We start from the raw sequence: 62,857 nt of genomic DNA, 5'->3' as shown, positions 1-62,857 counted from the left end.
TTTATTTTATTTATTTTATGATGACTAACCCTCTGAGCCCACTTTATCATTATGTTACGTTAAATTGTTATAAAATAAATAAAAAAAGTTACAAAAAATAGACCTTTTGTATCTTCTTAGATGAATAACCATTTTTGTAACAAAAAAACTCTTCCTTTGCCGTCAAAATATCTCTTCCACCTTCTTTAACGAAGATCTTTAAAATGGCGGACGTACCCAAGCAGTTCGTTTGGAACCAAAGGTTACAAATAACATAGAATAACGCAAAGCTACGGTCACGTCTAAGAGGTAATAGGGGTAATTAATTAGTACTTGCATGTATTTTATAAAACGCTACACACATATAAAATATAAATAAATGTACATTGTACATATAGAGGATGGTCACTATTGTTGATTGCGTTCTTCGCTCTGAACACCACACAGACAACATGAAAATGTAAGACACAAACATACACATAATAATAAACATTAAAGTATTAACGCTTTATGTCTGTACGTGCGTTCGTACGTACGTTTGTTTGAATGTATGCGTATGTATGTATGTTTGCATTTGCATTAAAACCTTGGACGACAGGAGATCTTCGACTGACCACTGCCGACCTCTTACGGACTATTGCCGACCTCCAACGGACCACTGTCATAAAAAGTCGTTCCGATTTTGTTCAGTAATTTTCGAGATATCATGAATTACCGAGCTCGCACTATAGTTTGATTTTTAGGAGTGTGGCGCTGATATAGAAAATTAAGCTGGTAGTTTGTAAAGAGATTCATGTAGTACTCAATTTTCTGAGAATGTGAATGTTTGTATAACGTTTGTATAATGTTAGCATCATGTTTGTATCATGTTTGTATCATGTATGTAATATGTTTGTATCATGTATGTATCATGTTTGCTAGGTATTGTTGTATGTTTGTATGCTAATTATAACCCAGGTTTGAGAGTATTTGAGAAAATGATAGAGAATCGCATTTTTATGAAAACAAACAAGTGAAGAAGGAAAAGCACAAACTTGAACGGCATTTAGTGAGAAGCCCCCTCGCCACGTCAAGGCAGCCGTTCATGAGGGGGTTAATAATAAAACGACAGTCTAGAAATAATAAGTAACGAAGGTCTAGAAATAATATACAACTTAACTAAAATATAACGAAAATAAAATTGTGTTGATTGTTGTGTTTGATTGCTGTTGTTGATGTTGTGCTGAACAAAAAACAATACAAAACAATACAATACAAATAAACTAGAACGTAAGAAAGAAAGAATAGAGTCCTTAACTTACCTATGTTCACTAAATTAACTCACCTACCTATGTTCAATTAGCTCAACTTACGAATTAATCCTACCTATTTGTACAATTACGAAGAAAAAAGTAAGGAAAAGAGAATAAAACATCAAGCAAACAAAACGAATATATGTATGTATGTATGTGTGTGTGTGTGTGTGTGTTTGTGTGTGTGTATGTATGACCGCGCAATAATAATAACAATAAAATAAACTAACAAATCTAGAAATAATAAGTAACGAAGAAAATAAACGAATAAATCTAGAAATAATAAGTAACGAATAAAACAAACGAACAAATCTAGTAATAATAAGTAACGAATGATCTAGAAATAATAAACAACTTAACTAAACTTAAAATATAACGAAAATAATATCGTGTTGATTGTTGTGTTTGATTGCTGCTGTTGGTGTTGTGTTGAACAATAAACAATACAAAACAATACAATACAAATAAACTAGAACACATAAGAAAGAAAGAATATAGTCCCTAACTTACCTATGTTCGCTAAATTAACTCACCTACCTATGTTCAATTAGCTCAACTTACGAATTAATCCTACCTATTTGTCCAATTACGAAGAAAAAAGTAAGGATAAGAGAATAAAACATTAAGGAGACATAACAACGAATATATGTATGTATGTATGTATGTGAATGTGTTTGTGTGGGTGTATGTATGACCGCGCAAAAATAATAACAATAAAATAAACGAACAAATCTAGAAATAATAAGTAACGAATAAAATAAAAGAACAAATCTAGAAATAATAAGTAACTAATAAAATAAACGAACAAATCTAGTAATAATATGTAACGAATGGTCTAGAAATAATAAACAACTTAACTTAAAATATAACGAAAATAATATTGTGTTGATTGTTGTGTTTGATTGCTGCTGTTGGTGTTGTGTTGAACAATAAACAATACAAAACAATACAATACAAATAAACTAGAACACATAAGAAAGAAAGAATATAGTCCCTAACTTACCTATGTTCGCTAAATTAACTCACCTACCTATGTTCAATTAGCTCAACTTACGAATTAATCCTACCTATTTGTCCAATTACGAAGAAAAAAGTAAGGATAAGAGAATAAAACATTAAGGAGACATAACAACGAATATATGTATGTATGTATGTATGTGAATGCGTTTGTGTGGGTGTATGTATGACCGCGCAAAAATAATAACAATAAAATAAACGAACAAATCTTGTAATAATAAGTAACGAATGGTCTAGAAATAATAAACAACTTAACTTAAAATATAACGAAAATAATATTGTGTTGATTGTTGTGTTTGATTGCTGCTGTTGGTGTTGTGTTGAACAAAAAACAATACAAAACAATACAATACAAATAAACTAGAACACATAAGAAAGAATATAGTCCCTAACTTACCTATGTTCACTAAATTAACTCACCTACCTATGTTCAATTAGCTCAACTTACGAATTAATCCTACCTATTTGTACAATTACGAAGAAAAAAGTAAGGAAAAGAGAATAAAACATCAAGCAAACAAAACGAATATATGTATGTATGTGTGTGTGTGTGTGTTTGTGTGTGTGTATGTATGACCGCGCAATAATAATAACAATAAAATAAACGATCAAATCTAGAAATAATAAGTAACGAATAAAATAAACGAATAAATTTAGAAGTAATAAGTAACGAATAAAACGAACGAATAAATCTAGAAATAATATGTAACGAATAAATCTAGAAATAATATGTAACGAATAAAATAAACGAATAAATCTAGAAATAATAAGTAACGAACACGTCTAGAAACAATAAATAACTTAACTAAAATGAAGAAATAAAAAAAAGGGACCAGGCGCTAAGGGAATGCCACAAAGTGCCCGGTCGGATTTCAACGCAATTTTGGCTCCTATTTATACCAGTTCCATTCATATATTCTTATCATTTCAATCATTGACATCATTAAAAAACTTTATTTAACTTATATGAAACATTATTATAGGTGCTTAACAACAATATATTAACTATACAAGAATGAATTCTATACTAGTAGGAAATTAAGGAACGCCACCCTAACTTCCTGATTGGCTTATTTGGTTTGAAAACCGGATAACGTACACACGCAATTAATAATATTTTTATTTAATTATTAAATAGATTTATTATTTAAAAAATTATTTTAGATATTTGTATGCCTGTGTATTTACAATTGTACATATTTGTCGTTATGAATTCCAAATGTACTTGCCACCGCTCCTTACTTGAACAATTTTAAATTTTATATATGTACATGTAAATGTTTGTGTACGTCTATATATATTAATATACTCATTCATTTATTCATTCATTTGTTCGCTCATTCATTTATCCGTTCATTCATTCATTCATTTGGTCGTTTGTTCGTTCATTCATTCGTTCGTTCAACCATTCATTCATTCATTCGTTCGTTAGTTCGTTCATCCATCCAGTCATTCACACAGTTTCCATAGATAAGCTTAGTGTTGGAGTTAATTATTTAAATATATTTTTAACCGGATGGTTTTAATTAAAATTTTGGTTTATTTTATTTCGTTTAATTTCATCATTTCCTATGTCTATATCACACACCACACACACACACATACACACACACACAAACACACACAAACAAACACTAATTTTCTAATAAGTCTGTTTTTGTCTGTTTGCTGGTTTATTTGTATTGTTTGTCGATTTGTTAGTATGTTTGTTTTATTGTTTGTTTGTTTGCCTGTTTGTTTATTATTTAATTATATTTTTATCTGATTTAAATTAAATTAAAACTTTATTCATTTGTTTCATTTCATATGTATATCAGGCAGGCTATACACTTACTCACTCAAAAACACGTGCATATGCGTATTTATTTTTTTTTTGTACATCTGTTTGTATGTATGTTTGGTTTTTTGGCTGGTTGGTAGGTTGGTTGAAAGGTTGATACTTTGGCTGTTTGGTTGATAGATCGGTTGTTTCGTTGGTTGGTTGGTTGTTCGGTTGTTTCGTTGGTAGTTTGGTTGACTGTTTGGTTGGTATGCTCTGTGTGCGTGCGTGTGCGTGCGTGTGTGTGTGTGTGTGTGTGTGCGTGTCCAAGCTGGTGTACTTGAAACCGCTCCTTTCTTACTCTACCATTTATGAAAAAATTTTGTTTGTATATGTTTGTGTTTGTGTGTATTTGTTAATTTTTTGGTGACATTATTTGTTTGTTTCTCAGTTCGTTCGTTTGTTTGTTGATTTAATCATTCATTTGTTTTAGTAGTTATTTAAATTTGGACATAATACTTGGAAAAAAATTTGATGTTTATCAAATAAGCTGATTACCTAACAATAGAACGTTTTCAATGTCTATCACGCAGTTAAAATTGTTCTCACATCGTCAATGTTGTCGTTCAATCAACAATCTAATAATGAACGTTCCAAAATAATTCACATTTTGACTCGTTTCAATTAATTTCGACAAATTTCAACTTGAATTCGAGTGACTTTCAAGCTATAATTGCACTTACTCGGCTCGCGATCGAACCCTCTACGAGAAGGTCTACAGAAAACGGTCGGCACTAATATTGGCCGGACCGCTTGAAATCTTGATGTTTTCGATATATAGTATCATGATTCGACTGAATTGTTATCATTACCTGTGTATCACCGAACACACAGTATAGCACGATTTTTTAATGTGACGCTGATATAGTAACGAAATTAATATTAGCAATAGACAAAAAGGTCAGTAGCCATGCAGTAATAATACTTATTCAACGAGTTCGTATAATTACACCTACTTACATTACTTATACTTGCACGCACACGCACGCGCACATACACACATACATAAGCTACATAAGCACGTACATGATGATCGTACGATCAACCAACATATGGAAGGAAGTTTTTTAAATTTTATTAAATCACTTTGTTTTTAATATTTATTGAAAGATAAGTATTATTGAAACGGGATTGTTAATTCGGAACGAAACCGTTTGGGGAAATGACGTCATTTTAAAAGTAGTTTCACAGTACGTTAGTGAATTAGCAGAAATAAACATTGTATTCGATTCCTATAAATAGATAGATTGTGTAGTTATTAAATATATATATATTTATACATTTAAATTTTACAATTAAAGTGAAGTAAGGTGTATGGAGTCAAATTATTTTGAATTCTCTCGGAATAATTTGATTTGAACCGCGCGCGTACATACACATGTAACATTGATTTCTGTTGGTTTTATAATGAAGTTATATAAAAAATATATATAAAGAATTTATAATTTATGTATACAAATAATTACCAAGATTATATGTCTACATATCAATCAGAATGTTTCGAAGTTTGAGTAGCTCTGTTGTCAAGAATGTATATTAGTGTATTAAATAAAATCAAAAATCAATAACATTGAATCAATAAAATTTTTACAGATATTAATGATTGAAGTGATTGTAAGTATAATATATAAAGAAATAAAGTAAAAGAAATACATATTTTCATTTTTCTATAGTTATGTGAAAAAGGAGTGATCTCGATTGAATTTGAATTCAACTAGCTAAACGTATACACACACTCGAACCTTCCCATCAGGAAGTTCGTAGGCGGTCGTTGAATTCATTTTAGTATAGTTAATATACTGTTGTTAAACACATATAATAATGTTTCCTATACATTAAATAAAGTTTTTTAATGATGTCAATGATTGAAATGATAAGAATATATGAATGGAACTGGTATAAATAGGAGCCGAAAATGCGTTGAAATCCGACCGGGCGCTTTAGGGCATTCCCTTGGCGCCTGGTCCCTTTTTTTATTTCCTTATTTTATTTTTTAGTTAAATTGTTTATTATTTCTAGACCGTTCGTTACTTATTATTACTAGATTTGTTCGTTTGTTTTATTCGTTATTTATTATTTCTATATTTGATGCTTATTTTATTGTTATTATTAAGGCGCCGTCATACATACACACACACACAAACACATACATACACACATACATACATACATACATACAAATATTCGTTGTTTTGATTGCTTGATGTTTTATTCTCTTTTTTACTTTTTTCTTCGTAATTGTACAAATAAGTAGGATTAATTCATAAGTTGAGCTAATTGAACATAGGTAGGTGAGTTAATTTAGTGAACATAGGTAAGTTAGGAACTCAATTCTTTCTTTCTTTCTTACGTTCTAGTTTATTTGTATTGTATTGTTTTGTATTGTTTTTTGTTCAACACAACCCCAACAGCAGTAATCAAACACAACAATCAACACAATATTTTCGTTATATTTTAGTTAAGTTTAGTTTTGTTTATTATTTCTAGATCATTCGTTACTTATTATTACTAGATTTGTTCGTTTATTTTATTCGTTACTTATTATTTCTAGATTTATTGGTTTATTTTATTCGTTACTTATTATTGCGAGGTCATACATACACACACACAAACACACACACACACACACATACATACATACATACATACATACATACATATATTCGTTGTTTTGTTTGCTTGACGTTTTATTCTCTTTTCTTTACTTTTTTCTTCGTAATTGGACAAATAAATAAGATTAATTCGTAAGTTGAGCTAATTGAACATAGGTAGGTGAGTTAATTTAGTAAACATAGGTAAGTTAGGGACTCAATTCTTTCTTTCTTATGTTCTAGTTTTTTTGTATTGTTTTGTATTGCATTGTCTTTTGTTCAACACAACACCAACAGCAGCAATCAAACACAACAATCAACACAATATTATTTTCGTTATATTTTAGTTACGTTTAGTTAAGTTTATTATTTCTAGACCATTCGTTACATATTATTACTAGATTTGTTCGTTTATTTTATTCGTTACTTATTATTTCTAGATTTATTCGTTTATTTTATTCGTTACTTATTATTTATAGATTTGTTCGTTTATTTTATTGTTTTTATTATTGCGCGGTCATACGGACATACATATCGTTGTTCGTTGTTTTGTTTGCTTGATGTTTTATTCTCTTTTCTTTATTTTTTTCTTCGTAATTGTACAAATAGGTAGGATTAATTCGTAAGTTGAGCTAATTGAACATAAGTAGGTGAGTTAATTTAGTGAACATAGGTAAGTTAAGGACTCTAATTCTTTCTTTCTTACGTTCTAGTTTATTTGTATTGTATTTTGTTCAACACAACATCAACAACACCAATGTACATAACAATCAACACAATTTTATTTTCGTTATATTTTAGTTAAGTTGTATATTATTTCTAGACTGTCGTTTTATTATTAACCCCCTCATGAACGGCTGCCTTGACGTGGCGAGGGGGCTTCTCACTAAATGCCGTTCAAGTTAGTGCTTCTTCTTTACTTGTTTGTTTTCTTAAAAATGCGAATCTCTATCTTTTTCGTCGTTTCATTTTTTAGCGCACTCTTAAACATGGGTTACATTAGCATTTGCAACCCGTCTTAACCCGTCTTATTTATTAAATTTTATTTGATTTTTCTTAATCGGTCAGGTCACAATCATCATCATCATCATCGATATTGCAATGAAATGAAACTGAGAATTTTTTTAATTTTTGAAAATAGTATCTTTATTCATTTTATGTTCAGTAAGATACTGTTTGTTAAAAGCTATGCAATTTCATAAGACTATAAATCCAAGGAAGTCAAATAGTTCGACCTGAAAAATAAATGTCAAATTCACTTTTAAATTAATATTTTGAATTATCATTTGGAACTAGCGCCGGATTTAAATCTCTTCGTATATATATTTGTATAAATAATTTGTTTGGTACGTTCATTTAGTCATTGTGGTATGCTGTGAACTGTTTTTACTAAATGTTTATTTTATGTTTATTTATCCGTCTTCGACTATGATAGAAGAAACACGTAAAAATAATTAAATTAAATTAAGTTTTGCTTCCAGCAAAGTTTATAAATGGGAATAATCAATAATATGATAAAGCATAAGTATAATAGATAAAACATTATAAAAAAATACTGGTAGATACGTTCATATGAATTTAAAAAAATAATTTTCATAATTTAAAAGCATTTCTCAAATTAATTATTTTTATTTCGGTATTTTTGCAAAACTTCTTGTGTTTCTTTACATTTCTGCAGTAAACTATTCTTTAAGTTCTGATTCTGTGTGAAAATATTTATTCAATTTTGATTATTGTTTATAAATTTATTGGTTTTATATATATACTAGTATTATTTTTGAACTTGAAAATTACTTCAGCTTTTTCCTGCTTAAGAAGTAATGTTTTGTTCAAAATCTCTTCTTGCATTCTCAGTTTTTCAGTGATAAATTCGTCAGCAACTTTCAAGAGTAAGCTAATTCTTCTTGAGGTTGTCATTTTTTGCTGTATATTTATTTTTGGTTTATTGATGTCAATTAGGACTGCTTCTGCAATTTTAAGATGCGTGTAGTTGTTGCTCTGGTATATTACTTTGGTGTTGCTGTCGAGGATTTCACGGCTAATAGTGATTGAGTGTGTTGAGTCCAAATGAGATTGGATAGCACCACTCTGTTTATGCATCGTAAGCCTTCTAGTCAGAGAGGCAGTAGTAATCCCGATATATGAGTCATGTTGACGTGCTCAGCCGTCATAGGGGCAATTAAATTCATATATTATGTGATTACGCTTTAACACAGAGTTATCTCTAGGACTACAGTTGTTTTTCAGTATTAGGTGAGACGTCTTTTTATTGTTGAAATAAATTCGGAGTTTAACTTTACTATTTGGGTTGGTTGGTTGGTGTGACATTTTTATTGATGATATGTTAAGAATAGCTTCATCTACTTTGTATGCAGTTGACATGTGATTTCTGTAATACAAGATGATGTCGTTATCTTGATTGTTGCCATTGAGCTTCAAGCTGAAGCTAAGAAACAACGTGGTAGTTTTCAAAGCACACCACATGGTAGTTTTCAAAGCACACCACAGCTCACGACACCACACGTCACGACACCACACGACTCCACACCACACGACTCCACACCACACTACACCACACGACACAACACCACACCAGACGACACCCACCACATCACATGACACGTCACGATACGACGTCACACGACACCACACCATACCAGACGACACCAGACACCACAACTCACCACACCACACCAGACGACACCACACTAGACGACACCACACGACACGACGCCACACGATACCACACGACACGAAGCCACACCACAAAACGCCACACGACACCAGACGACATCACACCACACGACACCAGACGACATCACACCAGACGACATCACACCAGACATCACACCAGACATCACACCACACGATGCCACACGATATTACACCACACGACGCCACACCACAAAACGCCACACGACATTACGCCACACCATACGACGCCACACGACACTACACGACACGACGCCACACCACACCACACCACACTACGTTGTTTCGTGACGTGTGGAGTGGTGTCGTGTGGCGTCGTCGGGTGTGGTGTGGTGTCTTGTCGTGACGTGTGGTGTCGTGACGTGTGGTGTCGTATCGTGACGTGTGGTGTGGGTCGTCGGGTGTGGTGTCGTGTGGTGTCGTCGGGTGTGGTGTATTGTGGTGTCATGTGGTGGGTGTGGTGTCGTCTGGCGTGGTGTGATGTCGTGTGGCGTCGTATCGTGTGGTGTCGTGTTACGACACCAGACCACACACGAGTACTGAAGCTATAACATCGGTGTTGGTAGTTACGAGGTCGAAGAGGTTACGACACTGGTGTTGGAAGTGGGATCTTCAGGAGATTACACACTGGTGACAGAGGTAAGATTCCGATAGCTGGAAGCTCACTGCAGTACAGAATATCAGGACTAGAGAACTCAATGTAATTAGTCGACAAGAGAAACTTAACTACTGACGAATAGTTGTATTCCGTGATTTACCTGTCGATTAGTTATTGTGCTGTATTCTAACGATCGAATGAAAGTGTGATCGATTACGGCTATACACACAAGTGATTGCCAGCACTGTTTTCTTTCTAACAAAGTCATCTGAAATAAGTCTGCTTAGGAATCAAGAATCCACGTCGAGAGTTTAAGGGGTCGGTTATAACAATATGTATATAATATTTAGAATTTATAATGTTTAATTCATATTTAATTAAATCTAAATATATAAGTATATATTAAGAAATATCACATTTTTTGAATATTTCTTGATTTACTTTGTATATATGTGCCATAATTAGAATATATTCTATATATATATATATATTATGTATAAATAATTTGGTTGGTATTTTAATTTAGTCATTGTGACATGCTGCGGACTGTTTTTATTAAATGTTTATATTACGTGAATTATTCTCCGAGAACTACTAGGAAGTGTACGTAATATTAAATAATAATATTTTATTGGTAGATATTTTGCTATATTTGTTTGTTTAAAATACGAAATTTTTAAAAAATTTACATTTTCAAAATTTTAATTTTTCGTCATTTTTAATTTTTTAATATCAAATAAAAGCAACTATCGTTTTTCTCACCAACCTAAAATCTCAAAATTGTTTGTAGATATGTGCAATTAAATGCTCGTTCGAATTAGGCATATTTGTCAAAAGGCTCATTAATAAACGTTAATGAGATGAAGAGAATTGTAAACAAGATTAATATTTGGAGTTAACGTTAAAATTGGAGACAAAAGAATCCTCATTTTCCAATGACGTTGGAACAGTATTAAAATAATTTGTGTACTTTTCAATCTTTAAAAACGAATTTTCGTCGATCGCCCCCAAATGAGAAGACAATTTATCTCCAGTAGCAGTTCCAATTGTAGCTTCAGTAAAATTTGATTCGACACGTGATTGATTACTTGCTTGGTTGGAGAGCCCCGATTGGTTATTCCATCTTGAAACTTCTGCATTGTTCGATGCTGAAAATGAATTTTTATAATTCACGTCTAAAAATGCCAAATTATCAATTTTAGAGCTTATTTCACGTTGAGAGTCGTAATGGCCGTCATCGTTATTTGCACTGTCAGAAATGTTGGCCGATTTTGAAGGGATAGCAACGTCGGAAACGTTTTTGTCTTCGCTGGATAATGCAATTGGCTTCTGTTCCATAAAAATTAAAACGAAATAATCATGAAATAAAGTAAACTCATAACATAAAGTTATCACACTTTGACAACAAAGAATAACTTAGCCAACACTATTCATATCTTTAATGTATGACACAAACATAAACATGTCAATATTTTATAAAATAACATTACTGTGATACTGTAGCAATTTATACACAAATTCGACGCCTTTATCATCAACGCGCATAGACTTTAAAATGATGGAACCTCAGTTGCAGATTGATCAACTTGCTTTGACTGTATTGGTTTTGGTTTAAGTTGATTCCACTTTTCATCAAAAGATTCTTGATTAATTTGGTGTTTGCTCGATGTGAGATGGAGTAATGATATCCTTAACTCTCTTATTGATGGCCGGCTGTCCGTTTCGTAATTCCAGCACATCTCCATCAATTCATAACTGAAAAACAAGGACATAAACTGTTAGATATTTCATTTGTAGGTTTTATATTTGGCGCTAAATAAATTATCATAAATATGTTATCATTGTTATAATATACTTCAGTTCGCAATTGACACGTGACAACAACATAGAGACATCTACATATATTAGATAAAACTGTCAATACCAGCGAGCAGGAATAATAACAAGAGCTTGTAGGAATTTCACAATGTTACATAAATAGTGCTTAAATAAATTATTCATTGAGTAATTGATGGTAACAATAGAAAATCAACCAACAAATATGGAACATTGTCATTCAAAAGGAGGGGTCTGCTTAGTTTCACTTCCTTTTCCATGACAACCAAACGAAGGACATGCTGATCGGAAAGGCCAGGGTATGGAAGGTCACCGCATCTTAACAGCTCCCACATCAAAACCCCAAACGACCTACATTCAATTAGTCAATTGAAGAATTAACCAGTCAATGAGTTAATTAGTCATCCAACTAACCATATGTTGGACTTTTTTGTTATATCATTGACACGCAATCCATCTGAAAATGAAAGTGACTCCGGGGCCATCCACCTAATTGGAATTCCCACTCCATCACTATCATAGTAATAATCCTCCTGGCAGTGACGTTCACGAAATTAGCATTGATACAATAACGACGATTTTTAATGCATCAATTGATATTGTCTTGTCTTTAACCATCCTCGATCATAAATATGTTTTCTCCAATTAACTCTGTCCTGCGTCTTTCTCAGCAATTTTTACATTTTAAAATCCGTCAATTCTCTAATGCCATCAAACCATCTCATGAAACTTAACCCTTCCTCTTCCCTTTGACCCGGACAACGCTCCTTGTATTACATCCTTTTACCATGCATTGGTGTTTCTGAAGATGTGCTTAATGCAGCTTAATTTCCTCTTTTTGACTTCAGGCAGTAATTTTCGTTGAACTCCAGCCGTTTTTAGAACCCATTCATTTGTTTTTCTGTCTTTTCATGACACCCTCAGTATTTTTCTAAAAAATTTTATTTCAAATGCTTCAATTCTTCTTTCATCTTACTTTTTCAGTGTCTAACCATCCGAACCATAGATTGCTACTGGCCACACCAACGTGGGAGGTATGCGAATTTTGCAAAAAAAAAGAATTCAAAGGCAATGTCATACAATGAAATAGAAATGAAAAACAAAGAAATGCAATGGAAATATATTGAAAAATTAAAAATAAAAAAAGTCACCATGCCTTAAACTTGTATTCATTGAGCCCATAATCTCCAATCTTAACGGTCAGATCATTTGTAATAAGACAGCTTCTCATAGAGAGGTCTCTGAAAAAACATTTGTAGTTAAATGCATTTTTACAAACTGGTCTCAAGTCAAAATCAATCGATCAATTGATCAATCAATCAATCAATCAACTAACCAACCATTCAATCAATCAATCAATCAACTAACCAACCAATCAATCAATCAATCAACCTGTGAACAAAATTTATGTTATGGATTGCTTGCAGGCCAGCAACAACATCACAGATCATGCCGAGGATGACATCACCATCCAGCATCTTCTCAATGTTTAACTTTTGTCCTCTCATGTATGATTTCAAGTCCCCCTATAAACAATTATGTCATTGAATAAGATGATGATGGTGATGATCCACAAATCAATCAATTACCAGCGAACAAGACTCAAGGATGGTGAGATAAGGACTGGACTCCACGCACTGGCAGTAGAGTTTCAATACATTCCTGCTATCAAGCTCTCTAATAATACAAATTAAAATTAATAAATTGATTTGACAAGAACAACAAAATAAATATTTATAGAACAAATAAATACTTGGATAAACAGATGTACAGGCAGATCATTGAAGAAAATGAAAGAAAGATATCTAACTTGAATAAATGGAGAAAACAAAAATAAACTAACTTGAAAGCACTGGCTTCGTGAAGGAAGATGAACTTATCTTTGAGAGACATATCATCATGACACATCATCACAACGACTTTTAATTTCTTCTTACCTGGCTGGATGTCACTGCCCTCTCCTTGAAGCACCTGTTTCAAACAATCAAACCAAACAATCAATTAAATAATCACATTAACCAACCAATCAAACAACAATCCATAAAACAAACGAACTAACACACACACACACACATTTGCGAACCAACATGAACCTAACAAACAACAATGACCTTGCCAAATCTTGATGTTCCAAGTTCTTTTATGTATTGTAGTTGGCTTCTTGTAAATGCATTATCACGCAAACCTCAAGTGACGGAAATTTAAAAAATGATAACATGAAAACTAACAATGAGACCACAGAATTGAAGTTAAAATTAAATTAAAAAGTAAAGTAACCATGAATATAATCTAATTTCTTCCTCATTTCAAATTCTAAAAAGTCAAATGGAACTTTGTAGTTGAGATGTGCAATCTTTGGATACAATTGAGTTTCATTAGGAGATCGTCCAACAAATTTTTTCTGCTTGCTTCTGAGATCAGGTAGTGGTTCAAAATAAACTGATGAATTGTTAGCATCTGTGCTGTATACATTGTTGTACATGGAGTTGACCACTGGTGGGTACATCTGAAAACTAACTGAAGGAACAGTTGAGATTGCTATGTCACTAAAAAATGTGTCTTCATTTTCTAAATCCTGATCAGATGATTAAAAAGTTGTAATTATTCTCTAACCCTACCTTAACAATTACTAATATAATTTTTAGACCATATTAATAAATGAATAATAAACAATGACTATTTAATTAATTAATTAACTAAAGTTTCAAATGACAGATTAATTTTATAGCCTAATAATTTTAAACAAAAATAGACAATAAGACAATGATATGGATGGATGAGGTGGTGTAACAAATAAAATGAAGCACCATATCATATTGGATGACTGAAGGGCTAAAAAAGAGATAAATAAAATACTTTGAATGAGTTGCTGTGGGGAAAACACCTGCTGAATAATGACCTAAACCACAGGCATGACAGCAAGGCCAAAATAAGCGAGAACAACAGACCAACGCTAATTATCACATGAAGTAACTCGGAAAAAGAAAAACCATTTGCAGATAACAGGTAACTCATTTTTTAAATTTATTTATAAAGAATCCAAAAAAATAATAAAATAAAAAGACAACTGATTTATTTAATCTAGAAAATAAATTATAATGTTTGTTTAATTAATTTATTATGTTGTCATATATTTGCATCAGTTATGTAGTACGGCTACGACCCGATGAAATAGTTTTTACAAACAGACAACATCAACTAAAAAATTTGTAGTTGCGTATGTTTATGTATGCTTCAGCATCGTTTGTGTCCGTCCACTCCATTTGTGATATTACGTTAACATTAATATCGAATTCAAATAGTTTAAAATTAAATTCTCCACAAACGTCATTTCGATTTTTTAAACCTTCGATTTCGATTTCTTCACGGTGACTTAACCATTTTTAAAAACACTTTTATTCTAAATACATATCGACCGCTACCATGCTCGGTCTCGAAAAGCGATGCAACCGAAATAGTAAATTTTCAATTTGTGACTTTTTACGACTCGGAGTGCTGAAACAACTACAACCTCGCACCTCATTATTTTCAAGATAAACGCAAACGGAGGTTCTTAAAAAATTGAATAACCAAATAGAGCACAGTTTTCGCGATTAAAAATTCCAACGCATACTAAAGCAGACTAAAATTATAAACATCATTTAAACACAGCTTTTAAAAAAATGAACATCTAAAGTATAGTTGAAATGATCATTTAAATAAAAGTTTGCCCCGAGTTGTCCAGAGCAACATGAGAGTTATAGGAAGGAGGTGAATTAATTTCTGACAAACAGTTGTCATCTGCTTCATGTTGCTGGTGGTTCTGTTGATGGTATGGAGGGGGGTCCAGAAGATATGAGGGAGGAGCCATGACAACGGCTGCGTAGGGGGGTGGCTTGGGAAAATCGCCATCCAACCCATCATAATGACCCATCACAAGCCTTTATCATTTATTTACAGTTTTATTTTTTATCATGAATTTTATTGATTTAACGAATAACAAACGAGGTTATCTATTAAAAAAATGCATGCAACATTAATGAGAAAATATTTATTGTATAAAATATGAAATAAAAAGAGAAGCGACCAACCTATTTTGCATTTCTCTTCTTGATTGAAGGAACCTTCTCCTGGTAGCAACGAAAAATAGGATAGAGATGATGATGATGATCACTCCGAAACAGGCCATTCCAAGTCCTGCTATTGTGGCTGGCTGGATGTAGCTGCCCTCTGGGTACTTTAATGGACCGCCTTTATTACCATTTTGTATTAACATAAAATCAAAAAACATTTATAAACATAATCGTTGCTAGCTTAATTTCCATTGCAAAAAAGCGGGGCTCGGATAAAAAGGAAAAGATTGTTACAATATCATTAATAAAATAGAAAGTGGAAGAAAATAGGAGAGCCTGACCGGTCCTTGGGCAATTAATTTCGTCAGACGCATCACTACACTGAGGTACGTTGTCGCAATGCCAGCTCGCATCTATGCACTCCAAACCAGTTTCACAAAAAAATTTAGTTGGCTGATCACAACTTGAAGCGCCAGAATAGTCAACGGATGGACTTCGACCAAAAATACTGTTGTTGTAGCGATTGTTGCCGTTAATCTTGTTGTTCATGTCGTATTTATTGCTGCTGTTTTTAGTGTTGTTTTTGTTGTTGCCATTTTTACTAAAAATGCTGGTTAGGTCAGCAGAAGGGGGTATAACTAAGAAAGAATTTATAATGAAGAGTCATTTTATCGAATTATGCGATATTAGTATACTCAACAACTGTTAAATAAGAATGGCATTGAAACAACAAAGACAACAATGACAATAAAATAATTATTTTCTATTATTTATCATTATCGTGCTTATTATTACTATTATTATTATTATAACGTGAAATGTTATTGCATTACGCTCTGGTTAGATTTTCAACGTTTGAAATGTAGCCGGAGTGCAATGAAATGTAGCCGGAGTGCAATGAAATGTAGCCGGAGTGCAATGGATTATAGCCGGAGTGCAATCAAATATAACTATAGCAATCCAGCTGCATTTGATTGCATGCGAAGGCAATCTTCAGTTGCATTCTTAATTATTTTTATTCAGGTAGTCGGAGCCGATTATAATTATTATCATAATCATCATCATTGTCAAGATACCTAGTTTAAATTTGTCACAGCTAGTCAACATTAGTTGGATGTTATCAACTGCCAAATTGTAACCTGTGTAAGTCCAACCATCTAGCAAGACCTGGAAATTAGTTTGATATTCAATAGATTTTAACTAACCAAATAAATGAATGTCTAACGAAAATTTTTCAAAACCAGATATTTTAAATTAAAAAAGAAAGATGAATGGATGGATGGATGGAAGAATGAATAGACGGATATAATGGATAAATGTGTGGATGAGCAAATGATTAAAAACTAACAAAAATAATTTTGTCATTGGTGGACAACTTGATTTCAGCTTGAACGTCCTTCCAATCTTGAAAGCCACTGAAATCTTTTGAATAACTTGAAGTGATAATTTGGCTAATGCCACTCAACACTGTTATCTTCAAAGCAGCAGAACCGTTGCCCAAACCAGATAATTTGAATGACAAGCACATCACTGGCGACCTGAGCCCATTTACTGATCTACTTATCATTGATGATTTTTGACCTGGCTTCTTTGAACTATCAGCCATTACAATGTAAGAGCCCATGCCTCAATGATAATTGTTGAAAAGTTTTAAATTATAATTGAATAATAACATATCATAGCCCATTAAAAAAAACTATAATAAAAACTGCAGAGCTTCATTCAATGTACAACTCTCAATCTAAATTATTTCCTATGTACTTATCAGATATATTAATAATTAATTGAACCTAACTCGTTTTAAAAACTTTTGCTAAATCTGTGTTTGCAGAGCAGATTTCAAAAGATCTCAAGACCCATCTGTTAGCAAAATTCATTGAGGAGTGCTGTTGAACGTTGCAGAAAATGCGCTTTATAAACTAATTGATTGATTCATTTGAATTCATCAGCACAATTATGAGCAAAATAAAAGCCATCACCCTCAGCACCCCTTTGATTATTGACTAAACATACATAAATTTTAAGAACAAACAAATGGATAAAGATCACTACCCACCAGTTTTTTTCAAAAGCCAGGGTTGAGCGTTGTAATAATTCTTCCATCCGCACATCCCTGCTTCAAACGTGCATGATATGTCCATCCCTGTTTTAAGGTATCATTTAACATTATATGTACATGTAACGTTGTATGGGCGTGTGTATGTAGTGTAAACACACACACACACCACACATACACACACACACATATATATATATATGTGTGTGTGTGTGTATGTGTGCGTGTGTGTAAAAGGTAGTATATATTTAAAATCTTACCAAATAGTTGAATAAATGAAAAAATGAATGAGCGTATGAAAAAATGAATGAATGAACGAACGAATGAATGCAAACCACTGTGGCACTGCATAGGAAGTATTGCGATGTCATCAATTGATATGCTGCTTGCTTCAACACTAGTCCTCGTTCGGGCCTCAATTCTTATCTGTGCACCATTATCAACTGATTATTATATTTAATACTAAATACTAAGATTTATTATTACCGTCATTATAATTATTTAAACAAATTTTTCATTCATATAAAACTTGATTTCTTGTGAGCCAATCAGAATCAAGATCAATTTCAGCCATCAGCCAACGGCGAGCAAGACGGCCCGATCGAGTCCACAATGAGGTCAGTTGATTGGTCGGGCTGCTCGAATTCATGAATACATTAAGGCCGTCAATCTCATTGTTTGCAAAGTACCAGAACGTTAAGCAAATCGGCGATGACGATGAAGACGATGAGGAGGAAGATGACGAAGATGATGGCAACGACGGTGAAAAATGCGTTAACATTGGAAAACTTAAAACTGCAGGAATGCTCACTCCATCATTATTGTTGCTCACCGTTATAAAGTAGCCATCTGGTGTAATTAATTACCATTCTATTGAACAATTTCCTATAAATCATTTCCAAAACAATTTTTTACCTTTAAATAAATACAGTATTAACCATCAGACAAAGAATCAGTTACTAAAATTAAATAATTGTGTGATAAAAATTAAATAACACACCATAACTAAGAGTGGTATGATCAAAATAGGGGGATTCAACAAGCTTGTTGACTCTTTGCCAAGCAGTGTTTACATACAATCCACAGAGGCCATTCTCAAATGAACATGCATCCACAAATCTGTTTGATACTGAAATCAAGTCAGAATTGAAAAATAGTTTGAAATAGCCACAAGGAATTAGTAATATGTTGATAAAAGTAACATTGAAATGATGAAAACCTACTGATGCAGCTAGCGTGGAAGATAGTTTCATCTGAACCATCCGTACAATCAATCACACCATTACAAACAGCTCCCTTGGATGTTAACTGGCCATTGAAGCAGACAAAATCTTCTTTGTTTGAAGGGACATCTGAGAATGAGAGTTCACTTTATTTCACTTTTGCTTTGATAACAAAACTTTACTAACAAACCATCTGATAACTCATTTTTGTAAGGGAATGCATAACCATAAAAACCAAAATCAGAGCTGTAAAGGTTGGTCTTTAAAAATGTTGTCACAATTTTCTGGCCACTATTTAGATCAACTGGAAGCAAATAAATTAGTTTTCAAACATTAATTTTTTATATAAAATTGAGGAGATAACATTTGATGTTCACTGTTTAGGAATTAATTTTTGTAACAATCCTTTTTAAAAATAATACATAAGATTTGTATTAGAAACAATTCTAATCCAGACAAGTAAACTAACCACAAATTGTTTTAGAAAAAAGATTGAATTCATTTTTTTCACCATCAAGTTCACCATCACCACAAAACTTTCCAGTAAAAGGAATGTTAAAGTAATCATTTGCACAAAAGTTTGAATGTTTCACATGAAATCTGTAAAATGCAAGAAGAAACTGATAAATAGCATAGCAAGCAAGTTATCCAATTAAACTTTTTATAGAAATTCATGAAAATGAAAAATATTTATTTTTTGATAACTTTTTAAATGTGAAACAAAGTTTTGTAGTGTTGACATGGCTCATGTCAAAAACTATACGACAGTCTGATTGGTCAGTGTAGTTGAAAGGAAAATTAAAATGATGGAACAAAGTCTTTTCATCCCTTTGCACCTCAACCACTTGATCACACACTCTATAATCACCTTTTAAATAAAAAAAAATCATTATTTATAACAAAATGTTATTTAAAGTTCTGCCATAAATATTAAATATGTACATATCATCTTCTAAAAATTAAATCTCAAACAGCCAACCAACCAACCAACCAATGCTTATTAATTTAAACTTTAAATTGCCATAGTATTTATTTCTATTTCATAACCTTGCTTTATTTTAATTTTTTAACTAAATTTTCAACTAATAAAATAATTTTATAAATACAAAATTAAAAGTAAATGAAAAATATTAGTTGCAAGCATTCACTTTCAATTTTATTTAATAATCCTGACTCAAACTTACTAATAAATCTGCTCATGAAAAAAACCAACATTTAAAAAAAGTAATTGACAAGAAAAAAGACCCAGCCGTCTCAACCAAAAACCAAACCAACGAAGCAACGAAACAAAAACAGACATAGAACCAAACCTGACCCAAGGGACTCCACCAATATGAATAATAGGGTAAACGTAAACTGGAATAAAAAGGAAGCCGAAATGGCGATACGAAAAGACATAATTCAATTATTTGATTCTTATTATATCGCGTGAAACTATTTTTCTCATTTAGTCATCTGTTATCTCTCATTTAGATTTTTAGAACAAAAAATGAACGAAATATAAATAAAGACATACACAGGTACATTAAATAAAAATTATAATATACACAAAAAATAATTTGCACCTGTATCAATTGGAATAGTGATATTTTTAAACGATTTTTCAAGTTATTTCGTAATTTGTTAAAAAATGTCTTGCCGATATCGTCCGTTGTGTTTCAATCGCAAATCGTGAATATTTTGTTAATTAACGTTTAAAAACTTTCACGGAATGCCATTTTTAAACTTTTTATTTTAGTTCAACTTTTAAACATGGCAACCATCGTGGTTTTACGACAGAGGTTCGATTCGTTTTTAACAATTTATAAGATTTTGTTTGTACCAATTAATTTATTTTAATATAATCTGTTTAAAATAATTTGGTTAAATTAATTAATTTATCTATTAGTTCTGTCTAAATTATCCGTATTATTCTATAATAGCTTTGTTGACCTCATGTTCTTTTCCTTTTCTTTCTTTATTATTCTCTTTTCTCATTTTCTGTCTGTCTTCTTATTCATTTATCGTCTTATAATATTCAGATAATACTTTTAATCGTTATTAAAAAAATTAGGAATTAGAGAGGTGGTCTCTGTCCAACTTGGCAAGGCATTCATACATAACATAATAATATAACACAAGTATTAGTCAATATTTTCACTGTTACTGAGAATGATATCAGTGGTTAGGACTTAGAAGTAAAAGTAACGGTAAGTGAGATAGAGGAAAAACATCAACATTCAACAATGTTTTTTAACTACTTCATCCATTGTTTGAATTCAAGTTGGTTGATTTGATTTTTTATTACTAAATTTTTTTTTATTCATTTACAAATTAATTCATCACATTGAATTACTTACAAATTAACAAACATTGACCAAACAGGATACTACAGGTCTCTTCTTCTCAAATATAGCATCATCTCATCCGTTTTTTTCAGTTTGTTGTATATCCAAAAAAGTAATGGTTGGTAGATCAGTTGATTGCATATTGTGTTATTTATTAGATCAGATTATTAATATTTGATTTATTAGCGTATGTAATCAGATGTAATGTTATGTTTACGTTGTCTTATATTTTAAAATTTTTTCAAAAATATTATTAATTTGGTATTTGATTAATTATGAATATAAAACTTATTATTTTTTTAAATTCAAAAATTTAGATAAAGTTGTGGAACATACTGGCATACAAGAGTTCATCATAATGCCTGACGAATGTTTAAATTAATTTTTAAACATTTTTAATGATTTTAATAAAATTTGTGATTTATTTTTAATGTTATTACTATTGATTTATTTGAAAACATTAAAACATTTTAAAATTTAAGATTGGGCATGAGGATTGTAAATTATTCACATCGTTTCATAAAGCATCTATTTACTGATCAAACGAGCACAAATTTGGCTGTTGGCAGTAAGTATGAAGTGCTGCCTACTCTTATTGTTCACTCCAACTGTACAAATCTAACAAATGCAGTCTTACTTGGTTGCAACATTTTTACTAACTTGGAAACCACACCCCAAACGATGTGTACACACATTTTTGTGTTGGTGTATTGCATGCAAATGGTGCGCGATAGTGTTTGATAGTGTCAGCCATTTATTCAATTCAGCATGAACTAAAGAAATTTTTCTGATCTGGAACATAATTACTTTAAAATTTACTTTTAAACCACAAAGTTTGCCAGGAAGTGGACTGCGAAAATGCCAGCATATCGTTGAGCCTGTCAGTCGGTCGTGGAGATGGGGATGTCAGTTTTATATGCTTTAACAAGACCATGTTAGACCCGTTGATGATGATGATGATGATGGTGACGATGACGATGGTTAAGATCAAATCAAAAATGTATTACCATTTAAAAGTTGAATTGAATACTTGAAGGTTGCTGGAAGCCTACACCAGTGACGTCATCATGTTCGTCCTCATCGACTGTTAGAGTCCTCTTCTATTTATTTATTAATATTATTATTATTATTATTACAAATTAATAATGTTTTTTATTATATTACAGATGATAATCATGTGTATTTATGATATTATGTTTTGCTTTTTCACGCAGCTCTTTCCATGAAGCCGCTGGAAGCAAAGAAGTTTGATGTTTCTTCAAGTGAGACTTCTGCCTTCGTAGTCTCATTCATCAGTTATTTTTATTTTAATAATTCAATAAAACGGCCAACCATGTTTAATATTAGTTTATAGTTGGCTCATTCATTCATTCATCATTCATTCATTCATTTATTCATTCATTCACTCATTTTTTATTTATTTTTTAATTAATAAAATAATTCATTCATTCTCAAACATACACAGGCTTTAAAAGTGCAGTCAATATTCCTCACAATGCTTTTTTCATATTGACTACGACACTCATGACAGAGTTTGTGTTTGCATAAATTCATTCATTTATTCGTTCGTTTAATCAATCGTTCAGTCAGTCATTCATTCATATATTCATTCATTCATTCAGTTTTTTGCTGTTGATGCGAGTTATTGGAATAAAGTATTTTATATATCTTTTAAAATTTTTATCAAAGACGTAGACATGAATGAATGAATGAGTGTATGAATGAATGAACGAACAAATGGATGAATGGATGGATGGGTGAATGAGCGAAAGGGTGGATGGTAATGTATATTTACACCTCCAGTTTGGCTGCATTCGACGATGTGATGGTGCGATGGTTTGCATACAAAATCAATCGATCTTCCGTGAAAGGGTCGACCGATCATTTGCATTCCTTTGCATTCATTGGTATGCGGTTGCCTGGCACAAACTTCAACATTAAGTTACTGGTCGGTCGGTTGGTCGGTCGGTTGGTCGGTTGGTCGGTTGGTCGGTCGGTCGGTTGGTTGGCAAATTGTTTAGACTATTTATAAGTAATGATGATGATGATAACAATGAAATGACAATATCAATAATACTGACAATGAGGATTATGATGATTAATGGTTATAATAACAATGCACAGAATGCAACATCCTCATCGTCTTCATCATCATCTGATAAAGTATCGACGACATCTTCATCATCTCCATTGCTTCGAGTGAAACTCACGAGCTACCTTCATGCATGCATCCCTTACTTCACTGGTCATTCATTTATTCGTTCGTTCATTCATTCGTCCATTCATTCATTCGTCCATTCATTCATTCATTCATTCATTCATTCATTCATTCATTCATTCATTCATTCATTCATTCAATCAATCAATCATTTCTTTGTCACACTTTTTAAATTTTTAAATTTAATTTAATTTTCTTTCTTAAATTAAAATTTTATTTTACTATTTTTCAATATTCTTTAATTAATTAATCATATTTTATTATTAATTAATTATTGATAATTGATAGGCTATTCACAGTGCACGAGACCGAAGAACTGTGAAACGAACCATGGCGGTGATGATGATGGTGGTGGTGGTGGTGATAGTCATATTAGCAATGAGGCAGTCCCATTTTTTATATCAGCTGGCTACTTCGCTTCTCACCCATCCATCATCCTCTGCTACAACCAAACCATGTACGCTGGCATGATGATGATGATGGTGGTTGTGATGATGATGATGTTTGTGGTGATTATGATGTTTCTATTAATGATGATGATGGTGGTGATGTTTGTGGGGATGATGGTGATGGTAAATGATAAAATTTCAGATTCGTGGGGCCGGACGTTTTCGCGAACAAGTCATCATTTATACTGATAGCAAATGGTTTGTCTTTTGACGATGATGGTCATAGCGATGTTGTTGTTGTTGATGAAGATGATGACGATGATGATGATGACGGCGATTGTCACAACGACAATTGAGTTAAATTGAATTAATTTCAGAAAAGACGCTGGTCGTTGAAGAGATGATGAAGTTCGACATCCACTATGACGGTTCTTAATGATGTTGGAGATGACGATCGAGTTGTTTTTGCTTTTCAAGTGTCGTCTTTTTATGTCTGACGTTTTATATGAGTTTTTATAAAAGTCTGTTCTGCTTTCGATGTCGCCGTGACCTTTTTACGTTAATTCAGTCATTCATACACTCACTCATTCATTCATAGTTCATTCATTCATAATTCATTCATTCTTCTTTTGATGCCTTCTTGCACATTGAACGAAGGTCAAGAAGTAACAAAACATCTGAAAAGCATCACAACCAATAAGATCATACTGTTCGCCACCGAAGCAAGCCGCTTACAGTAAGCTCATTTATTGACTTTTTCGCTCAATCATTCATTTATTCATTTATTTATTTATTTATTTATTTATTTATTTATTTATTTATTTATTTATTTATTCATTCATTTATTCATTCTTCCATCAATTTGCTCGTTTCCTCCCTCCAGCTTGCACAGGGGAATGGTAAAAGTGCTGCAATCATTTGGAAGCAGTATGATCCACAAACTGGCTTCCAACGACACGTACATCATGGTCGGCCAGAAGGGGGTTCATAAGGGCTCTGCTCTGGAGAAGGTAGATGGGTGGGTGGGTGGATGGATGGTTGGATAGATAAATAGTTGGATGGAAAGATTTATAGATAGATAGATAAATAGATGGATGGATGGATTAATGGATGGATGGGTTAGGGTTGGGGTTAGGTGGATGGATAGACAAATGGATAGATAAATGGATTTATAGATTAAATAATGCATATATGTAACATACAAACGGATGCTGATCTAGAAAAATGAAATGAAGCTTATGTCAAATTTTTGTTTATAGTTTAAGAAATACTATCAGTCCGTGATAGTGCAGATGAGTGGCTGTATCAGTAAATATGGAGGTATGTATTTAATTTAAACTTTTTACATGTTGTTTGATTTGATGATTAGAATTTCTATTTGTTTATTCATTCATTTATCTAATGATTCGTCTCTTCTTTTTTATTGTTATTAACTCCAAAGTGTGATAATGTTTGTATGTGTGCGTGTGTATGTGTGTGTGTATGTGTGTTTGAAGCTGGTAATTGTTTGCAGTTGAAATGAAAGTTTCTTTTTGTTGCAGTTGGGGAGCTGAGGTTTGTTGCACCGTCCATCATTTCTCCGGGCTACTCTTTTATCGTTCCCCTGAAAATATTAAACAGCAACGACAACAATGTTGATAGCAACAGCAGCAACAGCAACAATGTTCATAGCAACAGCAGCAACAACAACAGTATCATCATAATTGATAGCAAAATTTCCGTAATGGTTGATGCCAGTCGCACAGAAATGAGTTTTTATAAACTGACGTACCACTCAAAGATTTATGCGAACATTAAAAACCTGACAACCAGCTTTACGAGATCACGGTCGTCATTAGCATTGCCGCTGAAGACAAGCGTGGAAGATGAGTCATTTTTCTCGTCATCTTCGTCATCGTCATCTTTGTTAACGGAAGTAGAAGATGAAGAAACTTGGGAGAAAAAAAAAGAAAAGAAAGAAAATGAGAAAGGATTGTTGCCCAGGTGCTCGGAGATCATCTCATGTCCCAAGCACACATTTGCCCTCAGGGTGTTCACCGGTGTGCAAAATATTGTTAAGCCCGCTGTCTGCATTGATGGCGTTCTGTAAGTCTGTATGTCTGTCTGTGCCTATGCCTATGTATGTGCATGTCTGTGAGTCCATTGTACGCTGTATTTAGTATTTAGATAAGTGTGAGTGTGTGTGTGTGTCTATGAATGCACGTACATACATGTATTTGTATTTGGTAATGAAATTACTATGAATAGATAGAGAGACTAATCTGTTTTCAGCTACAGTAGCCGGCTGTTTGGTCGTGGTTTGAACGTTCTTGTTTACCAGCCGCATGCAATGCAAGTTGTTAGGACTGCTCATTTTGATACTTACTCCACTGGCTGTTAGTTTTTTGATCATTTAGTCACTTATTTATTTATTCATTCATTCATTCACTTACTCATTCATTCATTCATCTGTCGCTCATTTATTCACTTTCTTCATTTTTCATTTTTTCTATTTTTCTTTCAAACAATTTCATCGTTTGCTAGATTTTAAACTAATTAATTGATGCAATTTATTCGTTCATTAATTAATTGATCTATTGATTGATTGGTTAATTAATTAATTAATTAATAGCTGCTAACAAAACAGACACATTCGCACACACATCTGCTCACCTGAGATTCGACAACACACAACACAACACAGCTGACGGTTCAGCACTGGAATTTTTCAAAAATGTCCATAAAGATGAACTGATAATCGTGTTCACACATGATGATGCTTTCTACAAGTTTGTTATAATGATCATCATCATCATCATCAATTCAGTGTCATCATCATCATCGCTTGATCACCATCATTTTCTGTGTTTATATCACATCGTCACATCAAACAGTTTGAAGATTGAATTGAAGCACCAGCTGATGAAATTTGGAAGTTACTACATTCACCAGCTGCGAAACAGAAATGCCTGGCTTCTCATTGGTCGATTGAATTTGACCTTGAACTCTCCTTATGAATACGTCTGTGCTCATTAATATTTATGAATTTTTTCTGCCTCGCTGTTGTTTGCTTGACGCCCTGCTCAGGGCGCTGCATAAATTATGTACAAATTAGGATATTATTGTAATGATCACAGCTCCTTATTTTTACAAAACTCATGCAGATAAAGTTTTCAACATACGGAAGCTATGATTGGTCAGAGCCTGTTAACATTAAGGAGTGCATTAACAAGTCCTGTAAGCTCATTTCGATTCGTCATTCTATTTAATCTATTTGTTGAATATTCTATTCAATCATACATCCAACTTACCACTCATTTATTCAGTCATTCATCTGCTGCTCACTCGTTCATTCACTCGTTCATTCTATCTTTCACTGGTTGATGAAGTTGTAGGAACATTGAAGAACAACATGGCAGCGCCAGACGTGCAGAGGTTGCATTTCTGCATCAAACATTCGCTGAACACTGGCCTCTGCTCAAGTTAGAACTTGTTTTGCTCGTCAAGACGGCGTCTGTCGTAGTGACGGCGACGAGGACGACGACGACGGTGATGTAAGGAATGATGATGATGATGTATAAATGCAGGTTTCAATGTCTGGCAGAAATTTGATGTGATGCCCTTGCAAAACGAAAGAATTCCTTCAGATCACCAAGTCTTCCACATCCCCATCATCATGTTTCTCAGTAGGTTTCTTCCATCCATCCATTTATCACTTTTTGTCTGTCTATCATTTATCCATCCATCATTCGTCCATCTACTTGTCCATCAATCCATCCATCTATCCATTGATGCAATGCAGGTGAGAACAGAGCCGTTGCTATGATCCAACTTGAAAGCATGTTCTTCGTCAGTGGATTGAATAGAAATAACGTTCATGTATGTTGGTTTGCATGTTTTTTAATGCCTGCACTTGCATTAGGCTCTACATACATACTTAATTACATAATGATTGAAAGCATTGTTGGGTTTGAATGTAAAGAGAACCCTACGTGCCATAGAATGATTGTTACTGTATGGCACGCACGACACACAGGTGCTCATAAGAGCAGGAGACACGCTGATGGAGGAATTGTTGAACCTACACTCATTCGCTGCTCTCAAGTCTTCAAACTTCTCTTACCAGTCAGGTCTGCTGCTGATGATGATGTTGTTGTTAATGATTGATGATGATGATGATGGTCACGATGTAATATAAACTTTTATTCCACATACAACTCGTGTGCAGGGCTTCTTCATGCCGTCAACTACATTTCAGAGAACTATCCCGCAGCCGTACGTTGCTGACACGCTGTGTTCATTATGCCAGTGAATGATTGGTTGATTAAATAAACAACTGAATATGAATGAATGAATGAATGAATGATGCTAGTTATTTACTGAGTGGTTGATTGATAGATACTATCTATCATTAGATAGATATCAATCTATTTGATAGATCAGTCATTCAGTCAGTCATTCATTTATATATTCATCCGTTGCTTCTTCTTGCTCACCGACCTGTTGAAAATACAGGCGGATATGATAGTAATAGAAAGAGGCGTCGTCGTCGGGCAGCACTACCTGGAGTACCTGGCCCACCTGTATGCGGTCTACAACGAAGATGACGTGGTGTGCTGCATCAACCTGTACAACCAGTATGGTAGGTTGGGGCGGTTGGTCGATGGATGGATGGAAGATTGAATGAGTTAAATGTCTGGCGAATAGATGAATGGATGAATTGATGGATGATTGGTGCAGGTTTTATTGGGGTATCATCATGGAGGCAAGATTTAATCTATCGGACAAATGATGACCATGCCCCCTCCACTGCCTACCTGGCCAAGAAAACTTATCTCCAATCTCTAGGCGTCAAAATGTTTGTATTGTTTACTTTTATTATTTTTATTGTTTGAGCATTTATTTGCCAGCCAGCCAGAACGCAAATATCATTCGAAGCCTTTACTTTGCCAACATATTCAAATGCTCGTGATATTTAAAACATTTACTGGTCAACCATTCAAATCTCTTATATAATTTTTTTATTTGAAATGTAGGCCTGATAAAAAGAACTTTGAAAAGTTGCAGCCAGACGTGTCAGTCGTGGCCATCCACCCCCTTCAACTCCACATCAACTTCAACCAAACCACCTCATCCACCTACTCAAGAAACACCAACGATGACGTCAAGCAACTGGAGAGCAGTAGATTGAAACACGAGAAACGTAGAAAGAACGAAAGCAATTTTCTCCATGCCGGTTCCAATCCAGTATTGAAATCTTCGTCGTTGTTGGCAAAAACAAATTTAGGCAATAGTGATCATTCACATTTGAATTTTTTAATGTTAGCTACTTTTTACTTTTCGTTTTTACTTTTTTTCTTTTTACTTCTTCTCTGTCCGAACGCACACAAGTACGAAAGTATATCTATCATTTGACTTTATATGCACGCGAACATAAAATACAATACAAAGTGCGCCTACAAACATTCACATACTTTAGTACAATATACAATACAGAAGCATAGAAGCATACATAAAACACAATACAAACTACGCCTAGAAACATATGTACAGTACAAAGAAACATGCACACAGAGACTTCCTGTACTCGCAGCTTAAATTTGATGCTAGTGCAGCGAGTGGGAAGAGCAATGGGATCGATGCGTTACCCGACAACAACGTCCTCAGTGCCATCCGAAATGCCATCAGCAACTACATTAACAACAACACCAACGACAGCATCAAAGACACAATCAACAACATCATCCTCAAAAACATCATCACCGACAAGAAGAGCGTCAACAGAGTCTATGTTCCAGCCCATCTGAACAACATTAAAGTTTCCGCTCATGCTTTGTAAGCTACTCTGTTTTACTTTACATTCACCGTTAATATTCGAGCTGACTATTTTCTCACATTTTTATCAAATTCCATTTACGTTTAAAATCTTTTACTGGCGTCTAGTTCGATTCCATTTTTTGATGGCCAAGTCATTAACCATAAATAAAATTAAACAATTACTATGCAGAGGATTCATGCACCCTCCTTCTAACCTCAAGTTTCTTCCTCGAGCAAGATACGACCAATCACTGGAGGCCCTCGTAAGATCGGCTATTCTCATCGGTCCAGATCTCATCACCCATATATGCTCCAGTCCCCCGCCTAAATTAAGGAGGTTTTAAAACATGATTTATTTGTAGTTGAATGTTCGAGTGGCCGTTATTATTTTCCTTCCAGTGGTCTGAACTATGTGATTATATACGAAGCGACCGAGAGAGTGGTCGATGGTGAGGTTAGGGCGGGCTTATCACTGAGGCAGTTGTTGTTCTGTTTCAGTCTCATAGAACAACACAGCTTGCAGTCTGCCGTCACAGGAACTTACAACTCTTTATTCAGGTCATTAGCTTTTCTTATTTTTTTTTTCTTAACTGAACATTAAATTAAATTCAAAAACTATATTTTATTATTGAATTGATGTAAATTAATTTTCATAATTGTTGAAGGTTCACCTACAGTTCGAACACGGAAGTCTTCCTGGTTGGCTCTAAATCCATTTATGTACACTTCATTAAGAAGTCATTTGAAACATTTGTAAACGATTCAAGCATAACTGAAACATGATGTTGGCAAGGTAGCTAACCGTTCAGGCACATTACGTCCGAGTGGTGTGTCGTTCGATAGGAAACTTAAGTCTACTTGTTCGTTCTAACTTTTATTTAAAATTTATTGATTTCGAACCGTTAAATAATTATAATGTCAATTCTAAACAAATAAAATTTCATTTAAATTGAATAAAAACTGCAAAGAAATAATTCCATTAATCTAACAAAAATGTTATTTTACTAATTAATTGGATGAAGAAAAAACAATTTTTTAAAAATTGGCAAACGAAATAGTGAAAATTAATCTAAAATTCAGTCAAAAAAGTATTGTATAGGGTTGGTTGTTGGCAATGATCCAGTGCAGAACCATATAATGACACGAAACATGATTTACACATATACAGAGCCGCAAAGTTCGTTCGTAGACACACGCGTATCCCTGCCTACAAATGAATACACGTACCAAAAATAAATCACCTATATAACCAAAATAATACAAAAAAGAAGGAATTATTAATTCTGCAATGTTTAGGAGTAAAAAATGGCTAAAAATTGCACGAAACGTACAAATTGCACGAATCACGTACGTTAAATAAATTATATTATATAAATGAAGTGTGAGCAAATTTCAAACAAATCGGTCAAGAAAATAAAGGAACGAACAAATTAAAGAAAGAACGAACGAATGAATGAATGAAAGATTATAGGAACGCTGCATCTGAATCAGAGAGCATCTTTCGGAGAGAGATTTTTGAGAACTGGCACGGCACCATCGCTTTCGACGTCGCCATCGCCATTGCTCACTTCAATCACAGCTGCAACTTTCCCTGACAACTTTCTCTTGTACGATTCATTTCTTATCTGTTCAATTTTTACATCGTAATTTATTTTTTAAAGTGTAATTTGTAAAATAGAATGAAATGAAAAAAATTTCCAATAAAACTGAAGATCATAGACCATTGTAAATTAATAAATAATAACTCTATCAGCCGGTCCCCAGTCGTGCGTTGGTTTGGTGGCATTCTTTAATCTCTGTATGTCATAAATTAGGTTAATTACGTTGAATCATTTGAGAACTCAACATAGTTATAATGTTAGCACCGCCAGCACTAACAAATTAACAAGCACATTAGCTTAAGTTGATGACATCCACGACAGCAGCAAAACTAGTTGCAGTGAAAAAATTCACCAGAGGTAAAGGAGGACTAGGAGTCCGTGTTAGACTCATCGAGCGAGCACAGCCATGATAACAAAAAATGCAACTGTTAAAACTTAAACGTAATGTTTCACATATTTACACTGTTAACACCAAGGGGCAGACACAGTGGAGGAGGATCTAGGGGTTGGCCGGGGGCCGTTGTGCGCGGTTAGTAAAAATCAGTGAAACTCACCTTTTAAACGGAAAAATACTGATTATAAGCACTGAAAATTAGCGCGATAAGGATGAAAAAGGTCGCCAGTTTAAAATTAGCCGCACTAAACGAACATTTGGATAATTTCTTGAACCCCGGCAAATTTAAAAAAATGTTGACATTTTTCACATTTTGGCTTCCCGCGTCAACGATGTCTAGATACGCTCCGCCACTACACACCACACACACACACACACACACACACACACACACACACACACATCACACACACACACATAAACCTGAACAAAAGAGCCCTTATGTTTAAAAAGCTCAATGATAGCCATAAGAGGAATAACGAGAATTGAACTGAGAGCCAAACATAGCCCCATGATAATGGCCCATGTTGGGTAGGTGTAATCACCGTAGGACGCAGGAGTGTGTGTCACGATGTTCGTTATGAAGATGAACTGTTCATGGTCATTTGTTCGTTTGTTTGTTTGTATTATTGTACATTATTATTATTACATTGAGTTGATGGTGAACGAACAGTTTATTTAATCAATCAACTAATCAATGAAACAATGAGTAAATGAAGCGAATAATTTAATTTAAATATAAAGATGATGTCGAAAATAATTAAATTCATCACCGTGATAAGCGTGGGGGTGATGGCTTTCCAACATATAGCCCACCATTTTGAAGGGGTCCGGCCGAGCATCATGTGCATATCGTGGTAGAAACGAGTCGAACCGTAGATCCAGGAGATGGCGAGGCATTCAATCAATGAGAGGACCATTAGAGAAAACGTAGAACAGTACCAATCCATTATTTGAAATACATATATACCTCCCTACGGTGTTTCAGTTTTTTGTTGTTAGTAGATGAATTAAAAAAAACTTTCCTCTCTGAAAGTTTACACATGACAGAGAGAGAGAGGAGAAAGAGAGAGAAAAAAGTGAGAGAGAGGGTCATTGAATGAACCTTAGTGATGCACGCAAGACCGACGATCAACTCCAAAAAGCAGAGAACGCCAGTGAAGATGTACTTCTTGCGTGTCAGTGCCGGGTAAATGTCAAATATGCTGCTCAGGACCGTTTCAAACATACCAAACTGAAGAGTTATGTATATAACGCTATAATTTAGTGGGGTCTGATACACTTTAACATTATAAAATGAATAAATCTATCAATGGATGGATGGATGGATGAATGGATGGATGGATGAATGGATGGATGAATGGATGGATGAATAGGTGGATAGGTAAGCTACTTACCTGACTATCGACTCCGACAAAAAAGATGAAGATGAAGAACAAAACAGCCCAGAAAGGAGAGAGAGGCATGCTGGAGATGGCTTCAGGCATCACGATGAATACAAGGCCAGGCCCTTAAATAATGTTGAGTACTTAAGTACTATTACAAAAATTTTCAAGTATGATTTAAATTTCAAGTATGATTTAAAATTCAAGTATGATTTAAATTTCAAGTATGATTTAAATTTCATTTTCAGCAAAGTGCGAAAATAATTTATTACCATCGACTACGACCTCTGAAATATCGAGTTTCGTTTGTTTTGCCATGTAACCCAGTGTTGAGAAGATAACAAAACCAGATAAAAACGCTGTTAACGTGTCGACCAATGATACTATCACTGCATCCCTGCATTTTTAATTATTCCGCATTGTTTTTAAAATTTTTTTATAACTTTCACACAAACAACAACAACAACCTAACAACCTATAGAAATTGTTATTGAATTTGTTGTAACTGGCCATTGTTATCCAAGCACCCCAAGCTGCTCCCATGCTGTAAAACATCTGCTGGGCTGCTTCCAACCAGGGCTTCATCGTTAAAATTTTAAAAAATACCTCTTTTGTTTTGATGGGGAATTTGCAAATGGAGTTTCTTATGATGAAATAATAATTCATATCAGAAATTATAATATGCCATATTTATGTCATAAATTATTATTTTCTTCTAATGAGTAAAGAGAAGAAGAAAATTGAACTCACCTGGAAGGACATGAGCTTACTCCATTTTGGCAGGAGATAAAATTTGATGCCATCTATCGCTCCGTCCATGGTCAGGCCTTTAATGATGAAAATAAGCAGAAGCACGTAAGGTAAGGTGGCTGTCACGTACACTACCTGCCAGCAAGTAATCATTTCATTAAATAATAAGAATTTATTTCAAATTTTGATTGCTTTCGCTTGTTTTAATTTTATATTCAATGTTTTCCAGAACTATCAACAACATACACACGGCAGTAAACACACGTAAATTAGTCCGGCAGCCAGGCGGTGGTCTCTGCGTTCATACTCACCAGGCACCTCCTTCTTCTTCATCTTTGCCATTATATAAATATATCATCGCGCCGCCCATTTACTATCATTTAAATTATTTGTAATTTGAATTTACCTTTCCTGAAGATTTGATCCCTTTGGAGAGGCAGAGGAAGATGAAGAGCCAGGCCACGACGAGGCAGATGAGGAGTTCCCAGTCCGGCGAACCAGGCTGGTCGATGCCGGCAGACATTTTCAAAACTCTGTGACTTCATGGCGTTATTTTTTTGCAAATATTTTTGAAATAATATTTTTGTGCTATAATCAATCGCACATCGAGCAAGTGAGATTTCTGTGAAAACAACGATCAAGACACAAAAACGACTGAGAGCAGCCAAGATCTCCTAGCGATTAAAGTTTAAAGTCATTCATCGGTTCAGGGTTTTAATACATTGTAAGTATTTTATTTACGTTTTAAAGAGAAAAAAAGAAAATCTTGAACTATTTCAGAGTTGCTAACAAGTTCATTACCAAAATTGCAAACGATTATTAAACGCAGTCGATTAATTCATTGTTACTAAAAATACCTCCAAAATTCTTCACTGGCAGTTTTCCACTTTGTTCCGTTGGTACTGGAGGCAATAAGAAGTCTCTTAGTGAGTGTTGCATTCAAATCGGAGGCATTATCGGCCACCCTGGTGAAGCAGAGGGGGGTGTTCCAGGGATTGTTGCAGGACTTCCACGGTAACTCCCAGCGGAATGATTGACTGAAGTAAAAGAGCGTCCAAGCGATGATGACGTTGTAATAAATGCAGGTGAGCGCTGAAATGACCACCATGCCCACACCTACGCCTGCAAAATTTCAAACGCTATTCTTTGTTATCAGCCTATCAAAATTTTTTCTAAATAATGTAAAACTTATTGAATGCTTAAACGTACCGGTGATTGATAATGGTAGGTGATTGAGTGAAAAACATCAAGGGTATGAAAAAAAAACTATTAAAATTTGTTTTTTATAAAAATATTATGTTCGGATAAATCTTAGAAATGATATATTGTTAAGTATGCAAGTATGTGTAGAATCAGGCAGAGCATTTTAAACTATTTTTGTGCTTCATAACGGTTTTCAAATCTAATTATATATATCATGGTCAGTCATTATCATCATGATCAAAAAAATTGTCATCACCATCATCACGCCTATTATAACCGCCAAATCCTTTCAAGGTAGATGAACCCTATAAGCTCATTTTTCTTAAATACGTGCACAAGAACATACTGAGTAGACGTTCTTTGGCATTTGTGTACATGCATGTGCCAGTGCATGTGTTTTTGTGCGCGCATGTATGTGTGTATCTGTTTGTACATATGTGTGTGTGTGCGTGTGTGTGCGTGTGTGTGTGTGATGCAATGGAGTAATAAACATGACAACATGTGAAGGAGAGAACTTGGAATGAAGGAATACTTGAAAATGTTTACGAATATGCAGCATTTACAGCAGAGCTTAACTGCTTGTTGTCTTACGATTGCATTTTCTTAACACAAATTCGTGTACTTGTGTGTGATTATGTCCGGTGTGTCTGTGTGTGTGTGTCTGTCTTTGTACGTCTGTGTTTGTTCACATTTTTCGGTTGATTGTCGGTGGCTCTATTTCATTTTTTATCTCAGTGTTTATAGTTCCTGACAATGTTTTTGTTATTTTATTTAAAAGTGTGTACGTCTGCATTGTATGGTACTATAGTAAAACTGGCTCATATTTCATGTGTTTATTTCTTGTAGATCCAAATCACGTTTCCTATATTTATCTAAAGTTTGATTTATACTTCTTAGAGCAAAAAACATAATGAATATTTTTATATTTTTAGTTTATAAATCAACGGCTATTTTAATTTGAAAAAAAATTGTTTTTCAAAAGTTTAAACAGTTTTCGATGTAATTTTGAATCAACCTAAAGAGCAAAAAGGCTTCAGGTATATAAAGGACAGCGGTAACAAAAAAAGTTTTTAAAAACCGATACACAAAAGACGGGAAACAGTATTTTAAATCTCGGAGGTACCACTTTATATGAAATGATTATTAATAAAAATATATCATCCACTATGACCTTACAAGTATCGGTATCGATTAACGACGTTTTCAGTCTTAAAATTATTGGCAATATCAAGCTGGATACTCGGCTTCAAAAGTGTTGGTGACACCAGAGCCGTTACTGAAATGTGTTGCCGATAAAATATCTGCAACAGCGACACATTGATACAGACTACTCTGTTTAAACCTTTGATTTAGCGAAGAAAGAGACAAAGAGGTAACCTTTGAAGAGGGGTGATATCTTCCAGATGCTGATCGGGCTGAGGCTGGCGAACTGACCAAATCCCATCTCCAGAATGACAAGAGGCATGCCAAGCAGGATCATGTATATCACGTAAGGGATCAAGAAGGCACCTTTCGAGGACATTTCACGCACATGAATGTTTTATGAAGAGGTTTCGAAAGCGATTCATATTTTGATTGGAAAAACGTTTGACGGTTTAGGTGAAAAATGGCAGTTTAGATTAATGAAGGCAGGCAGTAATGAACTAGTCATTAAAAATTACTTTTATTTATACATTAAAATACAAATATTTTCTTGGTTATTCCTTTCTCATTAAGAGTTTTATTTATGAAATCAAAGAAAAAAGGAACAAAACAAAACGAACGTGAAAAAGATTTAAAAAATGATGTAGATGGAAGAGAACAGACCTCCACCATTTCGGTAGCAGACGTAAGGAAACCGCCAGATGGTCCCCAGACCGACCGCGTACCCGATGCACGACAGCAGGAAATCAAACCTGCCCGTCCAATTCTCTCTCTTCTTCTGCGAGAACTGCGAGAGAGTCGTGCTCAGCCTGCGCACCAGGTCCACCGCTGCCGACATCTCCGCTGCTGTTCGATTGATCTTTTCAAGTGAAACTTTTATAGATTAGTATAAAAAAGAGTATATATACAAAGTAACAAATTGGAGAGGGGTGATGTGACGTGAGGATGGATGAAGGGCGAAAACGATCTAATAAGGTGAAAATAGAATTTCTCACTTTTTTTCCTCCCAACAAGTCCAATTAAAATAGCGGGTCAGCAAAGCCCTTCAAGGAATGTTTTTTGATCTATTTATTTATAAAAGATTAATATTGACTAATACATTAATCAATTTTTTAAAAACAATCAATTGTTGCGATATAACGCTCAAGAAACTATAAACCATAACAACGATGCATAAATTAATAAACTGGTCAATTAGTCAATTGAACACTCGCTTTTATCGAAATAAGCATTCGAATAGACATGAGCAGAAATGAATGGGATGATCGTTTTATAGTGGAAGACTATTTATAACTAATTCTAGTATACATACAAACACACATACATATACACACGCGATATATGTTCATTATATATACAATACAGAACCATTTTCATCAGGCAACCAATATAAATGAACGGTATTGTAATTGTATGTAACCATCACTTTGCAAATAACAAAACTGGCTAACGTCGCCATTCGTCATCACTACCATCATCATCATCATCAAATTAATAATCATCAAATACAACTATTTTGAAAATTTGTTTAAATTACTACAATATATAAATTAAACACACACACGCGCACGCACGCACACACACACACACACATTGGACCATCATCAGGTACATAGACAGATGCAAATGACATTTGTACGAATTTTTCTTAATTTATGTAATTTATATCCGTTATTTTTTGTTGAAATTGTATCGTTTTGATTTAATTGAAGTTCTAGAATTGGATTACTTTCTCATTTGTTAATTTGGTTTAAAAATAAAAAGTTTGAGTTTCGTTTGCTGGTGGATTTAAGGTCACCTTGACTTTGTTATTGAAGTTTACTTTTAATTATGTCTAAGGGACACTGCGTCAAGTGTAAAAGTGGATTTAAGAATACGAAAGAAACTGTGGTGAAATGTTGTTTTTGTGATGGTTCCATTCATACTAAATGTCTTGAGTATGATGATGAAATGTTACGAATTATTAACAGTGGTAAAAATGTAAAGTATTTTTGTGATAATTACTTGTTGTATTCGGACAATTTGAAATCTCTCAGCATATTGAGAAACAGGATGACTGCAATAGGCGGTTGAAACAAATTATGGATAGCAGTGATGAAATCAGAAGTGAGTTGAAACAGTTTAAGACTTCTGTAGATCAAAATTATGATAAATTGGATCTTATTAAAGCAGATGTCGAGTCATTACTTGATAAATCTACTGCTAATGTTAAAAGTTGTTAAATTTCTTGTTACGTAGATCGCTTAATTAATTGATATAATATTGAAAGACATTAAAAGAAGAGAAATAAACCAAGCAACGTTCTCGACTTGTTTATTATCCACCAGATCAACAGAAAAGGAAAAAGTGAAGTTAAGTTACATACAAAGCAAAAAACATTTGGTCCAAAGAAAAATAAATGTATATTATAAATCATGATGTTTTAATATAAAATTTAAAACTTAACACCTTCTCATTTTATTTAAAACATTAGATGACCTTAACCTAAATTTTCTGAAGACCCATCGCACACATCAGATTCTTTAGTCTTGGTCCTACCATTGGTTTTGTCAGAGCATCAGCAACTTGAAGTTCTGTCGCAACTCGTTCAACTGAAACTTCTTCTGCAACTTTTTCTCTGACAAAGAAATGTCTAATGTGGATGTGCTTTGTTCTTCTGTGAAGTTCTGGATTGTGTGCTAAACGAATTGCTGCTTCATTGTCGACAAAAATTTCTGGCTTTTTCTTTAGATCTACAATGTCGTTCAACAATCGTTTGAGCCATATCACTTCACGAGCTGCTTCACTTGCGGCAACGATTTCTGCTTCAGTAGTTGAAATCGCAACTGAGGGTTGACGTTGGCTAAACCAACTGATCACGCTTCCTCCAAACATACAGATTACACCTGATGTCGATCTTCCACTAGATTTATCTCCTTCATGATCTGCATCACTGTAGGCTATAAGTGCATTGTTTTGACCAGACTTGTAAACAATACCGACATCAGCTGTGCCTTGCAAATATCTGAAAATTTGCTTAACTTGTGCTACATTGGACTTGCTGGGTTTCTCTAAACTTCTGGATGCTACTCCAACTGCATATGCAATATCTGGTCTTGTTCCCGTCATCAAGTACATCAATGCACCAACTGCTGATCTGTAAGGAAATTTCACTTCCTCGTGTTCATTTTTGTTTTCATTGAACTCCTCAGATTTTGAAATCGGAGTTGTACAGGATTTACACTGACTCATCCCAAACTTTTCAAGAATCATTCTTGTATAGGATGACTGACTGACATTAATATTTCCCTTCTCATCTTGATTAATCTCTAATCCAAGAAAATATGTTGCAGGTTTAGATGTTATCTTGAACTCTGACTTTAATTCTTTTTCAAATATTTTTAGTTCTTTTAGTTCCTGCAACTAGTCCATCATCAACATACAGTGCAAGTACGAGTTTCTTTCCTCCCTATATTCTAATGAACAAACAAGTATCTGCATCGCTTTGTTTGAAATGTCTCTTTTTCAAGAATTCACCAAAGCGTTTGTTCCAACATCTTGGAGTTTGTTTAAGTCCATAGAGACTTCGCTTGAGTTTACAGACTCTTCCTGAATTATCTTTAAAACCTTCAGGTTGCTCCATGTAAATATCTTCATCTAGTTTGCTGTATAGAAATGCTGTTGACACATCAAACTGCATGAGTGACATCTTTTCACTTGCAGCAACACTTAATAGTGTTCTTATAGTTGAACTTCTGACCACAGGACTATAGGTTTCTTCATAGTCAATTCCCTTTTTCTGAGAAAAACCTTTTACCACTAGCCTGGCTTTAAAACGTTCAACAGAACCATCTGGATTGTGTTTTACCTTGTAGACCCATTTGCATGGTATTGCCTTATGACCTTTTGGAAGACTTACCAAATCCCACGTTTGATTTTCTTTTAATGACTGCATTTCACTGCTCATGGCTTTAAACCATTCATCTTTTTCATCACTTTGAATGGCATCTTTGTAGCTCACTGGTTCAAGTACTTCACATAATGCAGACATAATGAAAGGATCATAACGAGATGGCTTTTTGATATTATTCCTGTCACGTAAAACCATGCCTTTGGTCTTTTGATTACAACAGTCAGATTGATCTTCTTCATCAGATGAAACTGAACTACGGTTGTGAACATCTTCATCAGTTGAAATATTTTCTTTAAACAAAGTTTCTTTATTTTCATCTTTGATTTCAACATCAATCGATACCGTATCATCTGAACAACTTTCTTCTTGCAAAATCACTGAATTCGGTTTGACAACCTTCTCATCAAAAATAACATCTCTTGATCGATGCATTTTAACACGTTTCTTATTCTGATGTCCCATTCTTTCATGGTATAACTGCAATGCATCTTGATCATTGACAAAGTTAACTTCGACTTCAGAATTCAACGGTCTAACAGTTTTTGCAACAAGTTTGAACAAACCTCCATTGTTGTTTCTTATTCCAACAACACTTATCACATTGTCAATAAGTAGATGACAACTTCTTGAGGTTGAATCAAAAGAGCTATTTCTGTTCTTATCTTGAGTTGCAAGTACTGAGAACAAATTTCTTTTTACTTTTGGCACATACAAGACATCTGTAAGTTTAACAGTTTGCCATTTATTATTCACTTTCACTTGAAGATGAATAATTCCTTTTCCAAAAGCTTCTACAGTATCACCATTTGCAACATATAATTTAGTCGGTTGAGAAAATTTTTCAAAACTTTGAAATATGTCTCTTCGGAAAGTTAGATGACACGTTGCACCATTGTCACCAGTGTACGCTGACTCATCAATTGCAAAAACACTTGATTCCATAACAAGTAGTGACTTATTGTCATCGCATAGATTGTTATTTCTTGGTTTTGCTGGTCTACTATCAGAATGCCATTTTTCACAATTTCTTACAATGTGACCTGGCAATTTGCAATAATGACATATCAGTCGCTTTGGTTTGCTGACAAATTTATCTTATTTTTGACCATTCATGTTTAGTGATGATGACCTTTTAGTTGTTGCTTTGACAAATAATACTTTATTACATTCTGTTTTGCCTTCCAAAGATCTCTCATAGCTACACAGTTGATCTGTGAGTGTTTCGACTGTTCTTTCAGTCTTGTTCAACAATCTCCAACTTGCAGCAAACGAAAAATATTAAGTTTCAATTATTTGGCACATCAGCAACAAGTCACTGTTTTCATCTTTTCCTAACTCAACCTTTAAATCTTTCCAAAGATTCTTGAGTTTTGTGACATGAGTGACGACATCATCGCTTTCATCCATTTTATAACTAAAGAACTTCATGCACAAGTTGTATGCTTTATCTTCATTAACTTCATCATACAATCTGTGAAGTTCTAACCAACCATCTCTGGCATTACTGAATGAACGAACTTTTTCATACGTTTCATCGGTCATGTTGGTTGACAGAACAATCATAGCACTACAATCTGCTCTGTTGAATCTGTTCAAAGCAGTTTAATATTTTGCTATCTCATCTTTATTTGAGTCATCGTTTAATTCATCTGGAATTTTTAATTTGCCATCTACTACGTCCATTGCATCAGGAATGCCGCGTAGTATTATACAAACTCTCGACTTCCAGTTCAACCAATTACTTTTGCCTTCTAGGTGTTTGATCTGCACTTTTGTTAGATCCATTTCTTCCTTGTCTTTCAATTTGACCTTTTAATTAGAAGCAAAATATCGACTTTAAGAGAATGAAGAAGCACGTGTTTTTTCTTCACTTCAGTCTTCACAAAGGAATCTTCCGATATTTCTTTATTCTAAATTTTCTTCGTCAAATCAATTAATTAAGAAAAACGTTATCTGGGTCCATAAGCATAGGCTATAGGCAGAACCATTCAACTGAGACGGTTTTAATTGATGTTACGTCTACATTATTTGCAGCTATGGATCAACACAAAGTTTCATTGTTGGCTTTATTGGACATGAGTGCTGCCTTTGATTGCGTTGATCACACCTTGTTGATTGATAAATTGAAATACTTTTTTGGTGTCTCTCATGTAGTAGCCTCATGGTTTGAATCATACTTGATTGGAAGGACTCAGCAAGTTTTTTTTAACAACGGGTTGTCAGATGTTGAGATAGTCACGTCTGGAGTTCCTCAGGGCTAGGTCCTTGGGCCTTTGTTGTTTTTACTTTATACGGCTGATATGTTCCCAATTATTGAGGAATTTAATTTCAAGTATCATGCGTTTGCTTATGATGTGCAGATAATTGTTCCGATTGCATGTAATACAACGTTTGAAGATGAAGTTGATAGATTTGTATGTTGCATCGAAAAACTCAATGGGTGGATGATAGATAACAGATGAATAAAGGTAAAACTCAACTACTTTTCATTGGTACCTGGCAACAGCTGGAGAAAATTGATGTTAAGTCTATCAACATATCTGGGTCGGATGTTAATTTTTGTTCCTCCCTTTGTGACTTGGGGATCGTATTGGATCAAAATATGTCAATGAATTTTCATGCCAAAAAGCTTAGTAAGGAGTGCCCATTTCAGCTTAGAAGGCTTAATCAAGTTAAAAACTCATTAGATAATGACACATTGAAATGTTTGGTTCATGCATTTGTTCATTCAAAGTTGGACTACTGTAACAGTGTTTTCTATGGAGTATCAAACAGTACATTGTCTTCTCTACAGTCAATTCAGAACAGAGCGGCCAGGATTGTTAGTGGCCGTTTGAAGTTTGATAACATTAGTCAAACGCTGTTGGATCTTCATTGGCTTAATGTTAGGAAAAGAATCTTATACAAAATTTCCATCATGGTGTTCAAATGCCTGAATGGTCTCAGTCCAAGTTACCTGTCTGAAATGATAATACGTAGAGTTAGATCTCATCCGTCAATCAAGTTGCGTTTAGATGATCAAGATTTATTGATGGTGCCGAAAACAAAGTTGGCTGTTGCTGATAGAAGTTTTGCAGTTGCTGGAATAATTTGCCCCATCACCTCCGTCGACCGGGATTGACTCTTCAACAGTTTCGCAAGGAATTGAAAACTCATATCTTCTTGGATTGATTCGCACAAATCATGGAGCGCCTTTGGGTGACTATAAAAGGCGCTCTACAAGTTCTCTAATAATAATAATAATAATAATAATAATAATAATAATAATGATTATGTTGATGATTGTGGAATGATAACAATAATGAGGTTAATGGTAATGACGATTATGATGACGATACTGCAACTTGCTCTGACATAAGTGGGTTTATAAAAACATACATACGCAAGTGTGCTGCGAATATATGTATGTATATATGTATTAATATATTTATTTATAAGTGTTTTATAATTATAATAACGCCGATAATTGTTGTAACAATTTTATATGAGATGAATTGGTGGAAAAATTTTGAATTGAAAAATTGGGAACATCCTTTTTATAATTTGAACTTCTGATAACGAAATTATAACAATTTGGTGGTCGGCCGGTTGGTTGGCAAATGTTTATAAACAAATATAGAAAGAATTACAAATTAAATCGTGAAATAATCAAGATGACGGATAAAAAAAGTAATCATTACATAATTGCCTCAGGAATGTTCCTTTAATTTTAATGTTTTTCAGTTAGGTAAAGTCAAGTTGGTTCAAAGTTTTGTAATAAAACATGAAAAGAACAAAAAATAAACCCTTCTTAACTTATTTAGACCAGTTTCATGGTAAAATCATTCTTTAATATTTCTGTTTAGCGTCGAGTCAAAATAACAAAAGAATAATAATAAAAATCACCGCTACTACAATAATTTTATTTTCGTCCATTTTAATGCTTAGCGTTTATATTGTAAGAAATGTATTATCAAATAGATTATACATTCGTCACATTAGTTAACTCTCATTACTTCATCATTCACTTTTGTCATAAATTGATTTATCAATTTTTTCATTCATTAAGAATTAAAGTAACAGTAATTATAAAATTAATAATATTACAAATTGTTGGTAATAATTTAATGAAATAATCCAGGAGGGGGCAAACTACGACCCGCGGGCCCCATGCAGCCAGTGGGGCCTTGTTCGCCAAAAGAAAAGTCGTCAACCAGACATTAAGACCAAAAAAGAAGCCATAAATCTTAAAAAAAAAATTCACCCCCGGGTCGAAAAAATTTGCTATTTAAGTACATATGCGGCCCTTCAAAGGTAAAATAGTTGTCAATGCGGCCCTCACAGCAAAAAGTTTGGAATAACCAATAATCAGTTTGGTCCTCAAAAAATGTATCAAATGCGTTTTTTCTATCTTCTCAAACACACACACGCACAGTGCATATTACAAACTCTGGCAATAATAACATTGGTTTCACATATCATTTACACGTTCAAAAAGATAGTTTGCATTAAGAGTGAACATTGAACTAATCCCAATAAAACATTTTTTTCATTAATTTGATTTCACTAATTAGTGCTGTATGAAAATGCAACATGATACTAAACTCATAAATATACAGATATATAATTCCCACCAGACGCGCGCGTACAACCACACATACACACACACACGCGCGCGCCAGAGAAAGTTTAAAAAAGAAAATTACACGAACAAAGATTATGAAGAGAGCGAAGATGAACCTGACGGGTTCGACGAAGAAGGAGACAACGTGCTCGTGCAGTTTATAGCGGGAAATATGATGCAATCTTCTTGCATGAGCGCTGACGATGAGTCAAATGTGGAGGACCAGCAGGCAGGTTATTCCAAGGAATAACCTGCAAATAACTTATTCCAACGAATTTCTACTCAATCTTACGAAATGAAATGGCAATCATGAAATTTTTATTAGAAATGTTTACTAAAAAATCTTAAACAATAAAGTGCTAAAAATTTGTTAGTTTGTGTTACTTTTTGCATTCCTATCCTATAACATTTAAATAAAGAAAGATAGATATGTTCGAACATACCTATCGTAGCAAGGGATTTGCTAGGAGGAGCGTAGAAATGACGAAACGAGTTAAACGCCAAAGAACATAGAGAGCCCGTAACAAATAATTAAATAAACAGATAAATAGAAAAATATAAGACAGCATCCAGGAGTTCTACTACAATTGAAATTTGAACGATTCAAGGAAGGTCCTATAAATTTGCCTTGTTGGGAAATTATAAATACGAACCGACTATGAAATGTGACGACGTCTGTTAATTTTATAATTGAATAAACTGCCGAAGTTTACTGAAATAAAGCCTTCTACGAAAATGTACATGAAAATACAAAACAAAAGGAGCAACAACTTTTTATGTAAACACAAGGAATTAAATACTAATGATAAAATGGAGAAATTAAGCCACGAACTTAGTAGGTAATGCTGAAAATGCGGTGATACATCATTATAATTGTATACGTCTGTCAGTCTGAATTGTAATATTATATCATGTATTTATATATATTTAGAGATACAGATATATAGATATGCTAGTTGCATAGAGGCAGATAAGTTGATATATAGCGGTTGCATAGTTATTTGATATCCCCAAAAACACCCATTAAAAAGCAAGTAGTAAGCATGCATGCGTGCGTGTGTGCTCACTCTCCAAACTATCATGATGGGAATAATAATAATAATAATTATTATTATAATTATATTATTATTATTATCACAAACCGCTTTACAAAATAACGCATCAAACAGCTTTTTATTGACAAAGAGACTTGCGTAAACTCCTATATAAATGCACATTACGCTAATCAGAAGAGAGAAAGAGAGAGAGAATGAGAATGAAAGATAGATAGATAGAAAGATAGATAGAGAGGGAGAAAGATGATCACAAAATAATTAACAATATTCATCTCTAATAAATCATTAATTATTACATGGATATTATAGACAGTTTTGCTTATTGGATCCTCATCAATCCCATCATCATCATCATCGTCGTCGTCGTCATCATCATCATCATCATCATCCCCGTCATTTAATTTCTAAGATAAATATAAATATGATGATGATATCATGGGAATTAAAGGATGACGATGATGAATGTTTGTATAGCTAATAATGATGACAAGATACGTTATCTTATTTCAAAATTATGGCTTGAAACGATGATAACGAAAATGATGATGATGATGATGAGGAGGAGGAGGAGGAGGATTGCCACCCCATCCAACATAATAGTCGAGGAGTGACACAACAATTCAAGTTCATTTGGAAAGTTTCTCTGTTTTCCACACGAAATTGATGTAATTATTATCATATGCTGCCTCACTTTGCTGGGCTGTGTTGTACGTTTCGTTTTCACGTGTGTGTGTTTGTGTGTGATTTTGTGTTTGTGTGTGATTTTGTGTTTGTGTGTGTGTCTGTGTGTGTGTTTGGGTGTATAAGACTATTTCACTGACTGTATTATTCATAAGATTAAATGACTTATTCATCAATTATTCAAATAGGATGATAAAATATGATGAAATTTAAATTTAATGGTTCCTCATAGCCATTTTTTAATCAATCACTTTTAAAATTAAATGCGGTTTCAACGTTTTAAAAATGAAGAATTTAATAATTTAAAAAATTTCACTGGACCCAGAAATTTTAGCTTTTTTGTGTTTTAAGTTTTTCGTTTTTACCTTTAAATTAAAAGTAAACTTTTAATGGCTGGCAGTCTGTAAAAGTAGCAGTGTAAATACAAAGCAATCTGTCAATCTTTTTTATAAAATCTTGCGTCGATTAATTAAAATTTGAAATTTGGATCAATTTTTAAAATTAAATCAAACTTTTTAACGCCACAGTAAAATATGTCAAAACATTCACTTCACAAGAAATTTTGGACATAATCTGAGGAATCTGTTGTTGGTGGCCCCGCCTAAATTTGAATTGAATCCTAATTTTAAAAATAAGAATTGCATTGGAATTGAAGCTTATTTTTCACCTTATTTTTGTTTCTTGTAATAATGTGCATGTACAACTTATTAGCTAATGATCAGCTGATTAAAACATTAAATATTAAAAAATACTGTGTGTGAGAGATTGGTCATTCAACTGTTGTAAATTGACTTGATCACAAATATTTTGTTGAATCTTTCTTAGATCACAAGTAAAGATTGATCTCCAGATTCTGATCCATTCATCCCATAATACAAGTTTTGTTATCAGTTTTTTTACATAAAAAATCAAGTGTCAATGAAATGGATTTTAGGAATAACAGAAACAAAAAACCCACCAGCATCGTATGTTTTAAACTTTTAATTAATCAATCTATCTTTTAACATGTGATATATATGAATGTGGCTGAGAAGGAATGTTTTTAATGAAAATAATGTTATTAATTTGTTAATACTAAGCACTAAGTGATTAATATTATAATAAACCCTTGCTTTAATAACAAATTTTAAATTATCAAATCAGAATTTAAAGGCTTTTTTTAGGTTTTTAAATATATTGTAATATAATATATATATATATTAAGTTTTAAATCTTAACATTTGTTAACATTTTGTAGTTTTATTTAGTTTTAAATAAAGGAATTTCTAAATATTTTATTGATGAAAATTCATTGCTGAAAATTATTTGTGAGCATTGTCTTTTTGATTATGGAATGTTATGTAAGTAAGTGGTGATGGTGTTTCAACCATCAATTGTAAGCTTATTAAGTCTATGCTTGCCAGTTTGAAAGTTATTTTGTGTAGATGAACCAATTATTTCAAATCCAAATTTATCTCAGATCCAGTGACTATTTGAAAAATGTCTTTCAATAAAATTAATACATAAAATAGACCATTAAACGTTTTAAAATTAAAATATATTAAATAAAATAACAGTTGGACAAGTTCAGCTCATTAAGAAGTTTAGAGAAGAGAAAGAAATCAAATCGCTACAATGATGTGGCCGGAGAGAACTTGCAGCAGCTGCACATCATCCAGCAGAAAATTAACCAGCTCTCAGAACACGATGTCCAACTAAAATTTGAACAAATGCTTGTAAGAAGACGTTTGGTTTTTTTAAAATTAAGATTAAAATATGTTTGGATGGTGGCAGGCTGTCTGGGTTATTAAGGTTGAATGGATGCATGCATACATGAATCTGCTTGTAAGCTTCGATGAATCCAATCTTTTCTTGAAGATGGCTCATCGATTTCTGAAGTTCATACACAGTCATATATATTTTTATACTTTCATTAATTTTTGTTTCCATGAAAAATTAGGACGATATGAACCTGAGTGACGAGAAGAAAGCTCCACTGAGATTGAAAACAACAGAACAGAAGAGGGCAATGTTAGCCATGCATTTCAAGGGTTCCATGTTGGTTAGTCATTCGTTAGTCGGATGATGTTGATGTTTTCAGGTAGGAGGGTGAAGAAAATAATGATGATGATGATGAAGTTGATAATAATGATGATGATGAAGATGATAATAATAATGATGATGAAGAAAACTGCTTGAAACCACAGAGCCACAGTAAGGTAGACACCGTCGATGAGTTCATTTATGAGATGAACAGAAATGATTTGAGGGGTGGGGCCAGGTATGGCATCATATCATCACTCAGGGTCGCCTTAACCAACAATCCTGTCAGGTTGGTTATTTTGTATAAATAAGAATTTATAAATATTAATGAGTTTGTCAGGCTTAAACTTGATTGGTTGCTGTTTATAACTCTCACTCCAGCTGGGTGATCAGTTTTGGCAAGAAGAATGGACTGAATGGGATCCTCAAATGTCTCAGCTATTCATTTGATGAGTGAGCTCACTATGATTTTCAATATTATCCGCTGTGTTATATTTTAATTGTTATTATAGTTATATAAATAATTTATTTAATATATTTTTAATTTTTCTCAGCCAATCAGAAAAGAGGAGCACATTGGAATGTATAAAATGTTTGAGTGCTTATTCGAATAACAAGGTGCTATTTTTATCATCATTGTCATAATCGCCATCATCATCGTCGTCGTCATCATCGTCATCATCTTAACAGTATGGGCTGATGCAGTTGATAAAGCATGACGAGGCTCTCGTGCTGCTGTGCCGATGTGTGGATGTGCGCGATGCTCCAAGCATGCTGGAAGCTGTCAAGTTGATAGCTGCCATATCACTCGTTCCACCAGATGGGTTTGTTTGTTTGTGCGTCTGTCTGTGTTGTGTGTATGTACGCGCGCGTGCCTGTTGCTGTTGTACCTAATGGCCATCATTGACATCATCTCCAGGTTGGACAAAGTGTTGGAAGCCATATCAATCTGCGGTGAGTTGAGGTGCCAAGAAAGGTTCCTTCCAATAGTCCAAGGTCTTAATCTTAAGGACATTCAAATAAAGGTTACCCAATTAAAATTCAAGCGTGGCTGGCGTTAGGGTTAGGGTTAGGGTGATTGAGTTCGCCTGACTCTGTTGTGCGTGTGTACGATGGCCGAGTTTGAATCAAATATGACAAGAGTGGGTTAGGGTTGACATATGCGTTGCATGGTTGTGGTATCACCATCGACCACACATCGTCGTCCACAACTGTCTTCATATCAGCAGTTGAAATTTTTGTAACTGCTATGTCCTACACCCAGCAGGATGTTACAAGTTGCAAAGGCCTGAGTTTAATCTCATGAAGCAAAATAATTCAAGAATAACGCTTTGACAACTTTTTTAAATGTTTCAATGAATATTTAATATAAAATAAATAGCTGAATAAATGAACTGTACGATGGTATATAATTATCAATATATCAAATGAAATTTAAATTAACTGTGGGTCGAAATATTAAATAACACAAAAACAACATCATTCTCACACCAACCTGTCGTTGGATGCAGATTGCCTGCTTGCAACTAACAAACGCCATCATCAGCACTGCAGATGAATTGCATTTCAGACTGCACTTACGTAACGAGTTTTTAAGGAATGGACTGATTGATCTTTTACCTGTAGGTTTTGTGTGTGTGTGTGTGTGTTTGTGTGTGTGATGTTGCAGATGATAGAGAGTGACGATTAGGAAAAGATATCGCGGTAATAATAAACTTTTGAATCCTTTTTTCAGTCCTTGGAGCGCCACCCAAACGATGAGATCCAATCACAGGTGAGAATATTTTTAGAACACAAAGATTATGACGCTGAGGAGTTCAGCCATCGTTACGACAACCTCCGACTTGATATGGAGTAGGAACTACTTTATGCTTTCGCTTCTTCGCCATAGTAATCTTTACAGATATCATTATCGTCTTCATTTTTCTCATCATCATCCTCACCACCATCATCATTTTCTCCATCATTTTCCGCCAGCGATCCGAGAGAATGTTTCGAATTGCTGATGAGTTCGACCGTAGACACGCCTTCAGAAAATTATTTCCTTTCTATCCTTCAACATCTCCTCATCATCAGGGAAGATAGTTATGCCAGGTTATGTTGATGATGATGTTGATGATGATGTTGATGATGGTGACGAGGATGAAGATGGCTGTTGTTATGGTGATATGAGTAACTAACTTGATGTTTCTATCTTCATGATCATACATGACCACCATCATCATAATTTTCTTCCTCATCATCATACAGACCTCAATATTATCAGCTGATAGAGGAATGTGTGACGCAAATAGTGCTGCACAGAAATGGATGTGATCCAGACTTCAGGTACAACAGGAGGTTTCATGTTGATGTCGAACCGCTGTTAGGTTCGTTCGTTCGTTTCGTTCTTCTTCCTTTGTTCTCATCCCATTTTTCGTTCTTTCGTTTTTTACTTCTTTCATCTGATTGTCAAATTTTCATAAGTTCCACGATGATTTGTACATGGCAGGTAAGTTGTCGTCCGAAGATTCCTGTGAGTTCGCTGGTTCATCTACTAACCTCAACTCCATGCTGGGTCCACCGCGACAGTTCAGGCAGAAGTTGGAGGAGGTCATGACGATCAGGCAGGAGTTAGAGGCCAAGGTTGGGTCGCTCGAGGCCAAGGTGAAAGGTTACGAAGAAGAGATCCAAATTCTCAAGTCCAAGGTTGTTGTTGGTTTGTTGTTGTGGGCTAGATTTTTTATGTTCTTTATGATTTGTTGGTCCAATTCATGCTCCGCAAGCTTATTGGTCCTGCAGATGGCCACTGATTCAATTTACTCACTTCTCAATTGAATGTTTGCTGTTTCCTTATGTGACAAGCGGTTAACTGCTTTTAAATTAATTTCAAAAGATTTCCGGTGATATAGGATCGACAATATCGTCAGCCCTCCTCAACAATATTCCTTCATCATCACAAACGACCAATCAAACAAACGTTCCCGTACCACCTCCTCCGCCATTCGCTGGCATCCCTTTTGCTCCTCCTATTCCGGGATCCATCCATCCGCCTCCTCCACCAATCGCAGGCCTTCATTCTTCGGTTGTTAAATTGCCTGACTTTGTGAAGCCCAAGAAAAAGTACAACCCTTCAACACAAATGAAGCGAGCCAACTGGGTGAAGGTCTGCTAATTTGCATAATTTATGATAATTAAATCAATCAATGAATCGTTTGACCAATCACCTACCAAGTAATGAACATTGAACAGATCAACCCGTCAGCATTACAACCGGACAGCTTCTGGCTGAGATTGGATGAGGAAAAGTTTGCTTCAGTTGAACTTTTCAACCAGCTGACTAGCAACTTTGCTTTCAAAACTAGCGGTCAGTGGTGATGAACCGCGATGATGTGGTTGTGGCGGTGATGTTCCAGACGGTGGAGAGTATGAATTACATGAAAATATTAATAGACTGACACCTACACACGCACACACCTACACTCGTACACACCAACAGACAAACCAGAATCAAGTGATCCGGTCGAGAAGGCATTTAAAAAAGTTAAAGAACTGAAAGTGCTCGATTCTAAATCTGCTCAGAATTTGTGTTGGTAGAGTTTTGGTTGTTATTATATTGCTGTTCAATTGTTCAGTTACCTGGCAACACAACATACAAAAGTGCACATTCGCACAGACAAACAAGAACATACTTCAACACACACCACAGCAATCCTGCTTGGTTCCATTAAAGTGCCATATGAAGAGATAAAGAGGAGGATATTGCAGGTTGATGAATCTAAGTTGACCCTCAGTTTCATCGACCAACTCATCAAACTACTGCCACCTCGCGATCAAATTAACAAACTCGCTCTTCTGAAAGATCATTATCAGGAATTATCGGAGCCCGAACAGTTTGCTGTGGTGGTTGGTGGTGGTGATGATGATAACAGTGATGATGATGATGATGGTGGTGATATTAATCTCTCTTAGATGTCCAGTATAAAAAGGTTGGAACCTCGTTTGTCATCCATCCAATTTAAAATGAAATTCAACGAGACCGTCAATGAAATCAAACCAGTGGGCCGTTGTTACATTTGTCGTTGTTGTTGTCGTTGTAGCTGTTTAAAATCAAGAACACTCCAGAAACAAATGAAGCATTGAATTTTTTTTTTAATTTCAACTCGATCATCCCTTCCAGGAAATGGTTGCTTCCCTGGTCGCCATGGAGGAGGTTCGCAACAGTACCAAACTTGCTGACGTCATGGGCATCATCTTGCTGCTAGGCAACTACATGAACGCTGGTTCCAGGAATGAGCAGACGATTGGCTTTGAAATGAACTTCATATCTAAGGTTCTATTTAGTTTCATTCAGCACAAATATAAGATTGATAATTGCAAATGAAATTTAAACCCTCAGCTGGTGAACACAAAGTCGACAGACAACAGCCAGACCCTGATGCACTTCATGGTGCAGTACGTGCAGAACCACCATCCACCTCTCATTGACTTCTATCTCGAACTCTCCCATGTTGAGAAAGCCGCGAGAGGTATTTTCATAATTTTTATAATTAATACAATAATTATTATAATTGAATTGAAATTTATTTCAAAGTAACAGAAAATTATTAACAAGCATGATGACCAGAATAGATCTCTAAAATAAGTTCATTGCGCCTAAATATATTTGGCCATTGAGTTTCAAGTGTTTAACAGAGTTGTTCAGAAATTTAAATTGAAGAATCATGAATAATTTAACCTAATCTAAACACCATTTGAGCCATTTTAATGCCTGACCTCTCGTGTCGTACAGTTCAATTTTACTGGAAGAGTTCAATGTTCGCTACAATCAAATGCTTTTGAAAGATAGAAACGTGGTACAGCATCGTTCTAACTTTCAGCGGCCATACTAATTTTCACTATTGTAATTTTAATGATTATGACATTAATTTTCTTGAAAGTGTCTGAAGATTTGTTGCAAAAGGCCGTGGTGCAGATGTGCAAGCAGGTGGAGCAACTGGACATCGATCTGAAGAACGCCGAACGAGAACACAACAGCTGCAAAAATAATAATGCTAACGATTGTGACGATCGATTCGTTCAAGTCATGACTATATCCTTACACTATTTCCATCTCCACATTCGCCATCATCAAATTCACCTTAATAATTTTTGGGTTAATCACCACTTCCACGTCAATCATCATCTCCTTCATCGTCGTCCTGCTTGTCCTCCTTAACCTCCACATCTCACCCATTCTTAGTGGAGAGTAGCAATCAATGCAGCCTGCTGGAAGGCATGCACAAGAACATGTTGAACAGGTACCAGGACATCTCGAAATACTTCTGCTACGATTACAAGAGGTACTCCATGGAGGAGATGTTCGCTGATCTCAAACTCTTCATAGAACATTTTCAAGTTGGTTCTTTCCTACTATCACTCTTCCTCTGTCTGTTTGCTTGCTTGCTTGCTTGGTCTTATTTCTTTTTTCGCTTTTCTATATTTCTCTCCATCTCTCTCTCTCTTCTCTCTCCTCTCTCTCTCTCTCTCTCTGATTTTCTCTGTTGAACGAGCTCTTGCATTATAGATTGATGGCATTTCGTAAGAAAGGCACTATAACTTTCAAAATTCCAATCCAACCAGCAAGCCAAGAAAGACCTGGATAGATTGAAAGAACAAGAAGAGAAGATGAAACGACAGAAAGAGATGTTGATGAGGCAGGAAGAGGAGAGGGAAGAGAAAAGAAAGAGGAAGAAGATGATTATCGACATCAATGCTGGTTTGTTCATTCATTCATCTTTCAGCTATCGCTTCGTCTTACTACAATTCATTTCATTTTGAGATTATTGACGTCCGCCATTTCATTTTCGTTAAACGTTGTTCATTTGTTCATTTCAAACTGCGTGCACCACACAATCACAACGACCAACTGACCAACCAACCACCAAGCAGATGATGACCAGGAGGGTGTCATGGACAATTTATTGGAAGCCCTTAAGACAGGGTCAGCCTTCCACGTCAGTCGAGAAAGAAAGGAGCGAAGGAAGAACCCAAGAATTGCTGGAGGTGGTTGTTGTGCTGTTTGTTCTACCTCTGTCTGTCTGTCTGTCTCTCTGTCTGCATGTCTGTCTGCATGTATGTGTTTGTGATGTGTGCTCTTGAAAAAATGATTAAATAAACACGAAAGGTTTTATGTAGAATGTAGATAGATGGATAGATAGATAGGTAGGTAGGTAGATAGGTAGGTAGGTTGGTAGGTAGGTAAGTAGGTAGGTAGGTAGGTAGGTGGGTGGGTAGGTAGGTAGAAAGATCAATTAAATAAATTAAATTATGGCCCATTGAAATAAGTTTGTGAATAAAAAATTGGGTTCTTATAGATGTCAGAAGAAAGTTATGGGTAAGTTGGCGATTAATTCGCTCATTCATTCATTCGCTCATTCATTTATTTGTTTATTCATTCATTCATTCGCTCATTCATTCATTCATTCATGAATCTTCCAATCATTACTTATTCACTCAATGCACTAAAACTTATTCCTTTACTTAGGTACTATCTATGTTGTTTTTAGATTTATTTTCCAGGGAATGATTTGAATGTTGTTTTTCGTTTCAACTTTTCGTTCATTTTTTCGTCAAAGTTACTGATTTAATTTAATTTAACTTTATTTATTTACCTAACTGCATTTTTAGGATTAATAATTTTACATGTTGGTTAGTGGGTTGTTTGGTTTCATTTAGTCTTTGCATAGATTGAATAACATTTTTTGTTTCCAATGATTGCCTTTGTTACTTTTTTAGTCATCATCATTCTCTTCTTCATCGTCATCATCATCATGACAACAAAATAGCTGAGAGACGAGCTCAACTTGTACGATCGAGATCGCGTCAGAATGTATTGAGCCCGCAGAGCCCTGGTTTGAATGCAACAACATCCACCCCATCGACAACACCAGCATCAAAGACGACAGCAACACCATCCACGCTTACAACAAAATTATCACCGCAACAACAACAACAACAGTTTAAAAAACCCCATCAATCAGAACAGCAACGCAAATACAAAGAGCAACATCCCTCCGGTCTGAAAACAATCCTCTTTCATGACGATGACGACCATGTGGATGGTGGTGGTGATGCTAGTCTCAACGCTACTATCATCAAAGCTTCAGATAAAAAATCCCCAAAACCCAGCAGCATCAGCAGCAGCCAAACGACAGCCGCAAGATCCAACAAGCCTAACACTCAAAGGACGCAGTTCACAACGCAACAACAACAACAACAGTTTAAAACATCGTCATCGCCATCAACTTCCTTTAAAAAGACCTCCCCATCGAAATATTCACCATCGCCATCTTCCACATCTCCAGTGAAGATGAAGACATCAAACACGTCACCATCATCATCCTCGAAATATACGAAGCAAATGCAACAAACTACAAACTACAAAAAAATAATTCCAACAGCATCATCATCATCACAGCCACCACCACCATCATCATCATCACAGCCACAGCCATCATCATCATCATCGCCATCTTCGTCATCACTTTCTGAAGCTCAAAGATTATTAGATAGATTGAGGGCAATGTAAGGCGTTGATGCTGATGTGATGATAACGACGATGATGTTTGGAGGAGGATGATGTTGGTGTGGATATTGTTCAATTGCAGCTTCTTTCCATGCATTCATTTATCTTCATCATTCCCTCTTCACGTATTCATCATCACTGATTTTATCATGGAAGTGATAGCAGCGATACCTGAAATGCCTTGTTACTCAGTTATCTTTAGTGTCCGTTGAATGTTAATGCTATACATGTATCATGCTAATCGTTCTTCTTATTAACAAATTATTTTATTAGCTGTCAGTGACGGTTCATGCATGCATATAAAGTTCTATTCATATATATATATATATATATATATATATATATATATATATATATATATATAATATTTATATAGTTCTATTCTCATGTCAGTTTAGTTATTTAATTTCGATTCGTAGTGATGCCTTTTAAAGATGTACTTAACACTACCAGCTAATTTGAGATTGCTCCTCCTACTCGAACTCTTGCTGAATCACGTGCAAACATATCCGCACCCGCGCCATCGTCAGGATCCAAGAGTCGTCCGTTGATTGAAACTTTCAAATAGGTCGTTATTCTACTGCGGTTTAGAGCATTCAAGTTTTTTCTTGGTCTGTCCTATTGCTTGTGTAAATATATTTTTCTCATATATATATACATATATATAAAAACATTTATCTATATAATTATCTGTACATATGCGATTTTTTATTCTCTGTTAATGGCTTAATCTAATGTATGCACTAAATTCCCTACTTTCACACCAACCAGATGCAACTCAAATCTGATTACCGGTACATCAAAAAGTTATTTTATCTGTGAGCGTGTAATTAATCATTTTTTATTATCATTCAAGTGAAATAAATGAACGTTGATAAATGCGTTGAGATAAGAAATTCTTAACCTACCTTGCAATCATGTTTCTCTCCAATGAGGTTCAGTCTTGCGTCACGTCCTTGCATAGTTCTTCTGCCTTCCACCCTGCAACAAAATTCCATGCGTTCCAATCATGAATGTACATACTATATCCATTATTATATATTATTATTACATATATTATATCCGCGCGTTCCAATGCTTATTTAGAAAGAGTCGTTCTAATCATAATTCTTCTATAATTTTAAATGAGTGAACAACTGTTTCGGGGTTTATTTCCATGATATTTTAAAAACGCTAGATGTAGAAACTTCGGATAAAAATTATTACAACAGACTTTTGGATAAGAATACTTAATAATCTTTTAGTCTCAATAATTTTTATATAACATTAATATACAAAATAAAAAACAGCTATAAGAAGTGTATATCTATAGTTTGAAGAGGCACGAACAATAACTGCAACTCAACTCTTCATCCGTCCATCCAGATACTCAAACTTAATCTATAAATTTATTCATTTACTTACAACACCCACCAATCATTCATTTACCCACCAATCCATCCATTAATGACTGAAAAACTACAATGCACCAACTACTGACTGATGTAACGAATATAGTATAACATGGGAGTTGGAACACGAACGAACTGACCAACGAACGGCGTACCTAATAAAAACTTACCTTTTTAATTCACTGAACAATTATTGGCATTTGTAAGCATCAAACAGCATTAATTCCTCCAATCAATTAAACATTCGATCTCATTTCAAGTCTTCATCGCTAATTTGAATCCCAATCGTTTTTTATGTCCTAAATTTTAATGCGGCTGGATATATCATAAATAAACTTAACTATTTACATCACACAAACTAAACATTTTACTTAAACACACTGACAAGCATCTACACGCACATATGTATAGGTATAAATATATATGTATATATATATATATATATATGATATAAATTATAATAACACTTCTTTGGAAATTAAGCATTCGTAAGTCATGCATTCAATCAAACAGTTCAGTGAATGAATAAATAAGTGAATGAACGAATAAACTGATATTTTAAACATGAAATAAATAATATAAATTAATAGTCAATTGTAGTATTTAACGTTAGCATGTAAGTGGTATGAATTGATGCATTGTAATCAAATTCTATTAGAAGATGAGTGAGACATGACACGGCACTTAAGGACGACGAAATCAGTTGAAAGAGGATAATAAGAGGAAATCTTACACACGCAGAAAATAATTATAATAAAATATTAATATTATTTCATCATTGTTATTTTCGTATTACCGATAACACTTCAAACTATTTACAAAGTACAAACGAACTAACTTACGCGCGCGCGGGCAGACACATACAAACTATTTACATAATAATCAGTGCTACACACATCACATCATTTCATCATTGAGAGGAACGGTGATCAGGCTCTTCATAAGCAGCACCATCATCATCTGCCATGCTGACCATATCGTAGACCATGTTGGCTCGTCTGATGGCCTCGTCGATGTACCGGTCGTCAGAAACACCGACCACCCCATTGTTGTACATTCCAACTGCGTTCGGGGCGAGTCCCATTCCAACTGCGTTTGTGGCGAGTCCCATTCCAACTGCGCTTGTGGCGAGTCCCATTCCAACTGCGTCCGTGGCAAGTCCCATTCCAACTGCGTCCGTGGCAAGTCCCATTCCAACTGCGTTTGAGGGAGCAAAATCATTGAAGACAACATCGTTGCTGTGGGGAAGATGAGTAGATGAGGTTGTCGTCGTGTTTGTCGTCGATGTCGCACTGAGGGCAGTGATTTCAGCGAGGGATATGATGTTGCGAGGCTGTGGTGGGCAGGTGCTGATGAGGTTCAGCTCTAGTAAGTCCTGGGCCACGTCCAACAGCATCTGTGGTTGTTGTTAGTCAGAATATTAAGTTACGACAACAGTTGTTATTATATTACGACAACAGTTGCAATAAAGGATCACTTGTGGAGACAGCCAACCAACCAACTAACCATGTCATCAACTGATTTGAAGAGTTGAATGCATGGGACTCCATTGTCAGCCACGCCAACCACACTCACACACAGCTGCACATCCCTCGTCAACTCCTCCAACCTCCTTGCACTCTCTTCCGGGTAGCCATTCATTCCTTATGGGTGGTCATTATAAGGTTTGTGTTTATGCATAATAATTTTTGATAAATATTTATGAGATGAAGATTATGATCGGCAATCAGGTGGCCATTATGAATGTTAATGAGGTAGGTGAATGTTAATGAGCAATGTCTGCAGTACGAACCAAGAGGTGGGTAGACGTTGGCCAAGTAGCACTCGACGGCTTGGAAGGGTAGGTCCATGAAATCATTTCTGCATTTTTATTGGTTGAAATCAAAGATCAATAATTAATAAATTATTTAATTTTATAGTTAAAAGAAATGTTGTTGAATGCTCAAAAGTTGAAGACTCAACAAATTTAAACACTCCCACCCTACAAGCATAAACTGCACGGAGGAAAAGAAAATATATGATCGATGGATGAGACAACGTTTTGCAAAGTAATTAAATTTAATTACCTCTTAGTAGTTGCCACTTCAAAGTCATCAAATGCTGTCTAAATACTGCTAACTAAATAACTAATAATCTCAAAAACCTCTTAAATACTGGGGCGAGTATTTAAATACCATTCAAGCATTTGAAAATCCTAAATATCTAACAACACTGACAGTTTAGAAGTGGTATAAATAAATCAATTTATCATCCAATGAGATTTGCACAATTGAATGATGAAATGTTATCAGCCAATGAAAAGCAACCTGATAAGAAATAGATCACTGGCCTTGACCTGCTCGTAACCTCCATAATCAACAAACCTAACAATGTAGGTCAGATCATCATCATCACCATTACCATCTTCGTCGTTATTGTAGCTGGCTCCATCCTTCCTGTTATTCAAAACTTGCGTGACCAGGCTCCTGTACCAGCCACCATTGATCCCGCATATGCAAAAGGTGTAGGCTGAAAATTAAAATTAACATAAATTATTCACATTCATTTACTTATTCACATTCATTCACTTTCTAGTGTCGGGTGAAAAAATTTCATTCTGATAAAATCTCAAACGGCAAAAAAGTTCTCCCACTCTGAATTCATAAAGGATAAGGATGTAAAGCGACGTAACCCACTCACGCATGATCGGATGAGGAAGGTTCATACTGTTGCCAGCCAGGCGAGAATAACACGAATAAATGTACGATGAGAGCATGGGAAGCAACTGGAAGGATTGGTGGAAGGGCAGATGGATGAATAGGTGATGGGCGGACACAATGTTCGCAACCATGCCTGGAAACATCTCTGATGACGGTAACTCGAGTTGCTGTCAAAATAAGAAAGTGTTAACGTTTTTGAAGTTGAGAAGTTTATGATCTCCATGAAGCAATCACACATTACCCCAGGGTGAAAAATTAAGCAATGAAACTGCAGAAGGAACCAACTTGAAAGGCATCAGAAGTGAAGAACATCGGACTGGCTGAGGCAGGCAGTGGGTCGTCAACAATGCAAACATCAAAATTTATTTCTGGAAACTTCTTAGGAGGAAATCTTTCTTTCAGCAGCTTCAGGGCCATCTTGATGCATTTTTTTGTTCCATTAATGATGACGATTTGTTTATCACTGGCTCCTCCCGCTGATGCACTTTCAGACCTTCGATCGACGAAGATCGACGTGTTAGATTCACTACCGATCGCATTGACGGTCCTTCCCTTCCTACCAATCAGCAGGCCGCAGAGGTCCCCGGGGAATTCAAATTTGTAAGTTTCGATGCTGGTGTCTTCACATACCGCTGTGGCTGCTTCTGTGGCTGCTGCTGTGGCTGATGAAGTTGCCGCTGATGTTGATAGAAGCATGCCATCTGATTCCGATGTGGTCTGAGGGTGTGGTTGTTGTCATTAATGTTAACATTGCAGTGCAATCAGGATTGCATGGGCGAGGGTTATGGTGACAAAATGGTGATGGCCTGAGTGTGACTGGTGATGAAAATGAAAGTAATGTGGTGGTCTGGTAGCGCTTGACTGACGTACAATTTGTGGCTAACATTGCAGATAATAAAGTAGTAGTTGAAATAATAATAACAGTTAAAACAAGAACAAAAGTGATAAGACAATGGAAAATAAAAAAATATTAATGCTTCTATAAAATGTATGCAGCCAACGAAAATACAATTGTTACAATAATATTCTTAGTAACGAAAAAGCATATGTATAGAGAGCATATAATTATACATCCAAGAAAACGTGCATACGTCTGTATGTATAATATACATGTAAGTTAACTCCATATAAGGCAATGTTGATAGATATTATGTATGTAAGTATGTACATACATATCAACAGCATTATGTTTGGTATACAAGTCAAAATGTTTTCATTTAACTGCACCATTGTAGTGCAAATGAAAGTGTATATGCTGTGCACATGCATGCATGTATGTATGTATGTATGTATGTATGTATGTATGTATGTATGTATGTTTGTTTGTATGTATGTATGTTTGTATGTACGTACATACACGTCTATATACACAAAAAATATTTACAGACCATTACTAACTAAATGCTTAAACTTGTACTTACATTCAGGAGCTAACTCATGTTGGAAGCAATGTTTTATAATGATGTGATTGTAGTGGCTAAAATTTTTATGTACAAATTAAGCATTGCTATCAGGAGCAAGTGAAAAATTGGTCTGATAAGGAAAATAAAAATGATGATATTGATATGATGAAGTTGTCTATGAACATGTCATGAATAACAAACATTCATACATATAATGAAATAATTGTAATAGAAATGATTCTCACTCACTCACTCACTCTCACCCGAATTTGATGATCTAGACCCTCCTCTGCAAAAACTTCATCACCATTTCGAAAGTTTTCATCACTGTTCATATTTGCATTGCCAGTGTGGCTGGCTTCTGCTGCAAGACCATCCCGGTAAGTGTTTGCATTCTCATCATTGCAGCCTCTCAAAGACCCAGACAATGATTGGTCAACCGTCGGCTTCATATTGGTCGACCGCCAATTAAAATCATTAAAACCATCTGCACCGGCAAACTTTTTTCTATTATTACCATTACCGCTGCTCGGTCGGTTCTTCCTGAAATGAATGTATTTATCATCTTCCTGATGACGATTGTGGTGGTGGTGATGATCTCGACCTCCATGTTGATTGTTTGAGTCGTCTGCAGCAGATTTCGCAACATCATCTGGTTTACTCTTACTTCTTCTGTCGTTATAACTGTCATTGTTGTTGATGGTATTATTTTTATTTTTGTTCTTATGCCTTGAACTTCTAGTTCTCCTGACACTTTCCTTATTGTTTTTGGCATTTGTTGTGGTTGTTGTGGCTGCTGTTGCATAGTCATTTGGTGGACAGTTGGACTGCCACAGAGGAGTTAAGGTCGACGTTGTGTCAGTGTTGTTGTTATTGTCAGCATTATTGAAGTATGTTTCTATGGGGCTGATGGTGCTATCTTCATCTATGATGTCAGACCAAAGGTGATGATGTTCGGTGGACTGATGTTGTTGTTCGTCTCGGTCAAGTCGATGTTGTGGCCGATGAAGTTCTTCTCCTTCCACAACTGATTCTGAATGTTCATGTTGCTGTTTTATTAGATGATCAGATTGTTCACACTGTTCTCTGAGTGCTTGCAAGGCTGCTTGTTGTAATTGTTGTTCAGGTGGTGGTTGTTGTATTTGAGAAACTTCAGCCTGAAGAAGTGTTGCTGCTGTGACCGG

General features: G+C 34.6%; 9 protein-coding genes across 9 annotated transcripts in view; 6 read left to right on the top strand and 3 right to left on the bottom strand.

Moving 5' to 3' along the window:
- Window positions 1-7,588: 7,588 nt before the first annotated feature.
- HELRODRAFT_175484 (hypothetical protein) lies at window positions 7,589-10,114 on the top strand (the record flags this gene model as incomplete). Its single annotated transcript, XM_009022905.1, has 3 exons — window positions 7,589-7,599; window positions 9,295-9,865; window positions 9,977-10,114. 3 exons carry the CDS (start codon window positions 7,589-7,591, stop codon window positions 10,112-10,114), a joined length of 720 nt encoding a protein of 239 aa, XP_009021153.1.
- A 1,891-nt stretch (window positions 10,115-12,005) lies between these two features.
- On the bottom strand, window positions 12,006-14,012 carry HELRODRAFT_82586 (hypothetical protein; the record flags this gene model as incomplete). Its single annotated transcript, XM_009022904.1, has 7 exons — window positions 12,006-12,195; window positions 12,259-12,357; window positions 13,008-13,085; window positions 13,237-13,370; window positions 13,434-13,517; window positions 13,684-13,815; window positions 13,950-14,012. Coding segments are annotated over 7 exons (780 nt in total), but the record flags the coding sequence as incomplete, so codon positions are not given.
- Window positions 14,013-20,927: 6,915 nt separating this feature from the next.
- HELRODRAFT_175482 (hypothetical protein) lies at window positions 20,928-23,050 on the top strand (the record flags this gene model as incomplete). Its single annotated transcript, XM_009022903.1, has 6 exons — window positions 20,928-20,956; window positions 21,985-22,070; window positions 22,337-22,436; window positions 22,539-22,588; window positions 22,717-22,764; window positions 22,968-23,050. The coding sequence occupies 6 exons, from the start codon at window positions 20,928-20,930 to the stop codon at window positions 23,048-23,050; spliced, it is 396 nt and encodes a 131-aa protein (XP_009021151.1).
- A 1,691-nt stretch (window positions 23,051-24,741) lies between these two features.
- Window positions 24,742-28,400, top strand: HELRODRAFT_175481 (hypothetical protein; the record flags this gene model as incomplete). The annotated part of the gene is made up of 12 exons (XM_009022902.1): window positions 24,742-24,845; window positions 24,993-25,119; window positions 25,369-25,429; window positions 25,651-26,194; window positions 26,381-26,484; window positions 26,736-26,877; window positions 26,983-27,109; window positions 27,253-27,325; window positions 27,478-27,570; window positions 27,676-27,774; window positions 28,125-28,213; window positions 28,317-28,400. The coding sequence occupies 12 exons, from the start codon at window positions 24,742-24,744 to the stop codon at window positions 28,398-28,400; spliced, it is 1,647 nt and encodes a 548-aa protein (XP_009021150.1).
- Window positions 28,401-28,609: 209 nt separating this feature from the next.
- On the top strand, window positions 28,610-30,688 carry HELRODRAFT_175480 (hypothetical protein; the record flags this gene model as incomplete). Its single annotated transcript, XM_009022901.1, has 6 exons — window positions 28,610-28,734; window positions 29,125-29,409; window positions 29,663-29,923; window positions 30,096-30,242; window positions 30,305-30,463; window positions 30,571-30,688. 6 exons carry the CDS (start codon window positions 28,610-28,612, stop codon window positions 30,686-30,688), a joined length of 1,095 nt encoding a protein of 364 aa, XP_009021149.1.
- A 78-nt stretch (window positions 30,689-30,766) lies between these two features.
- Window positions 30,767-37,219, bottom strand: HELRODRAFT_192511 (hypothetical protein; the record flags this gene model as incomplete). The annotated part of the gene is made up of 13 exons (XM_009022900.1): window positions 30,767-31,530; window positions 31,651-31,701; window positions 32,324-32,491; window positions 32,674-32,874; window positions 33,006-33,134; window positions 33,298-33,410; window positions 33,558-33,682; window positions 33,761-33,864; window positions 34,036-34,170; window positions 34,442-34,574; window positions 34,893-35,157; window positions 36,616-36,747; window positions 37,045-37,219. The coding sequence occupies 13 exons, from the start codon at window positions 37,217-37,219 to the stop codon at window positions 31,393-31,395; spliced, it is 1,869 nt and encodes a 622-aa protein (XP_009021148.1). The 3' UTR covers window positions 30,767-31,392.
- A 6,355-nt stretch (window positions 37,220-43,574) lies between these two features.
- HELRODRAFT_175478 (hypothetical protein) lies at window positions 43,575-45,126 on the top strand (the record flags this gene model as incomplete). Its single annotated transcript, XM_009022899.1, has 3 exons — window positions 43,575-43,586; window positions 44,394-44,522; window positions 44,935-45,126. 3 exons carry the CDS (start codon window positions 43,575-43,577, stop codon window positions 45,124-45,126), a joined length of 333 nt encoding a protein of 110 aa, XP_009021147.1.
- A 2,409-nt stretch (window positions 45,127-47,535) lies between these two features.
- On the top strand, window positions 47,536-56,500 carry HELRODRAFT_192510 (hypothetical protein; the record flags this gene model as incomplete). The annotated part of the gene is made up of 23 exons (XM_009022898.1): window positions 47,536-47,577; window positions 48,169-48,327; window positions 48,552-48,653; window positions 48,799-48,923; window positions 49,189-49,252; window positions 49,325-49,458; window positions 49,554-49,659; window positions 50,146-50,256; window positions 50,370-50,488; window positions 50,612-50,728; window positions 50,885-51,003; window positions 51,126-51,322; window positions 51,510-51,779; window positions 51,866-51,980; window positions 52,113-52,202; window positions 52,323-52,519; window positions 52,794-52,946; window positions 53,013-53,142; window positions 53,554-53,705; window positions 53,846-54,010; window positions 54,236-54,371; window positions 54,545-54,658; window positions 55,441-56,500. 23 exons carry the CDS (start codon window positions 47,536-47,538, stop codon window positions 56,181-56,183), a joined length of 3,660 nt encoding a protein of 1,219 aa, XP_009021146.1. The 3' UTR covers window positions 56,184-56,500.
- Window positions 56,501-58,481: 1,981 nt separating this feature from the next.
- The window catches only part of HELRODRAFT_192509 (hypothetical protein), a gene marked incomplete at both ends in the record, with an annotated part of 5,234 nt that continues 858 nt past the window's right edge, over window positions 58,482-62,857 (bottom strand). The window contains 7 exons of the mRNA XM_009022897.1: window positions 58,482-58,967; window positions 59,078-59,214; window positions 59,364-59,431; window positions 59,878-60,079; window positions 60,185-60,437; window positions 60,556-60,987; window positions 61,937-62,775. Coding sequence (XP_009021145.1) covers window positions 58,482-58,967; window positions 59,078-59,214; window positions 59,364-59,431; window positions 59,878-60,079; window positions 60,185-60,437; window positions 60,556-60,987; window positions 61,937-62,775 — 2,417 coding nt within the window. The remainder of the gene's footprint in view (window positions 58,968-59,077; window positions 59,215-59,363; window positions 59,432-59,877; window positions 60,080-60,184; window positions 60,438-60,555; window positions 60,988-61,936; window positions 62,776-62,857) is intronic.

The sequence above is a fragment of the Helobdella robusta genome (assembly GCF_000326865.2).
Source record: "Helobdella robusta unplaced genomic scaffold HELROscaffold_33, whole genome shotgun sequence".
Lineage (NCBI taxonomy): Eukaryota > Metazoa > Annelida > Clitellata > Rhynchobdellida > Glossiphoniidae > Helobdella > Helobdella robusta.
This window is presented reverse-complemented; position numbering and strand designations above follow the sequence as displayed.